Source organism: Nerophis lumbriciformis, linkage group LG27, assembly GCF_033978685.3.
Source record: "Nerophis lumbriciformis linkage group LG27, RoL_Nlum_v2.1, whole genome shotgun sequence".
NCBI lineage: Eukaryota > Metazoa > Chordata > Actinopteri > Syngnathiformes > Syngnathidae > Nerophis > Nerophis lumbriciformis.
In genome coordinates, this window is record NC_084574.2 from 21,399,830 (window position 1) to 21,460,777 (window position 60,948).

A 60,948-nucleotide genomic window follows, 5' to 3' on the forward strand; every position below is an offset into this window, starting at 1 on the left:
ACAAAAAACATCCTGAGTTTTTGACAGAAAAAATATTGACTTTTTGACAAAAAAAACATCCCGACTTTTTGACAGAAAAAATCCTGACTTTTTCACAGAAAAAAATCCAGATTTTTTGACAGAAAAAAATCCTGACTTTTTAACAGAAAAAAATCCCGATATGTTGACACACAAAATCCCGATTTTTTGACAGAAAAAAATCCCGATTTTCTGACAGAAAGAAATCCAGACTTTTTGACAGAAAAAAATCCAGACTTTTTAACAGAAAAATCCCGATATGTTGACACACAAAATCCCGACATTTTGACAGAAAAAATCCCGACATTTTTTACAGACAAAATTCCGACTTTTTGACAGAATAAATCCCGACTCTTTGACAGACAAAATTTTGACTTTTTGCCAGAAAAAATCCCGACTTTTTCCTATCCCGGAGCATTTAAAGTTCCTTTCACTGGAACTAAGGGGCCAAACCCGTCTCCTTAAAAACAACCCCACACCATAATTCCTCCTCCACCAAATTTCACACTCTGTACAATGCAGTCCGAAATGTACCGTTCTCCTATATCGTCCATCAGATTGCCAGATGGAAAAGCGTGCTTCATCACTCCAGAGAAGGCGTCTCCACTGCTCTAGGGTTCAGTGGCGACGTGCTTTACACCATTGCATCCCACGCTTTGCATTGGACTTGGTGATGTATGGTTTGGATGCAGCTGCATCTAAACTGCTTGATTTAGCGCTGATCGTATTTATCCAGAGAGAACCTGACCACAAAAAGATGGCTGGACATCAATAAAATGTCAATAAACGTCAACAAAACTAAATATATCATATTTGGATATGATATAAAAATTTAAAACACAAATTATAATGGCTAATATTCAAATTTTAGGAATTATTATAGATGATAAACCAAACTGGAAACAACATTTTAATCATATAAAGAACAAATGATCAGAAATGACCACAGTATTACATTTAAAAAAAAACATACTCACAAATATTAACTACATTTATTGTACTCAACTTCTGTTGAGCAAACATTAATTATTGCGTAAAGGTCTGGGGACATACATATAAAACAATATTCGTATTACAAAAAGACAGCAGTTCAGATAATGCAATGGATTATCTAGATCCAACAAATTATTCAAAAAGTCTCACATTATAAAAGTACATGATCTTGTATGAAACACAACTGCTCAAATAATAATATGCTTCAAGAAGTGGTCCAAAAGATGTTTCAGATGTGAACCAGTAAATATGAACTAAGCGGGATGTATGTGTACTCAAAAGCAAAGGAATGAACAAATATGTATATCATACACTATATTGCCAAAAGTATTTGGCCACCTGCCTTGACTCACATATGAACTTGAAGTGCCATCCCATTCCTAACCCATAGGGTTCAATATGATGTTGGTCCACCTTTTGCAGCAATTACAGCTTCAACTCTTCTTGGAAGGCTGTCCACAAGGTTGCGGAGTGTGTTTATAGGAATTTTTGACCATTCTTCCAAAAGCGCATTGGTGAGGTCACACACTGATGTTGGTCGAGAAGGTCTGGCTCTCAGTCTCCATTCTAATTCATCCCAAAGGTGTTCAATCGGGTTCAGGTCAGGACTCTGTGCAGGCCAGTCAAGTTCATCCACACCACATCCATGTCTTTATGGACCTTGCTTTGTGCACAGTCATGTTGGAAGAGGAAGGGGCCCGCTCCAAAATATTCCCACAAGGTTGGGAGCATGGAATTGTCCAAAATGTTTTGGTATCCTGGAGCATTCAAAGTTCCTTTCACTGGAACTAAGGGGCCAAGCCCAACTCCTGAAAAACAACCCCACACCATAATTCCTCCTCCACCAAAATTCACACTCGGCCCAATGCAGTCCAAAATGCTCTGTAGCAACTGACTGTGCAGAAAGTCGGGGACCTCTTTGCACTATGCGCTTCAGCATCCGCTGACCCCTCTCTGTCAGTTTGTGGCTGAGTTGCTGTTGTTCCCAAACTCTTCCATTTTTTTATAATGAACTTTGGAATATTTAGAAGCGAGGAAATTTCACGACTGGATTTGTTGCACAGGTGGCATCCTATGACAGTTCAACGCTGGAAATCACTGAGCTCTTGAGAGCGGCCCATTATTTCACAAATGTTTGTAGAAACAGTCTCCATGCCTAAGTGCTTGATTTTATACACCTGTGGCCGGGCCAAGTGATTAGGAGACCTGATTCTGATCATTTGGATGGGTGGCCAAATACTTTTGGCAATATAGTGTATGTGTACTCAAAAGCAAAGGAATGAACAAATGTCAAACAAATATGTAAATCATATAAAGGAGTTCATCTATAGATTCATATACAATTAAAGCTGCAAGCAGCGATGGACGGGACCGACTTTGACGGCGCATAAAATCCAAACCGGAGCAGTAATTAAAACTCTTTGGTCAACTTTTAATCAGATGGGTTCAATCTCTCTCCTGTGCTAGTTTGAAGCCGACACGACAAACGCGCTCAGAGGAGATAATGTTTGAAAAAAGGTGACCGGTTTTTACAAAACTTTTGTTTTGAAGAGGGAATTGCAAACTTCCTGTTGATTTTTGCTGGGGGTTGTCAATATATGAAATGTAGGTCTAAGTGAGACCTACATAGAGGTTGTTGTTTCATGTCTCTAAGACATTCTTACAGGAAGTTACAGGCAGTTTTGTCTGAGTTTTCTTCCTCGGAGCAGTTGTGTCTGTGTTTTCTTCCTAGGGGGCGCTAGAGCGCAATTTTGAGTTTTGGGGTTGGGTTTTTTATTAGATCACAATTTTTGCCAGTCCTGGTGTGTGTGTCCAGTTTGGTGAGTTTTGAAGCATGTTAAAGGGGTCAAATTACAGCTCAAAGAGGCAAAAGTGACTGTTTTTAGTAAACTTTTGTTCTGAAGGGGGAATTGCCAACTTCCTGTTGATTTTTACTGAAGGATGTCAATGTATGAAATCTAGGTCTAAGTCAGACCTACATAGAGGTTTTTGTTTCATGTCTCTACGACATTTCTACCCGAAGTTGCAAGCAGTTTTGTCTGTGTTTTTTCCTAGGGGGCGCTAGAGCACAATTTTGAGTTTTGGTGTTTGGTTTTTTATTAGATGGCAATTTTCGCTAGTCCTGATTTGTGTGTCGAATATGGTGAGTTTTGAAGCATCTTAAGGGGGTCAAATTACAGTTCAAAGAGGCGTCGGAATAATAATAATAAAACGGACAAAATACAATAGGGTCCTCTGTCCCAAAGGGACATTGCGGTCCCTAATTAGATATATGAAGAAGATTGTGTTACACAACAATGATGTCACACATGTTGTATGCGCTTATGTTTGCCTGGCCATCTGCAAACAAACGACCACAGTGGCCATGGCTCAATTAAAGGGCAAATGAAAATCCCTGGGCTCAACTGATCCTAAAGTTGCTGTAATCTCAGCCAATCTCTTTCCAATCGTCGACCTAATCAAGAGTTGTGAGCATCTCACAGGCATGAAACATACAGGGCCAAAGGAGAGGGTATCCCACATTCATACCTCAAAAGTCTCCAACCAAACCTGGGGCAAAGACGAGTCCGCGAAGTGGTGCAAGCTCCGGACTCAGGGGGTTGGCCAGGTGGTCTTGAAGGATGACAACATCAGCCCTTCCTACCACCTGGGGTTGCCCATGACATGTAGGTATGTTTTATGACGAGTGGGCCCTGCTAAACGGGGCCTGTTCTTAACGAGCTCGCTCCCCTACCCGTTCACGAAGTACTGTACATTGCTCATCCCGAAGATCAGGAGACCAATGCTGGACTCTCGATCGTGATGAATGTGTGAGCCTCACGGCAGAAAACATTAAAAAATGAAACTCAGCAGCCGATATTGACAGTAAAAAGTCGTTCTCGCAATTGTTGGATATAAATTTAAACCATAACCAAGCATGCATCACTATAGCTCTTGTCTTAAAGTAGGTGTACTGTCACGACCTGTCACATCACGCCGTGACTTATTTGGAGTTTTTTGCTGTTTTCCTGTGTGTAGTGTTTTAATTCTTGTCTTGAGCTCCTATTTTGTTGTTGATTGTCATGTCATGTACGGATGTACTTTGTGGACGCCGTCTGCTCCACACGCTGTAAGTCTTTGCTGTCGTCCAGCATTCTGTTTTTGTTTATTTTGCAGCCAGTTCAGTTTTAGTTTAGCTTTACATAGCCATCCCTAAGCTTCAATACCTTTTGTTTATTTATGGTTCAAGCGTTAAGATTCCTTTTTACCGGCACGCTGCCTCCCGCTGTCGTCTGCATATCACCACAAACCATGTTCCCGACATCTACGCAGCAATTAGCTACCTGCTGCCACCTACTAATATGGAAGAGTATTGCATGGTTACTCTGCTGAGCTCTAGACAGTACAGACACTCAATAACAGCACATTATTTGCGGATTATAATTACTGGTTTGCAAAAAATATTCTTAACCCAATTAGGTGAAATTACATAATCTCCCACGGACACACCAGGCAATATCTCACAGTACACGAGTGTGCCGCAGCACAGTGGTTGAAAAACACTGTTGTACAAAACCTTAACAGATTTAACAGGGAAAAGGTTTTTCTCAAGCGTGCATTTTCATGTGTTCTTTCAGCACATTTTTATGCGCAAAACCTTTACCACACTTTGAGCAGGAAAAAGGTTTTTCTCCAGTGTGTATTCTCATGTGCGCTTTCAAATGGTATCCTTGAGTAAAATCTTTGCCGCAGATTGAACAAGAAAAAGGGTTTTCTCCAGTGTGCATTCTCATGTGTCCTTTCAGCACATTTTTATGCGCAAAACCTTTACCACACTTTGAGCAGGAAAAAGGTTTTTCTCCAGTGTGTATTCTCATGTGCGCTTTCAAATGGTATTCTTGAGTAAAATCTTTGCCACAGATTGAACAAGAAAAAGGTTTTTCTCCAGTGTGTATTCTTGTGTGTATTATCAAATGTTGCCTTTGAGTACAACCTAGCCCACAGACTGAACAGGTAAAAGGTTTTTCTCCAGTGTGTGTTCTTGTGTGTGTTATCAAATGATGCTTTTGAGTAAAACATAGACCACAGATTGAGCAGGAAAAAGGTTTTTCTCCAGTGTGTATCCTCATGTGTGTTTTCAGTTGACAACAGTATTTAAAAGTTTTGCCACAGTCAGAACATGTCAAGTGTGTGTTGTCAGTGTGACATGTCTTATTAAAGTGTGTGTTGTCAGTGTTATTAACGTGTGTGTTGTCAGTGTGACATGTCTTATCAGCTTCAGAGTCTTCATCATCAGTGTCAGGAGAGTGTGACCTTGATAGTGGAGCTAAGATTGTGACTGCTTGTGATCCTCCACAGTGGTCTCCATCAGCTTCTGTTGAGCTGCTGCTTGGAGGCTCCACATCTCTCTTCTCCTCACTTTCACCTTTGGCCTCATCATCTTCACTCTTCACGATAACACAGACCACTTGGTCATCCTCAAGTCCTTCAAACTCCTCCTGACTGATGCTGTGTTTCTCCTCTTCCTCTTTAATGTGAGCAGAGCTGTGACTCCTCTTTTTCTGTAATGTGACGGGGGAATGCGACTCCTTTATGTAAGAGGTAAGTTGCTCCTCCCCCTCTTTAATGTGGGCTTGCTTTGGCTTCTCCTCTTCCCCTTTAATGAAGGGATACTGCAGCTCCTCCTCCTCTTCCTCTTTAATATAGGGGGGCTGAGGCTTATCCTGCTCCATTCTTGAGGTCCACTTGCTGCTCGGGGGAAGACGTTCTCCAGAGATGTCTGCAGGACACAAGAAAACAAACACATGGTTTAGAAAAGTCCAGCTTTGCTCAGTCACATGAGACATCGTCCTACATATGTTGTAATAATGTCCTTGACAGGGTTCGTAAACCTTTTCCATGGCCAAATTCAAGCACTTTTTGAGGACTTTCAAGATCAATTGTCTAGTTTTTCCAGTACCCTTCAAAAGGCGAAAACCAGTGTGAATCAATCCATAGCCTTGTTGTTTGAGGTCACCGAAAGCTGTCTGTAGGAAAAATACGGAAAATCTGCTAAAACCTAAGCCTAACATTGAGCCAGCCGTCGTCATTAACTGAATGGGGCATAGAAAATGAAGCAGTGTTTGTGTAGACTATTCAATGTCATTGGTGTTTGCAAACGTGTCTCCATTTGTGTTGTTTTTCACATTTCTTGTTTTTTTTTAACTTACAGCACTCAATGACACCGAAGAGCGCGGATTGATTCACACTGTCTTTGTGCTTGTAAACTGCATGATGTGATATAAATACACATACCCTCAAAATGTCAATTTTAGTCATTTATTAACAAAACGGTTCCATATTAATAAAAAGATAATAAATTAAAAGAAAACATTTTGTTTGTTTCACAACACCTCAGTCACCTTTCATTAAGCATATCTAGCCTTATAACTGTGGCTATGATAACAAATCGATTTGTAGTTGAGGGAAGTTCTTAACCTTATAATTTATCATTGACAAACGCTCACTTTTTTCCTTTCATAGCTCGTGATAACTGTCCGTAATTAACATGTAATCTAGCGCTGATCTCACAGTTTAGGTCGAGCATGTACCAAAAGGTTAGAAAACTAAACTTTCGCTAACATTAGTTAACTTGTAGGGCTAGTAATCTCTGTGGCTTACCTTTCATATGAAGCGAGAGCTGACTCTCCCATTGCGAAAAGCTGGATTTCCTTTTTGCATACTTTGCAGCAGGCTACATGTGGATTTGGTCCACGCTTTATCCAAAGTTTGTATTTGTCATTTTCTATCCAATGCTCATTAAAACGAAAACCTCCCGGCATGATGGACCGATGCACCACTGTCCTCTTGGAGGCGACACAGAGCCGTATATACGGCTCTGGCATGACAACAACCTAATGTAAGGGCTCGTGCAAAGCTGACAGATCAAGCATGTAGCTTCAATTTTTAAGGAAACTTGTTTTATTTTTTTCCCATTTTATAATTAGCCTATTGAGTCAGACTGCTGAGAAATATGATGAACAAGCATCACCCAAAATTCAAGCATTTTTCAAACCTTGAAAACACAACATAAAATCCAATAATTTTCAAGGTTCTTAAAGCATCCGTATGAACCCTGAAAGTAGGTATGTTACAATTGGCCACTGACCTGCTTATTTGTGGTCACCTTGCTACTTAATTAAAGATTAATCAATTTATTTTTAATTTCTTCTTTTGAGTAATTTAATCTGGGTTGCTAAACTAATCCATTTACTTTTATTTCATGCATTTATGCCAGATAATAAGAGAGCAATGATGAAGTTCACTTTCCAAATTGCAGGTCACACATTTCTCCCTTGTTTTCATGGATAATCCAGGACAAAACAGCAATTCATTTTTGAACTTCAAAAATGTAGAGCTCCCTAAATATTTGGCCTATCACAATGGTTCAAATACATTTGGAAAACGTTTTTTCCGAGATCTTTGTGAATGAAGCGCACATTTGTAGTTGTTTCCCCATATTTCTACACAATAACTCAGATATGGTAACACTAGTAAGCAGTAGAGAATATGAAGTGATTTTTGATCTAGAATAAAGAAAAACATGTTCTAGATGAAATATCTTGTGCGACATCATGCACAAAAGTGCACTTTATTGGGTTTAAACTATTTTAGTGGCGTTCTGTACAAAAAGTGCACCTTAATTTAGTGTTGTTTTGCGATATCAACTTAGCGACATGCACAAAAGTGCACTCATAGCTTGTTTTAAAATGTCTGACAATCTTGCACTTTCTGTTTGGAATTGACATGAATGTTTGTGCCACTGCTTAATAACTGTTTAATAAATACATTTTGTTAAATTGACTTAGTTGTGATTTCCCTCTGCATGGAAGTTTAAAATGAGCATATATTAATGTAGTATGAAGAAGAATGTTTTAATGTAGACACATAAAATCATCATACTGCTGTGATTATATGCATCAAGTGTTCATTCAAGGCTAAGGCAAAATATCGAGATATACATTGTGTATCGTGACATGGCCTAAAAATATTGATATATTAATAAAAGGCCATATCGCCCAGCCCTAGTGAAGGACATACAGTATTTGATTTCCTATTATGCAACCAATTTGTATTTTATAGTTTTTGAAATATCTTGTGTGACATCATGCCCAAAAAGTGCACTTTATTTGTTTTAAACTATTGTAATGGCGTTCTGTACAAAAAGTGCACTTTAATTTAGTGTTGTTTTGATGTCATCTTAGTGACATCATGCACAAAAGTGCACTAATAGCTTGTTTTAAAATGTCTCTGACAATCTTGCACTTTCTGTTTTGGAAATGACATGAATGTTTGTGCCACTGCTTAATAACTGTTTAATAAATACAGTTATGTGCAATTGACTTAGTTGTGATTTCCCTCTCTGCATGAACGTTTAAAATGAGCATATATTAATGCAGTATGAAGAAGAATGTTTTAATGTAGACACATATAATCATCATACTGCTGCGATTATATGCATCAAGTGTTCATTCAAGGCTAAGGCAAAATATCGAGATACATGTCGTGTATCGTGTCATAAAAAAATACAATCATGTGTGCTTACGGACTGTATCCCTGCAGACTGTATTGATATAAAGTAAAAATAAAAGTAAAGTACCAATGATTGTCATACACACACTAGGTGTGGCGAAATTATTCTTATATATATTGATATATAATGTAGGAACCAGAAATATTAATAACAGAAAGAAACAACCCTTTTGTGCGAATGAGTGTGAATGAGTGTAAATGGGGGAGGGAGGTTTTTTGGGTTGGTGCACTAATTGTAAGTGTATCTTGTGTTTTTTATGTTGATTTAATAAAAAAAACAAAAAAACATATATATATATATATATATTTTTTTTTAAATTTATATTTCTTGTGCGGCCCGGTGGTTGGGGACCACTGTCTTAAACTATTGTAATGGCGTTCTGTACAAAAAGTGCACTTTAATTTAGTGTTGTTTTGGTATGTCATCTTAGTGACATCATGCACAAAAGTGCACTAATTAGGGCTGCAGCTAACGATTATTTTTCTATCGATTAATCTATAGATTATTTTTTCGATTAATCGGTTAATCTATAGATTATTTTTTCGATTAATCTATAGATTATTTTTCCTTTTACCGATTATTTTTTTTATTTAAAATTAAGATGAAAAAAATAAATTTAGGCCAGTTTTTTCAAAAGGCATGGCTTTTATTTACAAAAAAAAAAAGTATGGCCACTCAGTCAACATTGAAAACATGGCAAAACATTCTGTAACACTGTAAACATTTGTGCCAATCTAAATATTCTGGAGCACTGTAAACATTAAGTATTGCTTTTAAAATGTGCAAAATAAACATCCAGTCCAACACAGTACACTATAACCAATTCTACTCATTCCAGTGAGTGACTAACAGTTGTAATGAAGAAAGGTTAGCATGTCTACATGCTCTGGGGTGAGGCTGGTTCTTTTCTTGTTTACAATATTCCCAGCAGCTGAAAATAGGCGCTCAGAAGGGGTCGATGTGGCTGGAACTGAGAGGTAAGACCGAGCCAGCATTGCCAGATTTGGAAACCTTGCCTGATGTTCTTTCCACCATTTTAATGGGTTTTCATCCTTGGAAATGGGGGATTCTCCAAAATAAGACACTAACTCGTTTCTGACCATTTCAGCATCATTACTGTCATTGTTGTCTTCCTCATTGTTGCTGAGTTCATCTGAATCTGAGCCAAGAAGTGTGTCTAGTAAAGATACAGGCCGCCTGTCAGCATCTGGTCTTTCCACTTGCATTGCTGTGCCCTGTTGAGCGTGTGTCTCCTTTTCCCTTCTTTTCTCCTCCAGAACTATTGCATGCAGCTTGTATTGAACTTTTAAACACTCATCTGCAGTCAGGAATTTCAGCTTCCTGAATCGTGGGTCAAGTGGAGCTGCTAATATGCACACATTTGGTCCATCATCTTTGAATGTGGTCTTGGCTTCCCACCTGGATGTTATCTCATGTGCAGCAGTGACCTGGAAACACTTGATTGATGCATTTTCAAAAGCAGTTTGTGTAGCCTTCCGAAGCCCTTTGACCAGCAGAGGGACAGCGGAAACTGTTACATAAGATTCTCCACTCAGGTACACAGTTGCACATTCAAAAGGTTTCAGAACTTGTTCAAGTTCTTCAAGCAAGCTCCACTGGTCAGCCTTAAGATCCAGAAAATGCTTCCCTCTTTGAGTGACCTCCGGATCTGACAGAGTTGCTGTTATTGGCCACCTCTGCTCAAGCAGGCGACTAATCATGTAAAAGGAACTGTTCCATCTCACAGACACATCTTGTATGAGGCTGTGGTCTGGAGAACCCATTTGTTTTTGCTTAACCTTTAGTTTTGTACTGGATAGCTCACTTTTTCTGAAGTGCTCGACCAAACTTCTTGCTGCTCCTAAAGCTCTGCTGATGTGGTTGTCCTTTAGAGCATGGTTAACTACAAGCTGTAGAGTATGGCCAACACATCTGAGGGATGAAACACCATGTCTTTCCTCAAGAACTCTTAAAGCTGCAACAACATTTGCAGCATTGTCATGTACAATGACTTGTACTAGTTTTATGTTTATTTCAAACTTATTGACAACATCCTCAATCCAAGAGGCAATGTTTTCTGCAGTGTGCTTTTCATTGAGGGGCATTGTTGTCAAGTTAATTGAGGTAAGCTCCCACTCATCATTAACAAAGTGAATGGTGACACCAAGGTAAGCTTCAGTGGCCATACTTGTCCATGCATCAGTTGTGAGTGTCAGTTTTCCTTTCACATTTTTCAGGATTGCTTTGACTTCATTCATTTTCTTTGTGTATTTTTGCTCCATAAGCTTAGTGAAGTGGGTTCTTGATGGTAGTGTGTAGCCAGAGTGAAACCGTTTGATCATTTTTTGAAACCCTTCCCCTTCTACCATATTTAATGGCCTCATGTCTATGACCATCATTTCCAGGACACCATCAGTCAGGTCAGCGGCCACTTGGGGTGTGCATTCAGTCCCATGCCTCTTTGGAAAAAAATCCTGGACACTGCTTTGTCGTTTGCTGCAACATAAGAGACAACAATTAATTTTCATTTTAAATATACCCAAATACAGCTTACTTTAATACAAAAGGTTAATTAAACTACACACATTATCTTGTTAAATTGGTTTAATAACACAACAATGATAGTATGATTAAAGTGAAGTTAATTGTTCGTTTGTACATAGCATATGTAACTGTTAATGTTGTAAAAGGTATTTGCACAACTTATTAACGTTAGCGTTAAAGATAGTATATGTAACTGTTAATGTTGTAAAAGGTATTTGCACAACTTATTAACGTTAGCGTTAAAGATAGTATATGTAACTGTTAATGTTGTAAAAGGTATTTGTACAACTTATTAACGTTAGCGTTAAAGAGGAGCGCGTCTTTGTAAACACTGAACAGGCACGCCAAACGCGCCTCTCAGAGCAAAACGGTGCTTTAGTTTATGAATTTACAATGCAGATACAAATGACACATTCATGTTTTTGTGTAATGATGACAACGTATACTCACGCGGATGATTGACTCGTTGATGGTGATGGGAAGAACGCTGTCGGATGTTTTCTTTTTAGATGCTCGTTCATAGCCGTTGTGCTGCTGTGATACGCCATTTCCGCTCGACACAGTGTGCATAAAACAACATTATTAGGCCGTTTATTAAAATACTCCCACACTTTTGACGACTTTTGGCGTGTTTTTTTCCCCTCGCTCGCATCGTTTGCTCTGCGCTCCGCCATGACAGTGGTGTGACGTAAGTATGTGACGCGTCGACGCACAAAAATGACGTCGACGTATTTACGTAACCGATGACGTCGACTATGTCGACGCGTCGTTTCAGCCTTAGCACTAATAGCTTGTTGTAAAATGTCTCTGACAATCTTGCACTTTCTGTTTTGGAAATGACATGAATGTTTGTGCCACTGCTTAATAACTGTTTAATAAATACAATTATGTGCAATTGACTTAGTTGTGATTTCCGTCTCTGCATGAAAGTTTAAAATGAGCATATATTAATGCAGTATGAAGAAGAATGTTTTAATGTAGACACATAGAATCAGTGTTAATTTAAAGGGGAACATTATCACAATTTCAGAAGGGTTAAAACCATTAAAAATCAGTTCCCAGTGGCTTATTTTATTTTTCGAAGTTTTTTTCAAAATGTTATCCATCACGCAATATCCCTAAAAAAGATTCAAAGTACCTGATTTTAACCATCGTTATATACACCCGTCCATTTTCCTGTGACGTCACATAGTGATGCCGATACAAACAAACATGGCGGATAGAACGGCAAGTTTATAGCGACATTAGCTCGGATTTAGACTCGGATTTAAGCGGCTTAAGCGATTCAACAGATTACGCATGTATTGAAACGGACGGTTGTAGTGTGGAGGCAGGTAGCGAAAACGAAATTGAAGAAGAAACTGAAGCTATTGAGCCATATCGGTTTGAACCGTATGCAAGCGAAACCGACGAAAACGACACGACAGCCAGCGACACGGGAGAAAGCGAGGACGAATTCTTCTAACCAACGATTGGTATGTGTTTGTTTGGCATTAAAGGAAACTAACAACTATGAACTAGGTTTACAGCATATGAAATACCTTTGGCAACAACATGCACTTTGAGAGTGCAGACAGCCCAGTTTTCATCAATTAATATATTCTGTAGACATACCCTCAGCCGCACTCTTTTCCTGGGGGTCTGGCGGCAGATTTCTTTGACTTTATCGTTGGAAATGCATCTGCTTTGAGTGTCGCAGGATATCCACACATTCTTGCCATCTCTGTCGTAGCATAGCTTTCGTCGGTAAAGTGTGCGGAACAAACGTCCAATTTCTTGCCACTTTTGCATCTTTGGGCCACTGGTGCAACTTGAATCCGTCCCTGTTCGTGTTGTTACACCCTCCGACAACACACCGACGAGGCATGATGTCTCCAAGGTACGGAAAACAGTCGAAAAAATGGAAAATAACAGAGCTAATCTGACTCGGTGTTTGTAATGTGTTTGAGAAAATGGCGGATTGCTTCCCGATGTGACGTCGCGTTGTGACGTCATCGCTCCGCGAGCGAATAATAGAAAGGCGTTTAATTCGCCAAAATTCACCCATTTAGAGTTCGAAAATCGGTTAAAAAAATATATGGTCTTTTTTCTGCAACATCAAGGTATATATTGACGCTTACATAGGTCTGGTGATAATGTTCCCCTAAGGCAAAAATATCGAAATATATATCATGTATCGTGACATGGCCTAAAAATATTGAGATATTAATAAAAGGCCTTATTGCCCTAACTGGAACTGAACTTTGCAATTGTGATATTTTAAAAGATATATTTAGCATTTAATTGTTTTTGTCAGAATTTACAGTCAACAGAATGTGTCTGCATCTTACATTTCCTTTCCTTTCCTTTCACAACAGTTTCATACATATATGTCAGGGCCAAATTACACGTCATCATTCTCACACAATAATACATTTTACAAACGTCCGCAGCCATTTTGCAGCACGGCCGTTTGCCGTGACATCTCAAAGGACTCCACACACAAAGTCATTGACTCGACATTTCAACATCAACAATCCGACACACACCTTGTCAAACTTGTCATGAAACCTTCCGATGAATGAAAATAGACATTTGTGTGATTTTCACCGTGTACCAACCTGAAAAGCAGGTAAATGTCAACAGTCTCAGGCACCGAATATCTTCTTTCTGCTTCCGGCGTCCGTCCGGTGAGGAGGCGGAAATGCCCTCAAGCATAGAAGTCCGGCGCGCGCGGCGGGCGCTAACATTTTGGTTCCGCTTCTTCTTCATTTTATGGCGGGTGCATACCGCCATCTACTGTACGAGAGTGTGTATCCTCAGGGTGAGTACTTATGTTACAGACTATGTTGGTATATACATATCAAATATGTATTTACACAAAACCACACATAACAAAAAGGGGGGAGAAAAATAAAAATAAATAAATAATGATAATAAAATAAAATAAATAAAAAACCTATAGATTGATTGATTGATTGAAACTTGTATTAGTAGATTGCACAGTACAGTACATATTCCGTACAATTGACCACTAAATGGTAACACCCGAATAAGTTTTTCAACTTGTTTAAGTCGGGGTCCACGTTAATCAATTCATGGTACAAATATATACTATCAGCATAATCAGTGTTGGGACTAACGCGTTACGTTAGTTTCGGCAGTAACTAGTAATCTAACGCATTATTTTTTATATTCAGTAACTCAGTTACCGTTACTACATGATGCATTACTGCGTTATTTTACGTTATTTTCTATGTAGTATCGGCTAGAAACTGAGGATCTGAGTGTGTTTTATTGCGCTCTCTGTGTGTGTGTCTGGGTGTGGGAAGGGGAGGGGAGGGGGGTGCGCAATACAACGTAAACCGTTGGCCAACCAAAAAGTAACCACAGAACACTATACATACTAGAGAAGCGCGGTTTGCGGACACAACCGCGGAGTCCGCGGATAAACCGCGGGTCGGGCGGGTAAAAATAGATTTTAAATAGATGCGGGCGGTTGGCGGTTGAACCAATTCTGAAATATACAGGTAAAAGCCAGTAAATTAGAATATTTTGAAAAACTTGATTTATTTCAGTAATTGCATTCAAAAGGTGTAACTTGTACATTATATTTATTCATTGCACACAGACTGATGCATTCAAATGTTTATTTCATTTAATTTTGATGATTTGAAGTGGCAACAAATGAAAATCCAAAATTCCGTGTGTCACAAAATTAGAATATTACTTAAGGCTAATACAAAAAAGGGATTTTTAGAAATGTTGGCCAACTGAAAAGTATGAAAATGAAAAATATGAGCATGTACAATACTCAATACTTGGTTGGAGCTCCTTTTGCCTCAATTACTGCGTTAATGCGGCGTGGCATGGAGTCGATGAGTTTCTGGCACTGCTCAGGTGTTATGAGAGCCCAGGTTGCTCTGATAGTGGCCTTCAACTCTTCTGCGTTTTTGGGTCTGGCATTCTGCATCTTCCTTTTCACAATACCCCACAGATTTTCTATGGGGCTAAGGTCAGGGGAGTTGGCGGGCCAATTTAGAACAGAAATACCATGGTCCGTAAACCAGGCACGGGTAGATTTTGCGCTGTGTGCAGGCGCCAAGTCCTGTTGGAACTTGAAATCTCCATCTCCATAGAGCAGGTCAGCAGCAGGAAGCATGAAGTGCTCTAAAACTTGCTGGTAGACGGCTGCGTTGACCCTGGATCTCAGGAAACAGAGTGGACCGACACCAGCAGATGACATGGCACCCCAAACCATCACCCAACCATGCAAATTTTGCATTTCCTTTGGAAATCGAGGTCCCAGAGTCTGGAGGAAGACAGGAGAGGCACAGGATCCACGTTGCCTGAAGTCTAGTGTAAAGTTTCCACCATCAGTGATGGTTTGGGGTGCCATGTCATCTGCTGGTGTCGGTCCACTCTGTTTCCTGAGATCCAGGGTCAACGCAGCCGTCTACCAGCAAGTTTTAGAGCACTTCATGCTTCCTGCTGCTGACCTGCTCTATGGAGATGGAGATTTCAAGTTCCAACAGGACTTGGCGCCTGCACACAGCGCAAAATCTACCCGTGCCTGGTTTAGGGACCATGGTATTTCTGTTCTAAATTGGCCCGCCAACTCCCCTGACCTTAGCCCCATAGAAAATCTGTGGGGTATTGTGAAAAGGAAGATGCAGAATGCCAGACCCAAAAACGCAGAAGAGTTGAAGGCCACTATCAGAGCAACCTGGGCTCTCATAACACCTGAGCAGTGCCAGAAACTAATCGACTCCATGCCACGCCGCATTAACGCAGTAATTGAGGCAAAAGGAGCTCCAACCAAGTATTGAGTATTGTACATGCTCATATTTTTCATTTTCATACTTTTCAGTTGGCCAACATTTCTAAAAATCCCTTTTTTGTATTAGCCTTAAGAAATATTCTAATTTTGTGACACACGGAATTTTGGATTTTCATTTGTTGCCACTACAAATAATCAAAATTAAATGAAATAAACATTTGAATGCATCAGTCTGTGTGCAATGAATAAATATAATGTACAAGTTACACCTTTTGAATGCAATTACTGAAATAAATCAAGTTTTTCAAAATATTCTAATTTACTGGCTTTTACCTGTATATGCATAGTTAAATGTTGTTACCCACATACAAAAAACGAGCAGCACTCTTTGAAACAGTCAATTATTCACCAGGCACCGCGTCCCAGCAACAAGTGGTGCAAATGAGCGCTCCTTCAGCGCAGCAGGGCACATTTTAGAGGCCAGGCGCTCTCGCATGAATCCTGGCACTGTAGATGCCATTTTATTCCTGCATAGTGCTAACAAAAAAAAAAGTAAGTAGACATATGGTTGGATGTGTTAAACGAATTAGTCTACGTTACCTAGGCTATACCAAATAAGCCCATGTCTAACCTATATTGAGTTCGGTCAGCTAAATCATTTTGATGGTTACGTGTTGTTTGGGCGCACTACAATGCAAAGGAATTAAGGCAATTGCGTTGTTTATTGTGTTTTTTTTCTATTCGAGATATACTACTATGTGTGAATAATTATTTGGCCTCGCTTTCAAGTGAAGCGCATCTCCGATTGGCGACAATGTAAGGCTATTTAGCCTGCTTTGTTTGTCGTGACCGTCTATTTTCATTATAATTCAAGTTTGATGATAAAGTGCAGTCTGATGGGTTTGATTTCCCCCTTCAGCTATTTGCCTTGGCCAATAAGTTGCAGGTAATTTATTATTATTATTTATTTAATTTATTTTTGTTTAAATAGAGATGACATACATATGTTATTGTATAATTTAAGTTTGTGCGTGTGATTGACAGCCTAAGGCTTATGAGGCACATTTTTTATTTATTTTTTTATTTCAACTTAAAAACGTATGAGCCTATGCCTACAACATAGGCTATGTGTTTATCTTTATTTTCCTGCCTGTCGTTGACAATGGAGATTGTCTGATATTTTGTCTGGCTGCAGATCAATCAATAAAGGTTCATCTTTGTCGCGAAATTGTTCACTGCTTCACTGTGCACCCCGCCCTCGTCCCTATTTGAGCATTATAACGTTAACAAGTTAATATTCATTGAAACAAATTCAGAACATTTTTTTTACCTAACGAAAATATAAGCCTAGTCTTTCTAAAACATTTTTTTAACTTCTTAAAAGCCTCGTTCTGCTTGCTGCAACTGCGCACACAAAGTGTGAGGAACGCACTCCTGATCTGAGGGCATTGGCAACAATAGTCAACACTTTCTTAATGGAAATGACAATAATATTATAATAATGATAAATAATATGATCACGCATTAATATCTCTTAGCCACTAATGCGTGGCACGCATTGAATGTCTCTGCTACATTGGATCAGTCTCCTTTCTTTAACAGGCAAAAGCTTTATAACCTCACTAATGCCTTGCATCGTCTATATAAGATATATAACAACGGGTGGGTTCGGGCGGGTGTGGTTTTGATAAAATGTTGGTTCGGGTGGATGGCGGATGGTTGACGACTTTTGTGATGCGGTTGCGAATGAAATAATTGCCTATCCGCGCATCTCTAATACATACGGTATAGTGTTTTGTGGTTACTTTTTGGTTGGCCAAGCGGACGTGACGACAGGCTGTCCTCACTCAGATCCGCACGGACCGGGAGGGGGCGTGCCTTAAGTCCGGCTGGAAATCGAGAGAAATTTGGAGAATGGTTGTCCCGGGGAGAGGCATTGAAATTCGGGAGGGTTGGCAAGTATGAGATATTCTCACTTCTTTTCTTTTGTCGAGCACAAAGAAAATAACATTTTAGTTAAATGTAAGTTATGTCTTGGATCAAAGATCCCGTCTACTGCTCAAAACAACAATTCAAATCTGCCTGGTTAGGCTTTGTGTATGTCACGTGTGCCTTCCTTAGATGAAGCCAGCTTTACAGCTATGTTGTTGATTGATTGATTGATTGAAACTTTTATTAGTAGATTGCACAGTACAGTACATATTCCGTACAATTGACCACTAAATGGTAACACCCGAATACGTTTTTCAACTTGTTTAAGTCGGGGTCCACTTAAATTGATTCATGATACAGATATATACTATCAAATATATACTAACATCATAATACAGTCATCACACAAGATAATCATCAGGGTATATACATTTAATAATTTACATTATTTACAATCCGGGGTGTGGGATATGGAAGGGGGGGGGGGGGGGGGGGGGGGTTAGGTTTGGTTGGTATCAACACTTCTGTCATCAACAATTGCATCATCAGAGAAATGGACATTGAAACAGTGTGGACACAGAGAGAGAGATCAGAAAGTATAAGAAAAAGTGTCTACATTTGATTATTTACAATCCGAAGAGGTATTATGTGGAAGGGAGGGTGTTAGTTTAGGGTTGTAGTTGCCTGGAGGTGTTCTTTTAGTGCGGTTTTGAAGGAGGATAGAGATGCCCTTTATTTTACACCTGTTGGGAGAGCATTCCATATTGAAGTGGAATAGAAAGAGAATGAGTTAAGACCTTTGTTAGTTCGAAATCCGGGTTTAACGTGGTTAGTGTTAGTGTTATTATGCTGTTTGGTACTTATGTATGTTATGTTGCAGCTATTTAAAATAGTTTTGTCAATTTGAAACAAATTGGCCCTTTGAAACCTATCTTTGTCTTTGTGTGTTGTATGTAGATCTCATTGCTTAGCAGAGTTCAGTGATGCAAATGCATGTCAAGTTGATCAACACATTGTATTATTCTCCAGTGCAATAACAGTACTGAAATGAAGGCTAAAAAGGCATTAATGGGAGGTTTAAAAAAAAAAAGTAGAAGAAGTAACTAGTTACTTTTCACAGTAACACATTACTTTTAATTTTGATATCAGATGGATATTGATAGTGAAATCAGAAATATTGATATCAGATGGATACTGATGGTAATATCAGTAAAATTGATATCAGATGGATATTGATGATGATATCAGTAACACTGATATCAGATGGATACTGGAGGGGTGACATATGTGTCCTACAGGTTGGCGTTTGAAGCTGTCAGTGTGTCCACCAGCATCCAGCCAGACTGGTCCTGTTGGACAGCTGCGGAGTTGCTTTTCTGCTGGGCACTCACATGCTCTTCCTTTAGTGATTATTATTACATGTGTGTTTATGTTGATGATAGAGTGTGGTGTTCCAGGGAGATGTGATAACTACAATAAAAATGGGAGAACAGAATGGACACTTTTATTTCAAACCATCTTACAATCTTCTCTATTTACTCTTTGACTATGTTTGATCATGACTAAAATCAGCATGTATATGTATATGTGGCAAGGTCATTAGTAGTAATACTACTTTTTAGACAAGTATTCTCTTGTTTTTACATTATTATATTTTCTTTACAAGAATTGTTTTTTCCCCCCGAAAGACAAAAATGATACTGGAGTGGACATTCACACTTTTTTATATGTACAAAAATGGCATTTTTTAGAATCGATTGAAAAATCTTGCCTTAGTAACAGTTCCTGGAATTTCTGAAAAAACGGGAATTTGTACAGGAAAAAAATAGGGACATTTGTTGTCCCAACTAAGAGAAATGTATTGAAGTTGACATGATTGGAAACAGTTGAAAAATGTGGACTGTGAAAACTTTCTAGGAAGAGGTGAAGATAGGGCTTTGGAAAACCGGGAATTGTGGGAATTCCTTGTATTTTTTTGATGGATGAGGACGAGGGCAACACATTAAACAAGTTGGGAAAAACTTATTGGGGTGTTACCATTTAGTGGTCAATTGTACGGAATATGTACTGTACTGCGCAATCTACTAATAAAAGTTTCAATCAATCAATCAATCCATTGCCATAAAAGTTTCATTAGTTATATTTTATTCCCTTTCTGTCAAAACATCTTTATTAAATAAACAACACAGAAAATGCAATATTTTGCCCCAAATAAATTTTTCAAAGTGGAATATTTGATGTGAAGTAATTGGAGCCTTAAAAAAGTTAATATAACATAACAACATAGTTTTGATTCATTATTACTTTTTCAACAATGACAGTTTAAAACCATCAGACTAAAGCTCTCCGGAGGACACGATGTCCACAGTTTCCAAAAACAATTTGAAATGTGGACTCGTCAGACCACAGAACACTTTTCCACTTTGCATCAGTCCATCTTAGATGAGCTCAGACCCAGCGAAGCGTTTCTGGGTGTTGTTGATAAATGGCTTTCACTATTCATAGTAGAGTTTTAACTTGCACTTACAGATGTAGCGACCAACTGTAGTTACTGACAGTGGTTTTCTGAAGTGTTCCTGAGCCCATGTGGTGATATCCTTTACACACTGATGTCGCTTTTTGATGCAGATCCGCCTGAGGGATCGAAGGTCCGTAATATCATCGCTTACATGCAGTGATTTCTCCAGATTCTATGAACCTTTTGATGATATTACGGACCGTAGATGGTGAAATCCCTAAATTCCTTGCAGTAGCTCGTTGAGAAATGTTGTTCTTAAACAATTTGCTCAGGCATTTGTTCACAAAGTGGTGACCCTCGCCCCATCCTTGTTGGTGAATGACTGAGCATTTCATGGAAGCTGCTTTTATACCAAATCATGGCACTCACCTGTTCCCAATTAGCCTGTTCACCTGTGGCATGTTTCAAATAAGTGTTTGATGAGCATTCCTCAACTTTCTAAGTGTTTTTTGCCACTTGTGCCAGCTTTTTTGAAACATGTTGCAGGCATCAAATTCCAAACGAGCTAAAATTTGCAAAAAATAAAGTTTTCCAGTTGGAACATTAAACATCTTTGCGGTCTATTCAATTGAATATAAGTTGAAAAGGATTTGCAAATCATTGTATTCTGTTTTTATTTACCATTTACACAATGTGACAACTTCACTGGTTTTGTATTTGAAGTTATTATTACATATATGTATTGTTGCATTTGAAATAACTGTATTGTTGATAATAGAGGTAATTATTGTTGTTATTCATTATCAATAGTGCTATTTATATTGGTATTTGTATTGCTCCATTTGTAGTGTAATAATGTTCATTGTCATTTCTGTATTATTCATATTTATTTCACTAACTGCTTCTTTGCTATCACTTTTACATCATATTTGTACATATCCTATTCGCTAAGGCAGTTCTGTTGTTGTTGTGAAGTGAAGTGAATTATATTTATATAGCGCTTTACATAGTGAAACTCAATATCTAAGTTACATTTAAACCAGTGTGGGTGGCACTGGGAGCAGGTGGGTAAAGTGTCTTGTCCAAGGACACAACGGCAGTGACTAGGATGGTGGAAGCGGGGATCGAACCTGGAACCCTCAAGTTGCTGGCACGGCCACTCTACCAACTGAGCTATACTGCCGTTCTGTTGTTGTTGTTATTGTTGTGTTTGTTGTTGTTGTTGTCTCTCTGTCTTATCCCCGCAATTTTCCCCTCGGTCTTCCATTTTTCTCTTTCCGTACCGTCCTGCTCTGGCCCGGCTGCACCAAATAATATTATAAATCCATTTAATAAAGTCAAATACAAATAAGGCAACAAGAGAAGTATCCCACACTTCTCTTTTGTAAAGTAAATTTGTACAGCCGATATGGGCATCAACTATATGATTTGCCCGAGTAGCTGGACAGGACAAAAAAAAAAGAAAAATACCGGTATTTTTTTTCACTTGCATGCTGCCGTTCTGTGGTGACGTTGCTGAGCCGAGGAGTGTGTCGAGTGTTAGCAGAATCAGCGAGGATAGGAAAACTGGCAAATAAAAGCCATTTTACTGGTAAATAAAGAGGGTGCATGAAGCGCAATATGGAGGCATTTGGGCTCTAAAACTATCCATCAAGGTGACGCTTTAAACACACGGAAGCACCACGTTGCAAACAGAGCTTAAAACATGCCTCGCCAAATGTGGCAAGACCACCTGCACGTTAAACTTAGGTCAACATTTATATAACAATAATCCAGACCTGCACAATAAATTTAAAAGGTAGTTATGTAGTTAGCGCGCTCTCCTGCTGTGCACAATTTGATACGCACACAGCTTGTTGGCTTAATGCCAAATTTTAGTGGAGTCCAAACCCCCCAGGTAGCGCAAACTAATGCAAACAAAATTACAGAATTTTGTGAAAAATTGCTAGAATGTGTGTTTTATCTTTAATGTGTGTTTCACCTGCTACATGTCCTATCTGTGTACTTTTAGCTATAGTATTGATTGTAGTACTTAGTCATGATTTTATTTGTCTCAAAGCATAGTGGCAACAATAATCATAAAGCATCTAATAAAATGCCAATAAAGCTTTTTATTCTACTCTAACCTAATCCTAGATTATGGCAGACTACATGTAATATATACAATTGTAAATTGTTCTTTGAGTGCAACAAGAAAAGCCCAATGTGTTTAATGCCTTTTATTTTTAGTTTGAACCTTCTAAAATTGTTCTTTGAGTGCAATAAGAACCATACGTTTAATGTAACATTTTGTATTAAAATGAAGCCAAAAAATATATATCTTTTTGCGATCCTCTTTATTTTGAAAAGTATCGAAATACATTTGGTATCAGTTCCAAAATATTGGTGTCAGGACAACCCTAGTATGGTGGCATGGTTTGGCAACCTGTCTTTAAAGAGGAGGAACTCATTGAGCCATGTTGTCAAATGGACAAACAAGACTACCGGTGAGAATCAGCCTAACCCAGAAGCCCTTTATATAAAACAGCTGAAGCGGCTCACTAGTTCCATCTTAAGGGACAGGTCTCACCAGTGACTTGCAGTGAGGTTTGAGGTTGGGGAGGCACTGACCCACTCGTCAGATTTACAAACATACAGTATGATGCAATGGCTTAAAATCACAGAAACACACAGCATGATAAATGATAAATGATAAATGGGTTGTACTTGTATAGCGCTTTTCTACCTTCAAGGTACTCAAAGCGCTTTGACACTACTTCCACATTTACCCATTCACACACTGATGGAGGGAGCTGCAATGCAAGGCGCTAACCAGCACCCATCAGGAGCAAGGGTGAAGTGTCTTGCTCAGGACACAACGGACATGACGAGGTTGGTACTAGGTGGGGATTGAACCAGGGACCCTCGGGTCGCGCACGGCCATTCTTCCACTGCGCCACGCCGTCCCTATGCTAGAATATAACATATCAACACACAATTTTACACAGCAACTGCAGAGCAAACACGAGACCAGGGGTCCCCAAACTTTTTGACTTGGGGGCCGCATTGGGTTAAAACAATTTAGCCAGGGGCTGGGCTGTGTATATATATATATATATATATATATAAAAAAGGACACATTTTTAAAAATAATAATTAACTTTTAATTTAGGACTTCCCGCGGGCCGAATTTTGGACGCTGGCGGGCCGCATCCGGCAGGCCGTAGTTTGGGGACCCCTGCACTAGACAGTATATCTTACCTTTACTTGTAAATGAAGTCCATTCGCCTTTCCTTCTGGACGAAGATCTCTATGACTCTGTTGTAGAAGTCCTCTTTTTATTTGAGTTTTAAACGTCTCTCTTTCTCATTTGAGATAATTGCCACGAAGTGCAAGCTCCTGTTTCCCCAAAAAGGCAAGTGGCATTTATCAGGTCTTTTAATACATCACGATTTTCCTTTACAATGGCATTGTGGATGCTGATATTTAGTCTCCGTTGTTCATTTAGAGCCAGATCAATAGGTGATATTCCAAACGTTTTTAAAGAAATCTGACCTTGAATGCGGGCAGATGAGCTTTCATGCTTTTCGAGGCTTCGTGGCAGGGGGGTGCTGGAGCCTATCTCAGCTGCATTCGGGTGGAAGACAGGGTACACCCTGGACAAGTCGCCACCTCAGTATATCCCATTTGGGTCCAAACACGGTCACTCGTTGAGAATAAAAGGCAGGGAAAGCAATAAAGATGTTTTTTGTAGCACAGCCACAAAGTCATACTTTTCCAGTATTCCAATCCTTTTGAAATGAACAAGTTATTTTATGTCCTCGGACCACACGTTTGAATCAAATCTGGCAGCTCTGGCGTTGGTCTCCCAGTATTAATGAATTCTTGCTGTGATTGAAAGTCCCGTCTTGAAAAATGTTTTATTTTAGAAATCAAATCCTCCATTTTTAGGGTGAAAAAGCGTCACAGTTTGCGGGAAGCGTAGCAGTTGTTTTCTTCTTCTACTTCTTAAGGGTTAACAGGTGTTGGCAGTTCATGAACTTTTGAAGTGCAAGTTGACAATATATCGCCCCCTACTTTGAGGCAGAGGTACTTGCTGCCTCATAGCCTGCCTTTTCCCCGTGGCAACAAGCACGCGCCCCCTCGAATGCACATGCTCAGTACACTTTGTGTGTAGCCGTGGAGGCACCACCTGTGTCTGCCTCACTTCTCGTCTGCCTTGTTATTTTCATCAGGAAACACGGAATTTCCGCAATTTTGACCATGGAAATTAACAAAATATACAGGAACCACACCAAAATCACATAGAAAGCATAAACCAAAAGAGAAATATTAAAACTCATTTTATTTTATTACGGTACTTCGTTTTTGAACATCTCATGGTTAAGCCTTTTACCCCCCTGGTGGCAAGGTGAGGCACCGCCTCACTTGCCTCCCCTGACACCACGTCACTGGTCTCACCCCTGCACAGTGACTCCCTGCTCCTCTCATCTGGCCACAGGTACACTTGAATGCCGATAAACTCGTAAGCTGGAGCACTTGTATCGCCAGGTGCCACTATCTGAACATCCATCCATTTTCTACCGCTTGTACCTTTTGGGGTCGGGGGGTCGGGGTGCTGGAGCCTATCTCAGCTTCATTCGGGCGGAATGTGGAGTACACCCTGGACACGCAGTCACAGGGAGGACATGCAAACTCCACACAGAAAATATCCCGAGTGCAGGATCGAACCCATGACTACTCAGGACCATCGTATTGTGAGGCACATGCACTAACTCCTGTGCCACCGTGCTGCCCTCTATCTGAACACAGTCTAATTTTTACGAAATTTTGATTGTGGAAAATGCAAAATAATTTCAAACATGTGCACTCAATTTTAGTCTTTAAAACTAATTGATGAAATAAAGTCACAAATGATCTTTGTCAATCTTGAGGCGATTTAACAGCTCTTTGGTTTGGCCCGTCGTGGAGGAGAGGTTTAAATGTAAGATATTTTTTCTGTAACAAGTGTCTTTTATCCACATAATGTATTGAGATAATGAGAATTTTCCTTAAAGAGAATAATTAGTGTGTTTTATGGACACACAACCGGTGTGTTAGGATCAGAATGCTTGCAGGCTGGTAGGGGATCAAAGTTCCTTTAATCAAACATAAATTAATTTAAAATCATATTTAATGTTTATTTTTTACATCATTATCGTTTTGTTAGCTAGAACAGCAACAATACAATCTGAAATCTATTATTAGGGGATAAGTCTCTACGCAGATACAGTACAGTGTATAGATATTTTTAATGATTGGTAATAGATACAGTACAACTGTTTTTGAATCGCATGAAAACATGTTTTATCTTTTGAAAACAAAATACATTTGCACCCAATTTGTATTGTAAATACACACACACAAAATTGCATTCGAAGTTAGGGATGTTCCGATCAGGGTTGATCATCCATGAGTGAGATCAGCTGATTTGTTAACTACAAATATGTCAGTTTATTTATGGTCTGTACTGTTGAAAGTTTAACAATATCAACACAATATTTCAACTAGTTCCTAATTTTGTTTTTATTACATACAATTGTTTGAGCAAATTAAAGTCAATTGCAAACAACAGCTAGACAAAATCAAAAACCACTAATTTACTACTTGTTTAAATCTTTTGGTTTTTGCCCTCAAAGTCCTGCTGTGTTTAGGGAAGTATTGCCTGAGCTGACAATAATAACAAAAACAATCCCAAAAAATATTTTGAGGAAATAAAAATATCGACCTAATACCTCTAGTAGGGATAACATACTGACACTACCCTTGGTATCGACACCATCAATTTATGGATTGATCCGCCCTCCTCTTACTGACTGTGACAACCAACAGTTGTTATATTATCCTCTCTCTAGACTCGTATTAATTTCCTATTTACTTTCTGCTGTAATGTGGTTCTAGCTACACTTCTTATACTTTACTAAATACTTTTTTTCTTGGTGTTGTTTGAGGCTAGCTTAGCAGTTAGCTTGTCTATTAGCATGCCATCTCCCGGTGTGCAACATGTTCAGCCTTGTCCTCCAGTGATAATGGTACCTAAGATACTAAAATATGCAGTTTATTTGCAGTGATTATTATTAACTTGAAGGAGCGGCTCCACGAGGTTTATGGAGACATACTGTAAGTAGCTTCTAGTCGCTTGTCAGCTGGGAGACTAAAAATAAATACAATACTGATTGGCGGACGATCGATCGGAACATCCCTGTTCCAAAAATGACTCTACTCTTTGTAAATTACCTTTGCAAAGTTTCCTAAACTTACAGCATCTCTACACATTTAATATTACAAATAGTCATTGTATTAGAAAAAAGTCCATCCTCTAAAAATTTACATTTTGAAAATATTTTTAATTTAAACATTTTTGTACTGGGTTTTGTAATAACTCCAGGTGACAGTATACATATAGAGTATATGAAACTCCCAACAGTATGCTAAGTTTCACTCAGGAGGAGGGGCCGGCGGAGGAATTTGTGAGAAAGGGACATTATGTAGCCAGGGTGCGGAGGAGTATGATGGAGTGAAAAACGATGGAGGCGGTGGGTAAAGAGGAAAAGCAATTGGAGGTGGAGGAAGGGGTGGGTAAAGGTAGGGAGATGTGGGGTACATAGGAGGAAAATGTGTGTGCTGAGGCGGTGGATGAGAATGCGGAAAGGCTGGTTGGATATTGTTCAAGTTCTGGTGGCTGAACTGAGCCCCAGTATGTGTTTGTGTTGCACCTGTGACACCTTGGCGATGCTGCTCATGGCGTGCAGTGCCCTGAGCATGGTTTTCTAGGAGAAAAACAAAAAAAAGAAGATACAACCTTGTTAGGAACATTTTAATCTATATATTTTGGAGATATAATGGTAGTTGTGCAAAAATATGTGAATAAAAACAGAATACAATGATTTGGAAATCCTTTTCAACCTATATTCAATTGAATAGACTGCAAAGACAAGATACTTAATGTTCGAACCGTTAAACGTTGTTATTTTTTGCAAATATTAGCTCATTTGGAATTTGATGCCTGCAACATGTTTCATAAAAAGCTGGCACGAGTGGCAAAAAAGACTGAGAAAGTTGAGGAATGCTCATCAAACACTTATTTGGAACATCCCACAGGTGAACAGGCTAATTGGGAACAGGTGGGTGCCATGATTGGTATAAAAGCATCTTCCATGAAATGCTCAGTCATTCACAAACAAGGATGGGGCGAGGGTCACCACTTTGTGAACAAATGCGTGAGCAAATTGTCCAACAGTTTAAAAACAACATTTCTCAACCAGCTATTGCAAGGAATTTAGGGATTTCACCATCTACGGTCTGTAATATCATCAAAAGGTTCAGAGAATCTGGAGAAATCATTGCATGTAAGCGATGATATTACGGACCTTCAATCCCTCAGGCGGTACTGCATCAAAAAGCGACATCAGTGTGGAAAGGATATCACCACATGGGCTCAGGAACACTTCAGAAAACCACTGTCAGTAACTACAGTTGGTCGCTACATCTGTAAGTGCAGGTTAAAGCTCTACTATGCAAAGCGAAAGCCATTTATCAACAACATCCAGAAACACCGCCGGCTTCTCTGGGCCCGAGATCATCTAAGATGGACTCATGCAAAGTGGAAAAGTGTTCTGTGGTCTGACGAGTCCACATTTCAAATTGTTTTTGGAAATATTCGACATCGTGTCATCTGGACCAAAGGGGAAGCGGACCATCCAGACTGTTATCGACGCAAAGTTGAAAAGCCAGCATCTGTGATGGTATGGGGGTGCATTAGTGCCCAAGGCATGGGTAACTTACACATCTGTGAAGGCACCATTAATGTTAAAAGGTACATACAGGTTTTGGAGCAACTTATGTTGCCATCCAAACAACGTTATCATGGACGCCCCTGCTTATTTCAGCAAGACAATGCCAAGCCACGTGTTACAACAGCATGGCTTCATACTAAAAGAGTGCGGGTACGAAACTGGCCTGCATGCCTGTAGTCCAGACCTGTCTCCCATTGAAAATGTGTGGCGCAATATGAAGCCTAAAATGTTTACTGAGTGTTGTTAAAAGGAAAGGCCATGTAACACAGTGGTAAAAATGCCCCTGTCCCAACTTTTTTGCAATGTGTTGCTGCTAATAAATTCTAAGTTAATGATTATTTGCAAAAAAATAAAAAATTCTCAGTTCGAACATTAAATATATTGTCTTTGCAGTCTATTCATTTGAATATAGGTTGAAAAGGATTTGAAAATCATTGTATTCTGTTTTTATTTACCAAAGTGCCAACTACACTGGTTTTGGGTTTTGTATTTCTACTTGGTTTTATTTGGTATAGAACCTTTGGTTCGGTACAGACACGTACCAATTTCCCCATACGGTACACATTGAGACAGGAAATGCGTCTTGCGTCACGCATTCACTCTAACGATTACAGTGCAGCCCAGCCGTTGGCTCCTAGAAGTCATGGCCAGCGATAGTAAGATGGAAAATTAATGCTGGAACTCTGAATGTACTTTAGGCAATTAAGAAACTTTCATTTATTACATTTTATTGTTCTTATTTTATTTGAGAATTGTATTCATTGGAGATTTAAAGGGAAGTTTTTAAAATTTTATTTTCCAGAGAATAGGAATTTACAGCTGTCTACCCAACAATTAAGCAGTTTATGTTTTGCTTGTTATTCCCTGACTATACCCCAAATGAACCAAACAATGACTTTAAAACTGAGGTACGTATGATGGCGCACTGTTACACCCGATTTCTTCAAACAGGACTAACAATCTTTGTGTACCTTTGTAGTTTTTCTGCTTCTTTCTGGAGTTTTTCGCTTTTTTAGCTTGCTGCTCCTTCTCGTCATCACTGTAGTCCAAAGCCTGCAAAATAGAAGAACAATGTTTTGCTGTGAGACATTGTGCAGCTTCCTCCAATTACAGAAGCAACAGTAATGTGGAACAGATTTTAGACATACATTATGCAAACAAACAAAAAAGTTTGCTTTTCAGCATGGATTATTTGTTTGGACATTTGTTTCAGTACTAATTCCACAGGTCCGTTCAGACTTCTCAATTATTTTTTTTTATTTTTTTTTGTCATAAAAAAATACAATCATGTGTGCTTACGGACTGTATTGATCTATATTGACGTATAATGTAAGAACCAGAAATATTAATAACAGAAAGAAACAACCTTTTTTGTGCGAATGAGTGTGAAATGGGGGAGGGAGGTATTTTGGGTTGGTGCACTAATTGTAAGTGTATCTTGTGTTTTTTATGTTAAATTTAAAACCAACAATGTCATGACGTGACGACGAAGGGGTTTTTAGAGGCGGTATAGTACTGAATATGATTCATTAGTATCTCAGTACTATACTAGTACCGGTATACCGTACAACCCTAATAGATATACAGATTGCAATATACAGGTGTCTGGTACAGTTCCCCAATGTTGTAGTTGTAGGCATTGTGTCATGTTTTCATATTGACATAATATCACAAATGTAGGGTTCAGTTACTCTTTCTGTTAAAGGAGCACATGCTGTAAAATCAAGTTGTGATTTTATGCTTTTTATTGTGCAACATTTGGTCAACTTGCGAGTGTTAACCAGGACCAAACATGAGCATCTTAAGATTAATTTAGGCCTTAAGTAGCCAAACTTCATACAAAAAAATGTCTCCCATCTTTGGCAGTCAACGCAGATGAAAAGTTGCATTACATACCTCTTCTGGAGGTTCTTGGTCATTTTTCCAGGATGCATCAGAGCCCTTTAAACTGCAGAAAACACATTTGAACAGAACACATTACACATTGAATATAATGAGGAAAATTATAGTTTCATCAACCGCTGGAAATGAACAGTCCATTTTTATGGTAAGTTTATTGGAACAGAGGTACCGCAGGTACTGGTAGTTCAGTAGGCGTGCGGTGGGTTTGACTTTTGGAATATTTTGGGTCTTTGACACTTCGATTCATAATTGAAACAAAATACAGTTATTATTGACCTCAACATGTCTTGTTTCTTCTGCTTAAAATAACTTAATCTAAACTCTATGATCTGTTCTTGTCTTTGTTAATGAGCAAACCTATGGGAAAACTTAACCCACTGTATACACAAAGTGTTCAGAAAAGTTCCAGGACTTGATTGCGTCCTTCGATGTGAGGGTCTTTGACTACTGTGCATTTTTACCACGAGCCATTACAAGCTAATGGCAAGTATTCAATAGCAGCAAGATAAAAAAAGGATCTGCAATGGAAAACTGCATGCACGTGTAATAATCATTACAAATCGGCTAAATGCTCCTCATGTGACCCAAATGCCCGTTCAGTAATGTCAAGAGGGCTGTAAGGACGCTGCCTTTAAGCGATCATCCGCTGCCTTTGTCTTCTATTGACAGCATGGCAACAGCCGTGGCTGGAATATCTTCCTCAAACTGGAGTCTCGCGGGCTAACATTTTACAAGAATTACGCCTCATGATGCAAAAACCTACAAGTCGCAATTGCACTTTGTTGAAAATATTGAAATATCGCATTTTTATTTTGCGAAAAACTGCGATGTAAACGCAGCTAATGATTGAAGTGACAAACTTGCCATCCAAACAATACCCCGTTTGTTGATAAGAACATACAGCCATGGAAGCACATTCAATCTATGTATTAAGCAGAGGTAACACAAACCAATGAAAGATTCAAAAGAGCTGCCGTCAGAGCTGACAAACTGCTGCTGCTAGCTAGCCTGCTCAGCTAACAAAAACAGCCCAAGCTAAAATGCCTGTGAGACTCAGACTGAGCGTGGAATCGCTGACGTAACACTTCACTTGGCAACAGCACACACTTCTCTAATATAAAACTTATCTCAACTGCTTTATGCCAGATATTTGACGCATGAATAACTTTCCCTAGTAATTAATTACATTTATTAAAGAGTAATTTGGTTAGTAATTCAATTATTTTTTTGGTAGAGTAACGAGTAATTATAATGAATTACTTTTTAAAGTAATTTTCCGAACACAGCCTGAAGCAGTTAGCAGGTTGGTGTTCCTGGCTAAATTATTTGTGTGTATGTCCTATAATAATGTTTAATTATAAAAAAATAATTATTTTAATTTTGGCTGCTGATGTTTAAACATGTCTTCCTAAACCAAGGCACTTTATTTTACATTTTGTTATTTTGTTTTTTGTTATCTGAAGAATTGAGCATAGCGAAATGTTTTTTTTAAAGAACATTGGAGACTATATTAGATTTTTCTTATATTATTTTCAAAGCTTTTTTTCTTATTTCAAAACACCTCTTAAATTGGGATCCTATAATGAAAAACTACTTACTAAAATGTAAAAGGTGGAGATATTTAGTTACGTCAACTAATATTTTCATTTATGGGTTAATTTATGGGTCGAAGTATAGTGAGATATGAGTTTTGCTCCATATCGCCCGGCCCTACAGCCGTGTTACCGACAGTGCTTTCACAGTTTAGGGACGTTCTGTGTTTAATTGAGCGTTGCGGTAGGTCTTATGAAGGCATTGTGTTTATGTGTATGAGTGCACATCTTGTTTGAGTGTTAACAATTAAATTGGGGAATTTAAGACATTTCATATTCCTACAAAAAAATTTCTGTGCTACTAATTGATTTCATTTAGTAGACAAGTGGTAGAAAATGGATGGATGGAGAGTAGCACCGGTGCTACTAGTGAAAAAGCTAAGCGTATAGCCTGCTACTATCCCATTACTAGTCAGCATCCCAGGGAGAGCAGATGTTGAAAGTGGCTGTTTTGTTATGATCTCATTTTTCCATGATACCCCGAAAGGGGTATCATGTAGAAAATGGATGGATGGATGTTTAGCTGTAGTGCTACATGATGACGCTCTAAGGCTTTCACAAAAATTGCCATGATGAATGGTAGTAAACGCAGAACACGCTTCCCATGTTGTCGTCGATGGAAGTAGCATTCGTTGCTATATGTGCTGTGAAATCAATGTGCCCAGGCAAACAAGATCCTGCAATGCTTAAAAATCACCAAAATACAGTAAATATTAAATGTTGTCATAAATGTGCCACATTACATACAGTACAGGCCAAGAGTTTAGACACACCTTCTCATTCAATGAGTTTTCTTTATTTTCATGACTATTTACATTGTAAATTGTCACTGAAGGCATCAAAACTATGAATGAACACATTTATGCACTTAACAAAAAAAGGTGAAATAACTGAAAACATATTTTATATTCCAGTTTCTTCAAAATAGCCACCCTTTGCTCTGATTACTGCTTTGCACACTCTTGGCATTCTCTCGATGAGCTTCAAGAGGTAGTCACCTGAAAGACTTTTCATTTCACAGGTGTCATAGTTTTGATGCCTTCAGTGACAATCTACAATGTAAATAGTCATGAAAATAAAGAAAACACATTGAAATTACTGTCCAAACTTTTGGCCTGTACTGTGTGCATGCATAAAAAACATTGTTGGAGGTTTTATAGGGGACTTTAAAAGTGAAATAGGTCAATCTCCATTACCTGTCGTTAACCGCCTCTTACCAGCAGTGTTTCAATATTTAGAATACACAGAAAGCATGTGTGTTCTTGTCTGTCATAGGGATTGTGGATAAGAGAATTCCAAAAAGCGCAGTTCCCCTTTAATGTAGATCATCATAGAACAAATCCCACACTAGCAGACCAATACAAGCAACACTTTTTACCTTAATGTTGCTGCTTTTGTCTCAATATGCCAAGTCCCCAAAAAGGTATGAAAACTCGCTAAATCAGTGACAAAGTCAACTGGAAGCATTGGGTTGCAAAAATGCTCTACACCGTAATACAAATGTGGTTGGCTGGTAGCGCCACATGGGGCACTATTACAACTATAAGAAAATAATTGCTGTGCCTTAATGTTGCTCAGAAAATAAGGTGATAGACATGCACATAACTTTTAACCCGCTCGCTCGCAAGGTAAGGGAAGGAGAAATTATTTTCCTGGTTTCCAGGACTGTTTACATTTTTTCTTCACCAAAATTGGTCAATCATTTTGGTGGATCTCGTCTGTTTTTTGTAATCGGTATACTATACCTGTCATGCCTTCACCATCCCAAAGCTGTAGCCTAGGGGAAACACTGCATAAACCCCGGCTGAGTCATACCAAAGACTATAAAAATGGGACCCATTACTTCCCTGCTTGGCACTCAGCATCAAGGATTGAAATTGGGGGTTAAATCACCAAAAATTATTCCCGGGCGCGGCCACCGCTGCAGCCTACTGCTCCCCTCACCTCCCAGGGGGTGATCAAGGGGATGGGTCAAATGCAGAGGACAAATTTCGCCACACCTAACGTGTGTGTGACAATCATTGGTACTTTAACTTTAACTTAATATGTCCTGTTTGTTATTTTTGCATTTTGATGCAATATTCAAATCCACCAGCGCAAAATCTAAATACTTTGTCATTTCCACCTGGGTCTTGTTGGATTTTGTTCAAGGATATACATTTGTGTGTGTGTGTGTGTGTGTGTGTGTGTGTGTGTGTGTGTGTGTGTGTGTGTGTGAGAACTCACAGTTTAAGATGTTGAATGAGAATGTATCCTGTGTACTCTCCCATATCTGGTGCACAATAAACGGTCAAGCCAAGTGTCAGCCCCTTGTTGCTCAATTCCTCTGGCGAGTTAAAACGCAAAACATAGAGGGGACTGGATACAGGACCGAAAATTTCAAAAACCTTGGAACAGAGAAAAAGGAAATGTAAGTTGATTTGCTGCTTACTTTGTACAGTACAGTATTTAACATTTTACTTATGCACAAACAACCATTGACCTCTATTACATCAATCCATTTTGTACTGCATGTCCCTCTTGGGGTTGCGGGGGAGCTGGAGCTTATCCCAACTGCACTTGGGAAGAAGGCAGTGTACACCCTGGACAAGTCGACACCTCATCACAGGGCCAACAGACAACATTCACACTCACATTGACACACTAGGGCCATTTTTTTGTGTTGCCAATGAACTTATCCCCAGGTACATGTCTTACATATTAATCTAAACAAAGGAGCAGTTAGGTTAAACAAGCTCTGTTTTTATCTAATGGTAAATGGGTTATACTTGTATAGCGCTTTTCTACCTTCAAGGTACTCAAAGCGCTTTGACACTATTTCCACATTCACCCATTCACACACACATTCACACAGTGATGGCGGGAGGTGCCATGCAAGGCCCTAACCACAACCCATCAGGAGCACGGGTGAAGGGTCTTGCTCAAGGACACAACGGATGTGACGAGGTTGGTAGAAGGTGGGGATCGAACCAGGAACCCTCAGGTAGCTGACAAGGCCACTCCATCACCACGCCACGTTGTCTACTCCTTTTAGGACATTATTTTGGCCTTTTTTATGCATGTCTAAAATAAACTAATGCAACAACCATATGCTGAGTAACAAAAAAGAAGCTTGGAAAATCTTGCATTTGAGAATTTGAATATTAGTGAAGGTGGTAGGTGTTAAAAATATTCTCTATTCTTGTTATCCTTGTACAAAAAGCACATTTTATGACACAACTTTCAGGGTGGGAATCTGTTGAAGCAGTTAGTGTAACAAAGTCCTAAAATATAACAGTTCTTAAAACCAAGAACTAGGAGCAACAATGTCTAAATCTAGTTTGGTTTGCATTAGGACTTAAACTAACAAACTTACTGTGTCCCAAATATCATAAACATGAAAAAACAACAAAAAAACAGGGTACTGACACTCGCTCACCTTGCCCAAAGCTAGTCGATCAGCTCGAAAGATGATGCTGTCATCGGTCAAAGGGGTTGTGTCTTTCAGAGACTGGATTATTACTACAGAGAGAGACAGTGAATTAGGAGTTGTGTAAGAAAATACACAAAGATTTATATCATCAGTAATTATTCACCAAGCTTCTGTATAATGCTGGATACTGTTCCTACTGGTGTTAGCGCAACAGCATCTGGTAATGACACATTCAGCTCCTCCACCGCAGGAAGATCCTGCATAAAAATATGACATTTCAGTTTCTAAAGGTGATCAGAGAACGTTCAGATTGATTGCTTTATTGTCATTGCAAATAATATACAATGAGATTCAGTTTAAAGCATAAAGTGAAACCCACAAGAAGTACGCACACAAAACCAACAAACACTAAGAAATAAACATTTTATTCATACGGACTACACACGTATGGCAGGCACATAGTGCCTAAAAATAGGCAGTGTTCATAAAATGTAAACAGTTAAAATGTATTAAAAAAATAGTACAAATACATCAGTTTTTAGTGCAACATTAAGTTTGGTGATGGCCTGAGAATAAATATAATAAATACATTAATGTTTGAAAGGGAAAATGGATTTTTTTTTTTTATTTTACCAATCATTCACAATCCTTATGTAGGACAAGAACAGAAATGTTCTTTTTTTATGCATTCTAAATAGTAAATAAATGCAATCAAAAGTCTGCTTACAATGGAGCCTAGGGCTGGGCGATATATGGAGTTTGTAAGATATATCGATATATTTTGAAACAAGATATGAATTAAGAAAATATCGATATAATTTATTTCACGTTAAAATGACCAAACGCCGCTTATTTGTTGCGTTCCTTGTTCTCCCCCGCTCCCCCTCCATAGGCTACTAAACCCCTGCCCTTCCTCTTTCCAAGACGTGCTTGCACGTATAAGAACATCATGGTTGGTTGTTTACTTTGATGAGTCACGACTGGTTAAGGACAGGCCAATCAAAGGCAAGATAGGGCTGGTCATCGAACCAGGAAGGGAAATCAAAGTGCCTGCCTGCATATGTATTTTTTTATCCGAGTTTGATACATTTTGTATTATTTGCACAGCTATGTTATTTATTTTACGTAGAAATAATATTTTTCTTTTTTATTTATGTTATGTATTTCTGTACTACTTAAACAGTTTATTTTCTGTGCTGTTAATACCCATCATGACTAACTGGGTTAATAAAAGTGCCATTGACTGTTCACAGTACAGTTGTCATTCACTTCAATTTCACTGACTATCGCTCAAAAATGAATATATTTATATGTATACTTTCACTGAAAAATATATCGAGATATCTATCGAATATCGAGTTTAAGTAAAAATATATCGAGATATATTTTTTCGTCCATTTTGCCCAGCCCTAATAGAGCCTATGGGAGACGCTCTATTCTGCCTATAAAAGCCCTTAAAAACATCCAAACACCTCCGGTAAGGTTTTATACACGTGATGTAAGTATATATGTAATGTAGTAACGGGCACATTAGTAACAACATATAATATCCATTTAATATTTATTTTAATCGTTTTAAGCATACGAAACACACTAATTTCAAAAAACGCACCAAAACGTCCGCTTTTTACCCACTACATTATTGATTATTACTCACTGCAGACTTCATGAGAGCCAACAGACATAATAAAATATGACTTACTGTGCAAGGTCTGCTGTCATTAGGATGCCGAGTGATAAAATCTCTTAAATTTGCTGTCAAAGTTTCCCAACATGTCAGATTATGTCCTCATCCTTCTATTACCCAGGTGAGAGGCATTATTTACGTATGTTCTCCAATAAACTTCCACAAGGAAAGAAAGCAGCTCACCACTTGACGATGTAAAATAGGCACACAAGCTGTGATCACGGCACCGTTAGCAATAGCTCGTCTGCTTTAGTGCTTATAACAACAATATTACTAATACTTGCTAAATATTCAAGTCAAAAAATGTAACTGGAGTATTGTTGGTGCTTTAGGGCTGTTTTTTTATTGGGTTTTATGGGTAGAATAGAGGACCTCCCATTGGCTCCACTGTAAGCAGACTTTTTTTTTTTCCATTTATTTACAAGTTCGAATGCATAAAAAAAATACATTCACTGTCATGTATTTCATAATGATTGTAAACAATAGGCAAAATTCTGAAAAATGTGCAGTTCCCCTTCAAGAGCAGGCTTAAGACCCACATTTTTGATTGTATGGTTGAAAAAGTTACAACTTTAACACTACAATAACACTTTTAACAAGTACAAAGTGCCACTTGGGCATGTGATTTCTACTTGTTGAATTGAGTGAGAATTAATCCAAGGTGCACTGAAGTCAGCTATGTGAACCACTGTATCCCTAATGCACCCATAAAATAACCCACATTTAATTTCCCAGACATAAGACGGTAACTCAAGGGTGTCCAAACTTTTTTCACCCAGGGCCACATAAAGAAACAATAACGTTATTATACTCAAACACCAAAACAGACTGACCTCTAGTAAAAGTTCATCTTTGGTTTTGAAGATAGCTGTTCGGTTTAAACCCTCATCGTCATCAATTTCAATCATGGTGGCATGTGAAAAAAGTGAGGAGGAGGAGGAGGATGAGGATGAGGTGTCACTAAGAACAGAAATATTAAATGTCAACATGATTTTTTCATCTCAACAGTGTAATCGCAGTGTGGGCTTTGGTACCTATCTGTATCTTCAGAAATTTCCCCATCACAATCCTTATTCGTCCCTTCATGGACCAAGGATGATACGGCTGACTCAGCATGTTCACTCGCCTCTGGTTGATCTTGAGTGTTTAAACATTCTTGTTGTGTAGTCATGTCCTCACTCATCTCGTAGGATTGCACATTTTGTACTTTGTCTTCCAACAGCTGCTCCATCTGAAAGAGTTACAGTTGAACGTAATACATAATTATTACAACATGAAATCATATATTTGCAGTGTTACATCTATTCATGTATTAGTTTAATAATTATTACATATTGCTTTCATTTAAAGCTTTTACTTGCTATTTTCTCTCCCTATACTTGGAATTGAACACAATATTTATGGAAAGACTCTTGCCTTGACTAACATATCATGGCTGTGTCTCAAATGTTGTACACTTCATTAAGTATACTGTGTACACTGTGTACTTAGTTCTTACATTTCGACAGTGTAGTGCTGTGAGAAATCCATTGTTGTCTTTTCACATTTGCCAGGAATGATGATAACAATATTGATCAGCTTCTTGTGATGTTACAACGGATTTACTTTTGTATTTACACTTAGTTTTTTAAATACATAAGTGTTTCGATTAGACGTACAGAAAATGCAGTGCACTGTTAGTACCCAGATTTTACAGTCAAAATACCCTAAAAAGTAAGTGTGCAGTAATTGACGTTACCACCTAGTATTACTGTTTTAAATTAAAATAACCGATAAACTGTGATCGATAACTGCACTTTGATTAACTCACAGGCCGACGAGCACTAGCACAAACGCTAACATGAATACATGAGCCATTAACGCCTTTCCCTATTTAGAAACGATATACCTCAGTCTAAACTTATACAAACACATTGCTGTATGAGCAACTCAGATATTTAATTGTGCACATCGAACATACAGGCTGCGTTTTTTTAAAACAGAGTGATCAATTCCACGGAGGAATATGACACAGAAGTGTTTTTTTGTTGTTGCAGATGTTCCTCCCAACAGATACAGAAGCAGAGATTAAACCCCTGACCCAGGTTTTTGAGGAAGGACATTGATTTACCCCTACATAATGGCCACTCAAAACACAGACAATCTCGAGTGGGCAAAGCTTAAAGGGGAATGACACAGGTGTCTACAACAGGAAGTCAACTTGCTTGACGTCACATAAATAAAAAAAGAAGCACCTATATCTTAAAAAAACCCCACTGTAAAACCATTACAAATTGAAATAAAAAACAACAACATTTAAACATTTAAATAAAAATAAAAAATATGGCTCTTAAGAAGCCAGAAAAAAATATTTAATGTTGGTTCTGGCAAGAAAATATATTTACCGTATTTTTCGGATTACAAGTCGCAGCTTTTTTCATAGTTTGGCCGGGGGTGCGACATACACTCCGGAGCGATTTATGTGTGAAATTATTAACACATTACCGTAAAATATCAAAAAATATTATTTATCTCATTCGCGTAAGAGACGAAGCAAATGTCCGCAATCGTCACACACGTCAGCAATCGTCACACACGTCAACCAATAAGAATTCGGCGGGGGCGGGTCATGACAGAAGTGCATTGTGGGTCATGGGATGCTAACTGCTACTACGTCCATAGCTATTAAAATTGATTATTTCAACATTGGCGGTAACTTGTAAAAACTGAGAAGGGCTGAACTAAAATGGCACCGAAAAGGAAATCATATACTGCAGATTACAAGCCGGACGTAGTGAAATATGCAGCAGAAAACGGCGATCGAGCAGCAGAAAGAAAGGGAACAGCGCATACCAGGAGCGACAACGAGGAAGAAGATTTTATCGGATTTAGCAATCAGGAGTGACAGATTGTTTGGTAAACGTATAGCATGTTCTATATGTTATATTTATTTGAATGACTCTTGCCATAATATGTTACGTTAACATACCAGGCACGTTCTCAGTTGGTTATTTATGCCTCATATAACGTACACTTTATTCAGCCTGTTGTTCACTATTCTTTATTTATTTTAAATTGCCTTTCAAATGTCTATTCTTGGTGTTGGATTTTATCAAATAAATTTCCCCCAAAAATGTGACTTATATTCGAGTGCGACGTATACCGGTATATGTTTTTTTCCTTCTTTATTATGCATTTTCGACCGGTGCGACTTATACTCCGGAGCGATTTATAATCCGAAAAATACGGTATATACTTTTATTTATTTAAATAAAACTTGGTCAAAAGATTTCAGTGTGTGTACAAGTACTTTTTGAGCACATTCATCAATTCTGCGATAATAATGATACTGTAACCGTGATAGTTTTGCTCACAATAACCGTTATGAAATATTTATATCCAATGATGCCAACAGGGAGTTGGGAAATGTCCTTGATTTTCCTATGATTTAGCATCAATGCAGCGTTTACGCAAATTTGTCGATGGCGTTAAGTGTCCATCACAGCGCATTCAGAAATGTTCCCATCAAAATCCTTAATCGTCCCTTCATGGACCAAGGATGATACGGCTGACTCAGCATGTTTACTCGCCTCTGGTTGATCTTGAGTGTTTAAACATTCTTGTTGTGTAGTCATGTCCTCACTCATCTTGTAGGCTTGTACCTTTTGTACTTTGTCTTCCAACAGCTGCTCCATCTGAAATAGTTACAGTTAAACATAATACATAATTATTACAACATGAAATCATATATTTGCAGTGTCACATCTATTCATGTATTAGTTATAGAATTATTACATTTTGCTTTCATTTAAAGCTTTTACTTGCTATTTTCTCTCCCTGTACTTGTAATTGAACACTATATTTATGGAAAAACTCTTGCCTTGACTAACAGATCCTGGCTGTGTCTCAAATGTTGTACACTTCATTAAGTATATTGTGTACACTGTGTACTTAGTTCTTATGTGCGCACATTTCGACAGTGTAGTGCTGTGTGAAATCCATTGTTGTCTTTGCACATTTGCCAGAAATGATAACATTATTCATCAGCTTCTTCTGATGTGACAATGGATTTACTTTTGTACTTAAACTTAGTTTTTTCGAGTACATTAGTGTGTTTCGACTAGAAGTACAGAAAATGCAGTGCACCGTTAGTGCCCAGATGTTACAGGAAAATTACCTCAAACAGTGATTGCACAATAATTGACGTTAGCCACCTCGTATAGATGTCACCGTTTTGTAATTTTTAAGTAAGTCATTGGAGTGGTTAGAATTCACCATTAAAAAGGAGTGAGGAAGAAGAAACAGGTAAATATTGCGACGGTTATATTTCTGTTTCCACTTCCAAGTGCACAATGACAGTAATTGATTAAGGAATTAGGACATCACTACACTGTCAAAGACAAAGTATAATTACAACGTGTAAGTAAGGATCATTTGTGCAAATTTAACACAGTTGTTTTCTTCCCTTCAAGTGACTGACCGCACTGTTTATGTTATTGTTTTTTTGGCAACTGCATTAAAATGTTTAAAAGTCAACTATGGGATCCAATGATTGCCACCCCCACTAATCAGATTTCTGACATAATTTTAAAACATTACATAATAACATGCACATGTAATGCATACTTGTATTATATGCATTCATTTGATACTTTATTTATAGGTACACAAGTCTATGTTGTGATAAAAACGAACTACACAAATCAGTTTACATTTTTAAAAACATGATAAAATAAGACAATCAGGCTATATAACTAGTTTTAAGAACTATTCAACTAAACTGTTATCGGGGGCTCATATTTTCAGAAAGCAAAGAACCAGGGAGCAGGACATGCATTTTTATTTTGTATATGTATTGCAAGACTTATGTTTTTAAATGAATAAAACTGTGTACCGGTAGTCAAAAAGTCATATTTTTTGCTAGTCAAAAAGTATTCATGTGACAGGTGAGCACTGCTATTATTAAAAGTTCAACTTATTATTTCTATGTTGCGTGTCATTTAGTTATTTATTGTGTATGTACTGGCGGGTGTAGGGATGTAACAATAAAAGGTATTAACGATAACCGCAATAAAACTCTCAACGGCTAGTATTACTGTTTTAAATTAAAATAACCAAAAAACTGTGATCGATAACTGCACTTTGATAAACTCACAGGCTGACGAGCACTAGCTAGCTAAAACGCTAACATGAATACATGAGCCATTAACGTCTTTTCCTATTTAGAAACGATATACCTCAGTCTAAACGTATACAAACACATTGCTGTATGAGCAACTCAGATATTTAATTGTGCACATCGAAAATACAGGCTGCGTTTTCTTACAACAGAGTGATCAATTCCACGGAGGAATATGACATAGAAGTGTTTTTTTTGTTGTTGCAGATGTTCCTCCCAACAGATCCAGAGGCAGAGGTTAAACACCTGACCCAGGTTTTTGTGGAAGGACATTGATTTACCCCTACATAATGGCCACTCAAAACACACACAGTCTCGAGTGGGCAAAGCTTAAAGGGGAATGACACAGGTGTCTACAACAGGAAGTCAACTTGCTTGACGTCTCATAAATAAAAAAAGAAGCACCTATATCTTTAAAAAACCCCACTGTAAAACCTTTACAAATTGAAATGAAAAAAGACAAACATATTTAAACATTTAAATAAAAACAATACGGCTCTTAAGAAGTCAGAAAAAATATTTAATGTTGGTTCTGGCAAGAAAATATATTGTGTTATTTTATTTATTTAAATAAAACTTGGTCTAAAGATTTCAGTGTGTACAAGTACTTTTTGAGCACATTCATCAATTCTGCGATAATAATGATCCTGTAACCGTGATAGTTTTGCTCAAAATAACCGTGTTATGAAATTTTCATATCCAATGATGCCAACAGGGAGTTGGGAAATGTCCTTGATTTTCCTATGATTTAGCATTAATGCAGCGTTTACGCAAATTTGTTGACGGTGTTAAGCGCACTCAGAAATGTTCCCATCAAAATCCTTAATTGTCCCTTCATTGACTCAGCATGTTTACTCGCCTCTGGTTGATCTTGAGTGTTTAAACATTCTTGTTGTGTAGTCATGTCCTCACTCATCCCATAGGCTTGTACCTTTTGTACTTTGTCTTCCAACAGCTGCTCCATCTGAAAGAGTTACAGTTGAACATAATACATAATTATTACAACATCATATATTTGGAGTGTTACATCTATTCATGTATTAGTTTAAGAATTATTACATTTTGCTTTCATTTAAAGCTTTTACTTGCCATTTTCTCTCCCTGTACTTGTAATTGAACACTATATTTTTGGAAAGACTCTTGCCTTGACTAACAGATCCTGGCTGTGTCTCAAATGTTGTACACTTCATTAAGTATATTGTGTACACTGTGTACTTAGTTCTTATGTGCGCACATTTCGACAGTGTAGTGCTGTGCGAAATCCATTGTTGTCTTTGCACATTTGTCAGAAATGATGATAATATTGATCAGCTTCTTGTGATGATACAATGGATTTACTTTTGTACTTACACTTAGTTTTTTCGAGTACATTAGTGTGTTTTGACTAGAAGTACAGAAAAGGCAGTGCACTGTTAGTACTCAGATGTTACAGTCAAAATACCCCAAACAGTGAGTGTGCAGTAATTGACGTTAGCCACCTAGTATAGATGCTGCCGTCCGCAATTTTTAATTGAGTAATTGGAGTGGTTGGAATTCACCATTAAAAAAGGAGTGAGGAAGAAGAAACAGGTAAATATCGCGATGGTTATATTTCTGTACCCACTTCCAAGTGCACAATGACAGTAATTGATTAAGGAATTAGGACATCACTACACTGTCAAAGACACAGTATAATTACAAGCTGTAAGTAAGGATCATTTGTGCAAATTTAACAGTAGTTTTCTTTCGTTCAAGTGAATGATCTAACTGTTTATGTTGTTTTTTGCAACTGCATTAAAATGTTTATAAGTGAGCTATGGAGTCCAATGATTGCCACCCCCACTAATCAGATTTCTGACATAATTTTAACACTTTAAATAATAACATGCACATGTAATGCATACTTTTATTATATGCATTAATTTGATACTTTCTTTATAGGTACAAAAGTCTATGTTGTGATAAAAACGAACTACACAAATCAGTTTACATTTTTAAAAACATTCTAAAATAAGACAATCAGGCTACATCACTAGTTTTAAGAACAATTCAACAGAACTGTTATGGGGGGGGGTCATATTTTCAGAAAGCTAAGGACCAGGGAGCAGGACATGCATTTTTATTTTGTACATGTAATGCAAGACTTCTATGTTTTCAAATGAATGAAACTGTATAGTCAAAAAGTCATATTTTATGCAAGTCAAAGATCCTTCATGTGACAGGAGAGCTCTGCTATTATTAATAGTTCACCTTAATTTTTTCAAGTTGCGTGTCATTTAGTTATTTATTTTGTGTTAGAGCAGGTGTAGGGATGTAACGATAAAAGGTATAAACGATAACCGCAATAAAACTCCTGACGGCTAGTATTACTGTTTTAAATTAAAATAACCAAAAAACTGTGATGGATAACTGCACTTTCATAAACTTACAAGCCATCGAGCACTAGCTAGCTAAAACGCTAACATGAATACATGAGCCATTAACGTCTTTCCCTATTTAGAAATAATATACCTCAGTCTAAACTTATACAAACACATTGCTGTATGAGCAACTCAGATATTTAATTGTGCACATTGAACATACAGGCTGCGTTTTCTTACAACAGAGTGATCAATTCCACGGAGAAATATGACACAGAAGATTTTTTTTGTTGTTGCAGATGTTCCTCCCAACAGATCCAGAGGCAGAGGTTAAACCCCTGACCCAAGTTTTCTGGGAAGGACATTGATTTACCCCTACATAATGGCCACTCAAAACACAGACAGTCTCGAGTGGGCAAAGCTTAAAGGGGAATGACACAGGTGTCTACAACAGGAAGTCAACTTGCTCGACGTCACATAAATCTGAAGTGAAGCGCCTCGCGGCCACCGCTACTGCTCGCTGCTCCCCTCACCTCCCAGGAGGTGATCAAGGGTGATGGGTCAAATGCAGAGAATAATTTCGCCACAGCTAGTGTGTGTGTGACAATCATTGGTACTTTAACTTTAACTACGGTATATCATTAAAAAAACACTGTAAAAACATTACAAATTGAAACGAAAGAAGACAAACATATTTAAACATTTAAATAAAAACAATATGGCTCTTAAAAAGCCAGAACGATATTTAATGTTTGTTTTGGCAAGAAAATATACTGTGTTATTTTATTTATTTAAATAAAACTTATAATACCATTCTCAATAAAGTACATTGCACAATATGCAGAAACAATTGAAAATAGAGCAATATGATATAATATAAAAAAATATGTTAATTCTAATTAATAACACAGATTAGTTTTTAAATGTATGTATACGTTGTTAAGCCTTTTAAAAGAAAATCATATCATAGCTAATTATGCAAATTACACAATGATGTCATCGTGAACACACTCCTAACCAGGCCCCCGCTGCCAGAGGTATCTTGGCAATCTGGAGGAAACCATGGTAACATGCTACAGTAGTAATATTAAAGACCGAAATGCATCCACAACAAAATCTTGTTTAAGACCACAAAAAGCCTAGGGCCTGCCCTGCCCACATCCAATATGATTTAGCATCAATGCAGCGTTTACACAAGTTTGTCGATGGCGTTAAGTGTCCATCACAGCGCACTCAGAAATCCATCCATCCATCCATTTTCTACCGCTTATTCCCTTTGGGGTCGCTGGAGCCTATCTCAGCTACAATCGGGCGGAAGGCGGGGTACACCCTGGACAAGTCGCCACCTCATCGCAGGGCCAACACAGATAGGGCACTCAGAAATGTTCCCATCAAAATCATTAATCATGGACCAAGGATGATACGGCTTACTCAGCATATTTACTCGCCTCTGGTTGATCTTGAGTGTTAAAACATTCTTGTTGTATCGTCATGTCCTCACTCATCTCGTAGGCTTGTACCTTTTGTACTTTGTCTTCCAACAGCTGCTCCATCTGAAAGAGTTACAGTTGAACATAATACATAATTATTACAACATCATATATTTGCAGTGTTACATCTATTCATGTATTAGTTTAATAATTATTAAATTTTGCCTTCACTTTAAGCTTTTACTTGCTATTTTCTCTCCCTGTACTTGTGATTGAACACTATATTTATGGAAAGACACTTGCCTTGACTAACATATCATGGCTGTGTCTCAAATATTGTACACTTCATTAAGTATACTGTGTACACTGTGTACTTAGTTCTTATGTGCGCACATTTTGACAGTGCAGTGCTCTCCGAAATCCATTGTTGTCTTTGCACATTTGCCAGAAATTATGATAATATTGATCAGCTTCTTGTGATGTTACAACGGATTTACTTTTGTACTTACACTTTATTTTTTGAGTACATAATTGTGTTTCGACTAGAAGTACAGAAAATGTAGTGCACCGTTAGTAACCAGATGTTACAGTCAAAATACCCCAAAAAGTGAGTAAGTACGTAAGTACCAATGATTGTCACACACACACTAGGTGTGGCGAAATTATTCTTTGCATTTGACCCATCACCCTTGATCACCCCCTGGGAGGTGAGGTGAGGGGAGCAGCGGGCAGCAGCGGTGGCCGCGCCCGGGAATCATTTTTGGTGAATTAACCCCCAATTCCAACCCTTAATGCTGAGTGTTAAGCAGGGAGGTAATGGGTCCCATTTTTTTTATAGTCTTTAGTATGACCCAGTAAGCAGTAATTGACATTACCACCTAGTATTACTGTTTTAAATTAAAATGACCGATAAAGTGTGATGGATAACTGCATTTTCACAAACTCACAGGCTGACGAGCACTAGCTAGCTAAAACGCTAACATGAATACATGAGACAATAACGTCTTTCCCTATTTAGAAACGATATACCTCAGTCTAAACTTATACAAACACATTGCTGTCTGAGCAACTCAGATATTTAATTGTGCACATTAAACATACAGGCTGCGCTTTCTTACAACAGAGTGATCAATTCCACGGAGGAAGAGGACACATAAGTGTTTTTTTGTGGTTTGTGTTGTTCCTCCCAACAGATCCAGAAGCAGAGATTAAACCCCTGACCCAGGTTTTTGTGGAAGAACATTGATTTACCCCTACATAATGGCCACTCAAAACACAGACAGTCTCGAGTGGGCAAAGCTTAAAGGGGAATGACACAGGTGTCTACAACAGGAAGTCAACTTGCTTGACGTCACATAAATCGAAGGTGAAGCGCCTTTATCATTAAAAAAAAAACCCACTGTAAAACCATTACAAATTGAAATGTATTAAGACAAACATATTTAAACATTTAAATAAAAACAATATGGCTCTTAAGAAGCCAGAAAATATTTAATGTTTGTTCTGGCAAGAAAATATATTTTGTATTTTTATTTATGTATTTATTTAAATAAAACTTGGTCTAAAGATTTCAATGTGTACAAGTACTTTTTGAGCACATTCATCAATACTGCGATAATAATGATACTGTAACAGTGATAGTTTTGCTCAAAATAACCGTGATATGAAATATTTATATTCAATAATGCCAACAGGGAGTTGGGGAATTTCCTTGCAATGTTTATTTTTTTTTTTTTTTTTACAAATGACAATAAAGCTATCCAATCTAATTAAGAATAATATTGAGATCAGTAGGTCGTGAGTTCAAACCCCGGCCGAGTCATACCAAAGACTATAAAAATGCAACCCATTACCTCCCTGCTTGGCACTCAGCATTAAGGGTTGGAATTGGGGGTTAAATCACCAAAATGATTCCCGGGCACAGCCACCGCTGCTGCTCACTGCTCCCCTCACCTCCCAGGGGGTGATCAAGGGTGATGGGTCAAATGCAGAGGATAATTTCACCACACCTAGTGTGTGTGTGACAATCATTGGTACTTATTACAATACTCACCAGGCTGCAGTTAGCCCTTGCCCCTAATGCAGGACTATTTAACTGGCGGCCTGAGAATAACACCATACTCTGAGTTCTGATTAAAACTTAGAAGATCCTAACAACCTATTACAGCCACTGCAGTAGCCACTAGTATTTTACATAACAGGGCTATTTTGTTCTGAAATATGTAACTCTGAAAAAAAAATACACCAAAAACAAATGTCCACAACAGAGTGTGCTGGTTATCAAAATAAAATAATAATAACCGAGGAAGAAGTCCCGCCACTGGTCTTGAATATGTGGCCCCTGGAACAATTCTGAACAGCCATGCCGAACGCAGGGTTTCTCCTTTAATGTACTGATCGTGGCATTCGATACGGCAAAATTAGCCGCCACACCTTAAAAATAAGCTGTTTTAAAAAATTAAAGTAATATAATGTAATCTGGCCTCAAGCAGAAGTCAAAAGTTTGATTCTTGCCAATCTTATCTTACAAAATGGCCCAATTCAAGATGTATTCCCTCCCATCCACACACATTCGTCTCCATGCTTTCCCACACACACAACAACACTTCCTCATTCTCCGTCAATCTCCTTTCAGACAAGTATGATGTGTTTGCGATCTTGGGAACAATGAACACCAAATCAAAACTACAAAAACATTAAACATTACCAGTAGCAGGTCGTTACAGTATGAATATTGTGATATATAGCCTATTATTTGCGCACTATGCACAAAAATTCAGTCACCAAAAAAAGACTGACCACCAGACAGCGCTGCCAGAACAGGATGTTGTGACCACGTAGGCAATATGCACGGGATTGTCTGGAGCGGATGCAGCATGTCTGCCATGTGAACGTACTTTAAATATATCCGATATATACCCACTGACAGTAACCTAAACTCGCTGTTTGTCGCGGACATCGAGGGACAGAAGTAGAGTCTCTAAACACGAGTACAGTCTATAATAATGCCAGAAAAAGATGCTAGATTTGTTACTAGTCGTTTTTCATAAAGGAAAAGTCACTAAAAGTCTCTAGACGCTTGAAAAATTCTCAATAAAGTACTTTGCACAACATGCAGAAACAATGCAAAATAGAGCAACACAATATAAAACATGTGTTAATTCGAATTAATAACACAGATTTTTTTTAAATGTATGTATAAATTTTTTGGGCTTTTAAAATAAAACCATATCATAGCTATTTATGCAAATCATACGATGATGTAATCGTGAACACACTCCTAACCACGCCCCTTCTGCCAGAGGTATCTTGGCAATCTGGGGGAAACCCTGCTAACATGCTACAGGCGTAGCATGTTAGCAGCCACAAAAAAAATCTTCCCATCAAAATCCTCAATCGTCCCTTCATGGACCAAGGATGATACGGCTGACTCAGCATGTTAACTCGCCTCTGGTTGATCTTGAGTGTTTAAACATTCTTGTTGTGTAGTCATGTCCTCACTCATCCCATAGGCTTGTATCAGCTGCTCCATCTGAAAAAGTTACAGTTGAACATAATACATCATTATTTCAACATGAAATCATATATTTGCAGTGTTACATCTATTCATGTATTAGTTTAATAATTATTACATTTTACTTTCATTAAGAGCTTTTACCGTACTTGCTATTTTCGCTCCCTGTACTTGTAATTGAACACTATATTTATGGAAAGACTCTTGCCTTGACTAACATATCATGGCTGTGTCTCAAATGTTGTACACTTCATTAAGTACCGTATACTGTGTACACTGTGTACTTAGTTCTTATGAGCGCACATTTCGACAGTGTAGTGCTGTGCGAAATCCATTGTTGTCTTTGCACATTTGTCACAGTAATTATGATAATATTGATCAGCTTCTTGTGATGATGCAATGGATTTACTTTTGTACTTACACTTAGTTTTTTGAATACATAAGTGTGTTTCGACTAGAAGTTCAGAAAATGCAGTGCACCGTTGTGCCCAGATGTTACAGTCAAATTACTCCAAACAGTGATTGCACAATAATTGACGTTACCACTTAGTATAGACGCCACCGTCCTGTAATTTTTAAGTAAGTAATTGGAGTGGTTGGAATTCACCATTAAAAAAGGAGTGAGGAAGAAGAAACAGGTAAATATCGCAATGGTTATATTTCTGTTTCCACTTCCAAGTGCACAATGACAGTAATTGATTAAGGAATTAGGACATCACTACACTGTCAAAGACACAGTATAATTACAACGTGTAAGTAAGGATCATTTGTGCAATTTTAACACAGTTTTCTTCCATTCAAGTGACTGACCGCACTGTTTATGTTATTGTTTGTTTTGGCAACTGCATTCAAATGTTTAAAAGTCAGCTATGGAATCCAATGATTGCCACCCCCACTAATCAAATTTCTGACATAATTGTAAAACATTAAATAATAACATGCACATGTAATGCATACTTTTATTATATGCATTAATTGTATACTTTCTTTATAGGTACAAAAGTCCATGTTGTGATAAAAACGAACTACACAAATCAGTTTACGTTTTTAAAAACATTCTAAAATAAGACAATCAGGCTATATAACTAGTTTTAAGAACTATTCAATCAAACTGTTATGGGGGGGTCATATTTTCAGAAAGCGAAGAACCAGGGAGCAGGACATGCATTTTTATTTTGTACATGTAATAGTTTCAAAGCGCTTTGAGTACCTTAAAGGTAGAAAAGCGCTATACAAGTATAACCCATTATGTAATGCAAGACTTCTATGTTTTCAAATGAATGAAACTGTATAGTCAAAAAGCCTTTTTATGCTAGTCAAAGATCCTTCATGTGACAGGAGAGCTCTGCTATTATTAATATTTCACCTTAATGTTTCGTGTCATTTAGTTATTTATTTTGTATGTATGGGCGGGTGTAGGGATGTAATAATAAAAGGTATTAACTCCCGATGGCGAGTATTACTGTTTTAAATTAAAATAACCGAAAAACTGTGATGGATAACTGCACTTTCATAAACTTACAAGCCAACGAGCACGAGCTAGTTAAAACGCTAACATGAATACATGAGCCATTAACGTCTTTCCCTATTTAGAAACGATATACCTCAGTCTAAACTCATGTTAACACATTGCTGTATGAGCAACTCAGATATTTAATTGTGCACATTGAACACACAGGCTGCGTTTTCTTACAACAGAGTGATCATTTCCACAGAAGTGTTTTTTTATTGTTGCAGATGTTCCTCCCAACAGATCCAGAGGCAGATGTTAAACACCAGACCCAAGTTTTCTGGGAAGGACATTTATTTACCCCTACATAATGGCCACTCAAAACACAGACAGTCTCGAGTGGGCAAAGCTTAAAGGGGAATGACACAGGTGTCTACCACAGGAAGTGAACTTGCTTGACATCACATAAATCGGAAGTGAAGCGCCTTTATCATTAAAAAAAAGAATAACTCCGTAAAACCATAACAAATTGAAATGAAAGGAGTCAAACATATTTAAACATATGGCTCTTAAAAGGCCTACTGAAATGCGATTTTCTTATTTAAACGGGGATAGCAGGTCCATTCTATGTGTCATACTTGATAATTTCGCGATATTGCCATATTTTTGCTGAAAGGATTTAGTAGAGGACATCGACGATAAAGTTCGCAACTTTTGGTCGCTGATAAAAAAGCCTTGCCTGTACCGGAAGTAGCAGACGAGTAGCGTGACGTCACAGGTTGTGGAGCTCTTCACATCCGCACATTGTTTACAATCATGGCCACCAGCAGCGAGAGCGATTCGGACCGAGAAAGCGACGATTTCCCTATTAATTTGAGCGAGGATGAAAGATTCGTGGATGAGGAAAGTGAGAGTGACAAACTAGAGGGCAGTGGGAGCGATTCAGATAGGGAAGATGCTGTGAGAGGTGGGTGGGACCTGATATTCAGCTGGGAATGACTAAAACAGTAAATAAACACAAGACATATATATACTCCATTAGCCACAACACAACCAGGCTTATATTTAATATGCCACAAATTAATCCTGCATAACAAACACCTCCCCCCTCCCATCCATATAACCCGCCAATACAACTCAAACACCTGCACAACACACTCAATCCCACAGCCCAAAGTACCGTTCATCTCCCCAAAGTTCATACAGCACATATATTTCCCCAAAGTCCCCAAAGTTACGTACGTGACATGCACATAGCGGCATGCACGTACGGGCAAGCGATCAAATGTTTGGAAGCGTACTCACGGTACCGTGTCTGCGTATCCAACTCAAAGTCCTCCTGGTAAGAGTCTCTGTTGTCCTAGTTCTCCACAGGCCAATGGTAAAGATTGACTGTCATCTTTCGGGAATGTAAACAATGAAACACCGGCTTTGTTTGTGTTGCTGAAGTCGGCCGCATTACACCGCTTCCCTCCTACAGCTTTCTTCTTTGCTGTCTCCATTGTTCATTGAACAAATTGCAAAAGATTCACCAACACAGATGTCCAGAATACTGGGGAATTTTGCGATGAAAACAGACGACTTAATAGCTGGCCACCATGCTGTCTCAAAATGTCCTCTACAATCCGCGACGTCACGCGCTGACGTCATCATACCGAGACGTTTTCAGCAGGATATGTCGCGCGAAATTTAAAATTGCACTTTAGTAAACTAATCCGGCCGTATTGGCATGTGTTGCAATGTTAAGATTTTATCATTGATGTATAAACTATCAGACTGCGTGGTCGGTAGTAGTGGGTTTCAGTAGGCCTTTAAGAAGCCAGAAAAATATAAAAATGTTAGTTCCGGCAAGAAAATATATTGTGTCTTTATATCTATGTATTTATTCATTTAAATACAACTTGATAAACAGATTTTAGTGTGTGTACTAGTGCTTTTTGAGCACATTCATCAATACTGCGATAATAATGATACTCGCTGATAGTCCCTCTCAGTCTCCTCCTCTCTGGAAGTGCACAACATTGCGCAGGAGAACTGTATGTGCACATGCATAGGTTGTTGACAGTCTGAAGTTGCATGTTAGCTCGTATTTTGTTGCAGAAAATAAATGTCGTCGTCACACGTACGTGTTTTTTGTAACTGTAATATTTCCATATATTAAACAAACATGTAGCAAAAATGTCAATGCAAAAACCCCAAACTATGTCTGCTTACAATACACGGAAAAGCAATCGTATGACTATCGGTAACACACGTCGACGCAAAATATAGGAAAATGGAACATTACCTGTCGAGAAGAAAAAACAAGACACTTGGGTCTCCAAAGTTAGCTCAAGACTGGCCCACAATGCCCTTCATCTTGAAAACGACGGTCCAATATTTATTCAAGTTTGAGCTCTTCTTAGATTTTTTTTTTTTTTTTTTTTTTTTTTAGACGTACAGCATCTTTCTTTTCTTTCTCTGATTACCTCTTTTTTGGGCAGTATATGCTGTTGCAGCAAAGGTATTGCAATCTTTCCAGGTGGGTGTTTGGCAGCCGTGCTTTACTGAAAACAAGTTCGGACAGTGCACGCGCTTCACTATATATTGCGTCGGCCAATGAGGAGGCTCCTTCGTGGGCTCTGCTTACCCCTCCTTTCTCTAAATTCTGTGGTTGGATCTGGGGGGTTTGACCGCCAGGAAGACAAATGAGTTTGTCTTCCTGGGTTTTATTTACTAAAATTACACAGACAGCACGGAGCATTGTACAATAAGCAGCAACAATTGAAAATTAAGTAAAACTATATGATATAAAATATATGTTCATTCTAATTGATAACACAGATTTGTTTTTAAATGTATGTACTACGGTTGTACGGTATCCCGGTATTAATATAGTTCCGCGATACTAATTAATCATATTCGGTACTATAGCAGTCGTGTCATGCAGAACGCCCTCAGGAAGAGGTGCTTTAAGACATGGCTAGCCAGCTAGCGGCTACCGTCTGTCCGCAGTCAGCAGTGTTGTACCTGCTTCAATATCACTAATCCTTGTCTCCATGGAGACAAATCAAGTACGATAATTTCAAGTATCAACCTCATAGGACGAGTGATAGCTCCACATTAGAGCCATTATAATGGATGAGTATAATCTTATCTACGGTTGACAAAGTCAACATAAGATTACATTATATCTAATCATTAAAGTGACCATCTTTACTTTGGACACACTGATCACATGAGAATGAAGTGCATACTTAGTCAACATCCATACATGTCACACTATGGGTGGCTGTATGAACAACGCCAACACTGTCATAAACATGTGCCATATAGTGAGACCACACTAAACAACAATGACAAACACAATTCCCAGAATTCCCCGCAGCCCCAACTCTTCTGGGACGCTACAATATAAACAAACACCATTTGTGGATCTACACCTAACATCCACTGTAATGATACCAAGTCGATACAACTTTGATAACATCGATATTTTTTATCATCACAAAATCTTTTGTAAAAAAAAAAAATTCTATTATGTTTATAAAGTCAGGAAATATGTCCCTGGACACATGAGGACTTTGAATATGATCCTGTAACTACTTGGTATCGCATTGATACCCAAATTTGTGGTATCATCCAAAACTATTGTAAAGCATCTAACAACAGAAGAATAAGTGATTATTACATTTTAACAGAAGTGTAGATAGAACATGTTGAAACAGAAAATAAGCAGATATTAACAGTAAATGAACAAGTAGATTAACACTTAATTTCCTACCACTTGTCCTTAATAATGTTGATGAAATAATATGCATATGTCAGTAGACTATTAAGTTTAAGTACCAATAGAGAATAAGCGGTAGAAAATGGATGGATGGATGGATTGTCACACACCTAGGTGTGGCGAAATTTGTCCTCTGCATTTGACCCAGCAGTGCCGCGCCTGGGAATCATTTTTGGTGATTTAACCCCCAATTCCAACCCTTGATGCTGAGTGCCAAGCAGGGAGGTAATGGGTCCCATTTTAATAGTCTTTGGTATGACTCGGCCGGGGTTTGAACTCACAACCTACCGATCTCAGGGCGGACACTGTAACCACTATTAAGGAGTCTTTGTTTGTTTACTTACTACTAAAAGACAAGTTGTCTAGTATGTTCACTATTTTTTATTTAAGGACACACTTGCAATAAGAAACATAAGTTTAATGTACCCTAAGATTTTTTTGTTACAATAGGGCCAATAATGACATTTTTTGTGGTCCCTTTTATTTAGAAAAGTACCGAAAAGCATCAAAATAATTTTGGTAACGGCACTAAAATATTGGTATCAGGACAACACTAGTATGTATACATTTTTTTAGCCTTTTTAAAGAAAATCTAATCCATCCATCCGTCCATTTTCTAATCAAATCATCATAGCTAATTGTGCAAACCATACGATGACGTCATGGTGACCACGCCCCCGCCGCCACATGCATCTTGGCAATCTTGCTAACGTGCTACAGTAGTAATATTACAGATCGAAATGGAGCCACAAACAACATTTTGTTCAAGGCCACAACAAGCCTAGGGCATGACTTTGCCAATTCCAATAGGATTTAGCATAAATGCGGCGTTCAAGTACGTTCGTTTAGGTCAGGGGTCGGCAACCTTTACCACCCAAAGAGCCATTTTGACCCGTTTCACAAATTAAAGAAAACAATGGGAGCCACAAAACTCTTTTGAAATTTAAAATGAACTAACAATGCATACAAAGTTTTTTTTTGCTTTGTGCTATGTATAAACCAGACACGCAGCCCGCACCTTAATATGGAAATGCAATGTTAGTGCGGCCCGCGAGTTTTATATGAATGGTGCTTGACAGCGTCATACTTGCCAACCCTCCCGATTTTTCCGGTAGACTCCCGAATTTCAGGGAAACTATTCTCTCGAATGTATGCTGATTTTCACCCAAACAACAATAATAAGGGCGTGCCGTGATGTCACTACCTTTAGCGCCCTCTACGGCTTGAACAAACAGCTTGCCAGCCCAGTTACATGTTATATGAGGCTTCTGCAGACACACATAAGTGAATGCAATTCATACTTGGTTAACAGCCATACAGATCACACTGAGGGTGGCGATATAAACAACTTTAACACTCTCACTAATATGCGCCACACCGTGAACCCACACCAAACAAGAATGACAAACACATTTCGGGAAAACATCCGCACCATAACACAACAGAACAAATACCCAGAATCCCATGCATCCCTAACTCTTCCGGGCTAATTTATACACCCCCTCTACCACCAAAGCCCGCCACCCCAACCCTGCCCCCCCACACATCAACAACACCCCCCGCCCCCCGTGCGTAGGTTGAGGTGGGCGGGGTTTGGTGGTAGCAGGGTGTGTAATGTAGCCCAGAAGAGTTAGGGATGCATGGGATTCTGGGTATTTGTTCTGTTGTGTTTATGTTGTGTTACGGTGTGGATGTTCTCCCGAAATGTGTTTGTCATTCTTGTTTGGTGTGGGTTCACAGTGTGGCGCATATTAGTAAGAGTGTTATAGTTGTTTATACGGCCACCGTCAGTGTGATCTGTATGGCTGTTGAACAAGTATGCCTTGCTGTCACTTAGTGTGTGAGCAGACGCCGCATACAAAATGTGACTGGGCCAGCAAGCTGTTTCTTAGGTGAAAAAGCGGACGCGACGACAGGTTGTAGAGGACGCAAAATGCAGTGCCATCACGGCACGCCCTCAATTTTGTTGTCCGGGTGAAAATCGGAGAATGTTTGCCCTGGGAGAGGCAGTGAAATCCGGAAGTCTCCCGGAAAAATCGGGAGGGTTGGCAAGAATGCAGCTGAGCCGCATCAGAGTGGTCAAAGAGCCGCATGCGGCTCCGGAGCCGCGGGTTGCCGACCCCTGGTTTAGGTTAAGTGTCCATCAGTGCACTTACTTTCTTGGGTGCGCTTGAAGTGCAACATCCGGGTGAGTACGCACTTACGTACTCAAAGTATGACTACGAAAGTGTGCCAATTGAGACGTAGCACAAACATTCAAGACTACAAAATATCCGATTACCATTCATTACTTGTTCGGTACAAAATCATGGACCTGCGATTATATTGTCTTAGAAACCAAATACGTGACATTTGTGACGATTCTTCCCTGTAACTCTTGACTGCTGATAAATTCCAAGCCTCACCGTTCTAAAAGTGGTCTCACTGCATGCCCAAAACAATCAAGGTAACAAGAAAACAGCTACAAGTCTGCACATTCAATAGTTACAGACAAGTCACTCAAACCTACTTTAACAATAGCGAAGTGAAGTGTTAACTAAATCCAAAACCAAAGTTTTAAAAGACAAACTAATGTAGAAAATGTAATGCCTACCTTGTTTAAATCGCAAGCAGCAGCATGAGTATTTCCGGGGTAAAACTACCTATTTCCGTCAATAGCTTCCAACATAAGAGTCGTTTGTATTACACGCATACCATTTCATTGCCCACGGTGTGAAAAAAAATACACCAAACTATACCACAGATTAAATAATAAAAAATGCACTACAGATAACTTAAGATCATTTAAAGACAGGTTTATCACGACTCGAGACAAAAATTAACCTTTGTGTTTTACTTTGAAATCCATTTGCGGAGATGTACATGTTAAAATGCGTGACTTGATGCAGGAAAACCCACATGTCTCTTCTCCTCCATGCGGGTCGTGCTTCTTCCGCCCCTGCGCAGAAGGATAGACGAGTGTAGGGGTGTGGCGATTGATTGATTGATCGATTGAAACTTTTATTAGTAGATTGCACAGTTCAGTACATATTCCGTACAATTGACCACTAAATGGTAACACCCGAATAAGTTTTTCAACTTGTTTAAGTCGGGGTCCACGTAATCAATTCACGGTATTGCAAAAGATGTGTATAAAACTACAACAATACTACAAATAAAAACAATACCATGTAAAACACTGAAAACTACTACAATACTACAAATAACATTACTTGCACACAAGAATGAAAGTCAAATAACAATTTCACAGTAGTGTTTTAGTTTCAACAAATAAAAATACTTATTCTCTCAAGATATGACAATCTTTAGATAGCAAGCAAATACAAGGCCAGTATTGCCGATACCCAGGGCCGGCCCGTGGCATAGGCCGTATAGGCAAATGCTAAGGGCGCCGTCCATGAGGGGGCGCCACGCCAGTGCCACAAATGTTGGAGAAAAAAAAAGAAAAGAAAAAAAGTTGGTACTATTATTTCTAAATACAAAAAATAATCCCACGTTAATTAAAATGCAAAGTAAAGCCTATTTAATAGAAATATTATTTGTTACAACATTACGCCCCCTCTCCCCCCGCACGGTGCGCCCCCTCCCTTCCCGTATGACTCTTTGGACGTCACCACATCAAAAAATCAACACAAGGTGTCAAAACGGCCAAAACTGTCAGGTGCCCAGGGAAGAAAAAAGAGAAAAGAAGAGGAGGAGAAACGAGAAAAGACAGAGGTAGCAGGTAGGTGAGCCGAACATGAAATTATTTGTCTGTTACAGAATGTGATAGTAACCCGGCTTTTTAGCATTAAGCTAATGTCACATGATTCGGCAATTGCCAATCAATAAATAGCTAGTTCTGTTTTAACGTCGGGTTAATATTGTGGAGGGGCTAAATTGTTATGGAAAATAATAATGTAACGTTAGGTAATTACAGTACTCCCACCTTACATTTTTCAGGGACATTTGTATTAGATCTTTTAAGCAGCTGTTTTTTGTTTACATTGTTATTGCCTTCTGGTTAGCTATGTTTGCCCTGCAGGTAATAGTCACTTTTCCACCCCTTTATATATCAGGTATAGTTGTAAGTAAAAAAAAAAAAAGGTCAAAGACAAAGCTATTCGGTTTCTTGTGAGTATATACACTTCACTGCCGATGTGGGGGGGCGCCACCTAAAATCTTGCCTAGGGCGCCAGATTGGTTAGGGCCGGGCCTGCCGATACCAATACATTATACTTGAAATATGTCAAGATCATTCAATGATTTTTCCTTTAATTTGTATTTCATATTTTTTATCAAACACAGGACAAATAATTTAAGCAAACAAAACAAAAAACACCCATTACAATATATGAACAAAAATAAGTAATATTCCCTTTTATTACATGCTATTATTTGATCAAAATAAAGTCAGTATAACAATGTAATATTATAAACAACACAACAACAAAAAGACAACAAATATCAATCTCATCACAATGGTATAGATCTAATACTGATTATACCTTTGGTATAACTTTGTTGAAAATGTGTCTTTTTCATTTTAATAGTTTTTAGCATGTACAGTAGTTGTTATTTATTGTTATATTGCATCTATTCATTGTTCCTACTGCTGTTTATTGTTTATCGTCCTATGAGGCTTGTGCAGCACTCTGGTCAACCTGTGTTGTTTTATAAAGGATATATAAAATACAATGTAAAAAAACTAAAGCTGCAGGCAGTGATGGACGGGACCAACTTTGAGGGCTCATAAAATCCAAACCGGAGCAGTAATTAAAACTCTTTCATCATCTGTGTTAATCAGAAGGGTTCAATCCCTCTCCTGTGCTAATTTAAAGCCGACACGACAAACGCGCTCAGAGGAGATAATGTTTGAAAAAAGGTGACTGTTTTTACACAACTTTTGTTTTGAAGGGGGAATTGCAAACTTCCTGTTGATTTTTGCTGGGGGTTGTCAGTGTATGAAATATAGATCTAAGTGAGACCTACATATAGATTTTTGTTTCATGTCTCTACGACATTCCTACTGGGAGTTACAGGCAGTTGTGTCTGTTTTCTTCATAGAGGGCGCTAGAGCGCAATTTTGAGTTTTGGGGTTTGATTTTTTAATTAGATCGCAATTTTTGCCAGTCCTGATGTGTGTGTCCAATTTGGTGAGTTTTGAAGCATGTTAAGGGGGTCAAATTACAGCTCAAAGAGGCGGCGGTATAATAATAAAATGCTAGAAATTCAATAGGGTCCTCTGTCCCAAAGGGACTCGGTCCCTAAAAATTCATACTAAAATGGAATTAAAAAGTTAATTAAAAAGAGAACAATTCTTTGCCTTTATCCCAGTGGTTGCCTTGCACAATGGAATGGGCGGTGCTTATTGGGAGGAGGGGGTTACCTAACTAAATTGGGGGCCTCAGAGTGATTTTATTGGAAGGCCTTGACACATTATTTTTTTTATTTGTGTAGAACCATTTTTACACGACTTGACTCAAACTTGCTCTTAAGTAGATGCCCGTTTTGGACCTAATTCGGTTATATTGGATGCAAAATGACACATTTTCCAAAATTAACCAATAATTAGAAAACGTCAACGATCAGAACCACCACCTTAGAACAGCAGAATTCCCGGTTGGGAAACCAGTACTGGTCTTTGACACATTTGCTACTGGGCCACATAGAAACCTTAAACATTTTAGAAACGATCGCAGTTTCTTAGACTTACAGTAACTTCGGCCTGTCCCATTAGACACACCATTAAAGGCCTACTGAAATGCGATTTTCTTATTCAAACGGGGATAGCAGGTCCATTCTATGTGTCATACTTGATCATTTCGCGACATTGCCATATTTTTGCTGAAAGGATTTAGTAGAGAACATCGACGATAAAGTTTGAAACTTTTGGTCGCTGATAAAAAAGCCTTGCCTGTACCGGAAGTAGCAGACGAGTAGCGTGACGTCACAGGTTGTGGAGCTCCTTACATCCGCACATTGTTTACAATCATGGCCACCAGCAGCGAGAGCGATTCGGACCGAGAAAGCGACGATTTCCCCATTAATTTGAGCGAGGATGAAAGATTTGTGGATGAGGAAAGTGAGAGTGAAGGACTAGAGGGCAGTGGGAGCGATTCAGATAGGGAAGATGCTGTGAGAGGCGGGTTGGACCTGATATTCAGCTGGGAATGACTAAAACAGTAAATAAACACAAGACATATATATACTCTATTAGCCACAACACAACCAGGCTTATATTTAATATGCCACAAATTAATCCCGCATAACAAACACCTCCCCCCTCCCGTCCATATAACCCGCCAATACAACTCAAACACCTGCACAACACACTCAATCCCACAGCCCAAAGTACCGTTCACCTCCCCAAAGTTCATACAGCACATATATTTCCCCAAAGTCCCCAAAGTTACGTACGTGACATGCACATAGCGGCACGCACGTACGGGCAAGCGATCAATTGTTTGGAAGCCGCAGCTGCATGCGTACTCACGGTACCGTGTCTACGTATCCAACTCAAAGTCCTCCTGGTAAGAGTCTCTGTTGTCCCAGTTCTCCACAGGCCAATGGTAAAGCTTGACTGTCATCTTTCGGGAATGTAAACGATGAAACACCGGCTGTGTTATCCGGCACAACAGTCAGG

The 60,948-nt window shown here is 38.5% G+C and overlaps 3 protein-coding genes and 3 non-coding genes across 8 annotated transcripts; all 6 read right to left on the minus strand.

Moving 5' to 3' along the window:
- Nucleotides 1-980: 980 nt before the first annotated feature.
- On the minus strand, nucleotides 981-13,804 carry LOC133624638 (uncharacterized). The gene is made up of 2 exons (XM_061988378.2): nucleotides 13,708-13,804; nucleotides 981-5,770 (listed from the first exon to the last, which is right to left on the minus strand). Exons 1-2 carry the CDS (start codon nucleotides 13,802-13,804, stop codon nucleotides 4,599-4,601), a joined length of 1,269 nt encoding a protein of 422 aa, XP_061844362.2. The 3' UTR covers nucleotides 981-4,598.
- Nucleotides 9,133-13,694, minus strand: LOC133624635 (E3 SUMO-protein ligase ZBED1-like). Its single transcript, XM_061988376.2, has 2 exons — nucleotides 11,558-13,694; nucleotides 9,133-11,059 (listed from the first exon to the last, which is right to left on the minus strand). The coding sequence occupies exons 1-2, from the start codon at nucleotides 11,779-11,781 to the stop codon at nucleotides 9,409-9,411; spliced, it is 1,875 nt and encodes a 624-aa protein (XP_061844360.1). The 5' UTR covers nucleotides 11,782-13,694; the 3' UTR covers nucleotides 9,133-9,408.
- Nucleotides 13,805-22,633: 8,829 nt separating the features above from the next.
- On the minus strand, nucleotides 22,634-57,276 carry naf1 (nuclear assembly factor 1 homolog (S. cerevisiae)). Of its 3 annotated transcripts, none has more exons than XR_009818027.2 (15): nucleotides 56,917-57,058; nucleotides 49,039-49,122; nucleotides 45,609-45,713; nucleotides 42,681-42,785; nucleotides 40,233-40,337; nucleotides 37,698-37,894; nucleotides 37,497-37,623; nucleotides 35,140-35,233; nucleotides 34,983-35,065; nucleotides 33,791-33,951; nucleotides 29,967-30,018; nucleotides 29,042-29,123; nucleotides 23,791-27,044; nucleotides 23,497-23,634; nucleotides 22,634-23,207 (listed from the first exon to the last, which is right to left on the minus strand). XR_009818027.2 is itself a non-coding variant. In XM_061988377.1 (13 exons), exons 1-13 carry the CDS (start codon nucleotides 57,237-57,239, stop codon nucleotides 26,713-26,715), a joined length of 1,545 nt encoding a protein of 514 aa, XP_061844361.1. In that variant the 5' UTR covers nucleotides 57,240-57,276; the 3' UTR covers nucleotides 23,658-26,712. The 3 variants fall into 3 exon arrangements, 1 of the variants encoding a protein (XP_061844361.1); XR_009818026.2 differs by lacking the exon at nucleotides 56,917-57,058 and adding an exon at nucleotides 56,729-56,904; XM_061988377.1 differs by lacking the exons at nucleotides 22,634-23,207; nucleotides 23,497-23,634; nucleotides 56,917-57,058 and adding an exon at nucleotides 57,222-57,276 and having other exon boundaries at nucleotides 23,658-27,044.
- On the minus strand, nucleotides 38,698-38,819 carry LOC133570410 (small nucleolar RNA SNORA26). Its single transcript, XR_009810177.1, has one exon. It is a non-coding gene; the product is annotated as a small nucleolar RNA SNORA26 (small nucleolar RNA).
- On the minus strand, nucleotides 44,458-44,579 carry LOC133570412 (small nucleolar RNA SNORA26). Its single transcript, XR_009810180.1, has one exon. It is a non-coding gene; the product is annotated as a small nucleolar RNA SNORA26 (small nucleolar RNA).
- Nucleotides 46,766-46,887, minus strand: LOC133570411 (small nucleolar RNA SNORA26). The gene has a single exon (XR_009810179.1). It is a non-coding gene; the product is annotated as a small nucleolar RNA SNORA26 (small nucleolar RNA).
- Nucleotides 57,277-60,948: the final 3,672 nt, after the last annotated feature.

What these genes read in the sequence shown, in the direction of transcription:
- LOC133624635 (XM_061988376.2), bottom strand. Translation starts at nt 11,781, where the DNA reads ATGGCGGAGCGCAGAGCAAACGATGCGAGCGAGGGGAAAAAAACACGC. An exon ending in TCAACGAGTCAATCATCCGC is followed by an intron (nt 11,060 to 11,557) that starts GTGAGTATACGT and finishes CTTATGTTGCAG; the next exon opens with CAAACGACAAAGCAGTGTCC.
- LOC133624638 (XM_061988378.2), bottom strand. Translation starts at nt 13,804, where the DNA reads ATGCTTGAGGGCATTTCCGCCTCCTCACCGGACGGACGCCGGAAGCAG. An exon ending in GACATTTACCTGCTTTTCAG is followed by an intron (nt 5,771 to 13,707) that starts GTTGGTACACGG and finishes TGTGTCCTGCAG; the next exon opens with ACATCTCTGGAGAACGTCTT.
- naf1 (XM_061988377.1), bottom strand. An exon ending in ACACTCAAGATCAACCAGAG is followed by an intron (nt 42,786 to 45,608) that starts GCGAGTAAATAT and finishes TAACTCTTTCAG; the next exon opens with ATGGAGCAGCTGTTGGAAGA. An exon ending in GAAGCAGAAAAACTACAAAG is followed by an intron (nt 27,045 to 29,041) that starts GTACACAAAGAT and finishes TTTTTCTCCTAG; the next exon opens with AAAACCATGCTCAGGGCACT.